The sequence below is a fragment of the Vulpes vulpes genome, chromosome 12 (genome assembly GCF_048418805.1).
Source record: "Vulpes vulpes isolate BD-2025 chromosome 12, VulVul3, whole genome shotgun sequence".
Classification (NCBI taxonomy): Eukaryota; Metazoa; Chordata; class Mammalia; order Carnivora; family Canidae; genus Vulpes; species Vulpes vulpes.
The window spans coordinates 24,606,157-24,678,245 of NC_132791.1; the positions used below are offsets into that span (position 1 = coordinate 24,606,157).

The 72,089-nt window shown below is 40.8% G+C and overlaps 1 protein-coding gene and 1 pseudogene across 2 annotated transcripts; one reads left to right on the plus strand and one right to left on the minus strand.

The window, feature by feature from the left end:
* Nucleotides 1-4,740: 4,740 nt before the first annotated feature.
* Nucleotides 4,741-8,750, minus strand: TMEM215 (transmembrane protein 215). Of its 2 annotated transcripts, none has more exons than XM_026008989.2 (2): nt 7,658-8,750; nt 4,741-7,411 (listed from the first exon to the last, which is right to left on the minus strand). In XM_026008989.2, exon 2 carries the CDS (start codon nt 7,351-7,353, stop codon nt 6,649-6,651), a length of 705 nt encoding a protein of 234 aa, XP_025864774.1. In that variant the 5' UTR covers nt 7,354-7,411; nt 7,658-8,750; the 3' UTR covers nt 4,741-6,648. The 2 variants fall into 2 exon arrangements, with proteins under 2 accessions (XP_025864774.1, XP_025864775.1); XM_026008990.2 differs by having other exon boundaries at nt 7,522-8,362.
* A 4,373-nt stretch (nt 8,751-13,123) lies between these two features.
* Nucleotides 13,124-38,879, plus strand: LOC112927559 (RNA-binding protein EWS pseudogene; annotated as a pseudogene).
* The last annotated feature ends 33,210 nt before the right edge of the window (nt 38,880-72,089 follow it).

Below are 72,089 nucleotides of genomic sequence, written 5' to 3' on the forward strand. Positions count from 1 at the left end.
CCCTTTGTTTTAAAACATTTTTCTGTTTGGTTTATCCTCTCAGTCCATTTTCTAGCATTTGGTGCTAAGTTTGGGACAAGAAGTGGTGATGTCAGGGGAGGATACCACAACAGTGACTTAATGAGGGATTGTTGGCTCTTCTCCCTGTACTGACAATTCCATATGGACACATTCTTCTCCCTTTGCTGTAGCCTTCCCCACCCATACTCAGATGAGGTCCTTCTTGCTATTGCTGAAGGAGAACACCTTCTAATTACCATGCTTAAGAAAAAGAGTTACTCAAACCAAGTGCCACTTTCACTCAGTCAGATAGTTTGGAAATTTACAGGACCAGTTACATGAGTCTGAAGTTTATTCAGACTGGCCTCAAATGCTACTCAGGAGAATTGCTGAGCAATGCCATCATCTTGTTCTAGAACAAGCCAGAGCCTTTTCTGAACCCCAAACCAGTCTCTGAGCATCTCACAGACTTTGTTGAGAAGAAAAGCTTCACTGAGGAGTGGGGGTTGGGGGTCTGCAACTCAACCCCCTGAGAGGGTCCTGAGGTAATACCCAGGTGGCCTGGAAAGTCCTGTTAAGGATTATTGGGTAGAAGCACAATATAAGGACAATAACCAGGCTAGCAGATTATATTCTGTTGACCGATTTACAGGATTAACCTGAGTACATTAATTTACCTTCTTTCCAGTTAGGAATTCAAAAGATTGATTGTCAAGTTCTTCCAGAACCATCAGTTCTTGTTGCATGTGTAGTACGGTCACTGACTCATGAAGGGAGGCAGGGAGTAGGAGTTAGGTCACTCATGGAGGGAGGAGAAAATACTCTGGAATGGTTTCTTTCTTTCTTATCCTTGTTATGTAATATGTGGTTTCCCCAAAGAAACAATATGCTAAATAAAAATTAGGGTCCCAACCCACAGAAGCCTATTTTAGACCACGCTTTTGCTGACGATATTCAATTTAATTTAGTTCAAATCAAGAAGATAGATATTTTTTTCCTGCGAGAAAGAGGAAGAAGGAAGGTTGTGAGAGTGACCCAAGTGGTACAATTTAGAGTTTTCAGTGAGCAGGGTAAAATGTGTGTGGAGACGGTGGTGTGGAAAGATGAATAAAATGTGGCCCCTGCTCTCAAAGAACTCACACTGTAGCTATAGAGACAGACAGATACTCAGCTAATATGTGCAATGATAATGGTGGAAGTGTTGTCAGACTAGAGGATAGTAGAAATATTAGTTCTAAGTGGGAAAATCTAAAAGACTGTGGAAGATGTGGTAGCTGCCTCTCATGATGTTAGGGTCTTGCACAGCAGAGGGATGAAGATAGGGTGGACATTTGAGGCAGAGAAAATGATTGCACGAAGACTCAGGTGGTCAGCTCCAGAGCACAATCAGGACACAGTCAAGAAGCTGCTGTAGAGGATGGGAGGTGGGGTGGAAGAGCACAGGGGCAGGCCGAGCTTTTTGAGTTGGTCTGATGGTCTAATCACTTACAGAGAAGGTATGTCCATACTTTTCTTGTTAAATTACAGGCAGTTGATATTCAAAAGCATATTTTTTCTAAACAAATGTGGTCTGATCTCGGACTGAGGAGTTGTCTCATATATAATAATTTATTACCATAAAGAGTAAGAAAGTGATTAATTGCCAAGATATTTGTTATATTTAACTTTCTTGGGATAGATTTATCAAAGAGCAGTACAAGAGATGTTTTCATAGCTTTATGTCCTGTTTTGTAACAGATCCATTCTGCAACACTGTACCTTGTTATGGATAAAGCAAGTAAAGCTTTGTGCTGTAATTGAGGATACTAGGTCTGCAAGCTGTAACAAGCAATCAGGGGGAGGAATAAAGAGAAACACAAAGAAAGGACCTCTAAGAAGGGTCAGACCCAGGAATAATTTGCAAAAGATTGTGGATATCTGATATCAATGTCTACCTATTTGTGAGTTTCTGGACAGCGTCATGTATAAACTTCTTTCTGTGGGTTGTTCATGGGATGAGGAGACTGTGGTAGGTGGTGAGAAATCAGAGACATGACTCAGTGGTGTTTACATGATTTCATGTTATGTGGACAAGAAGAGGCTGAATGAAATTCAGTCCTTTATTGAGATATCTGGTTGAGCCAAGCATTTGTCTATAACTCCATCTTCAATTCATTTTTTCCATTGAGGAAGAAACAGAAAACTCATGGGTAGAGTCTGTTGAGTTCCTGAAATTCCAGTTCTAGGTAACAGTATACATACATATTAAATATATTATAAAATAAATGGTGAGATACTTTAATAAAATGCTTTTGAAATGTTACAAAGTAATTATTGTCTACATCTGGTTTCCATTTTTCTTGTTCAACATTATGCTTTTGAAAATTGACACCTCTGTAAACTGATTTTGAGATATACACTAGTGGTATCTTAACTGAGGAAATGTTTCATCTTACTCTTAAAAATATGGGCTCCATCTCATTCTTAAAAATACTGGCTCTGGTCCCACAGGGGGGACCTTTTTGTAGAAGCATTATTTTGGCTCTTACTCTATGTCTTGCCCATGAGTCAAGAGAAAACCAACAACGTCAAGGGTTTGATTCATTTACACATTTCTGTCCCCTTACTCTCATCCATAAGGAGACAGCTTTTCAATTGTAAATGGTCATCTCTTTGGGCGAATGACAAATAATGTAGCTGTGTTACCAACAATAGAAAAAAACATACAAAACCATCCATAAAATATGTCATCTGGCTAGCAATAAGGAATAGCATGTTAAATTATGGTACCTTTTGAAAATGGCATATTACACAATTGTTAAATGGTAATCAGGAACACTGCATAGAAACATGAAAACATACTTGGCATATAAATAAAAGAGAAAAGAAAAACACACAATTTTAATATTTAAGAACATTTGGGGGGATCCTGGAGGATAATATGCTAAAGTTGAAATATAGTAGTTCCATTAGGATAGTGGGCCTGTGGATTTTCAAAAAAAAATTTCTTTAATGTTATAAAGTAATAGTAACAATGAATTCACTGAGTAAGTGATGCTATAGGTGCAGAGGGGAGAGAGTAATAAATAGAGGTTGGATATTACAAAAGGGAAAAGCATTCAAAAGAATGAATCTTCCTTAACTACATGTGCCAGCACAGTGGATATTAAGATCCATAGTATTGAAAACATTTCCAAAGGAGATTATTAGTAGGGTTTGGAAGAGAGTCTGCACTTAACTATATCTGGATTTTGTTTACCGTGATCGTAATAGAAACTAAATCTTGAAACAGTTGTCTAAAAATGCTCCAGCTTTGGTATCTTGGCTAAATCCACACTTTGAAATCAAGAAACAAAACAAAACAAAACAAAAACAAAAACAAAAACAAAAAACCCAAAAATAAAATCAAGGAACAGTTTGAAAAAAAGAACCCATGAGCATAATAAATAGGAATATTGAACAAGAAAAAAATCAATAGAAATAATTTCAAAAATAAAATGCCTATTTAAAACCAAGTTGAAATGACTCTGGATTAACAGCAAGTTAAAAAATAACTAGTACCCACTTTAATTTATGTCTGTCTGAAAACCCTTAAAGGATACAGGGAATAGTCTTCATGTCTATTATATATATATATTTTTAATAATTTATTTATTTATTTATGATAGTCATACAGAGAGAGAGAGAGAGAGAGAGGCAGAGACATAGGCAGAGGGAGAAGCAGGCTCCATGCACCAGGAGCCCGATGTGGGACTCGATCCCGAGTCTCTAGGATCACGCCCTGGGCCAAAGGCAGGCACCAAACCGCTGCGCCACCCAGGGATCCCCCATGTCTATTATATTAATATCAACAATTTGCTAAAACTGTTGACTAGAGTGAGCTGCTGTTTTCCTCTAACAAGCTCACTTTTGTCACCTTGTTTTCCTTCTCTTCCACTTCTGTTCAACAGAATGGCTGTTTCCTCTGAATAGTACTTAACAAGTGTTGATTTGGGGCACTAGGCTACCTTCCTTTATATTAGGAGGGGGTTACTTAATATATGATGTTTAAAAATTCACACACACAATCACACATTTTATTCTTTCTGATCAAAGTTAAGTCACCCAGTCCACATTTGCAAACCATTATTTTAGCACTGCAGAAAATTCCCTCTAGAACATATTTAGATAGTTTAAGTATTTTAAGTAGGTGGATGGAAGAAGAAGACTGAAGTTAAGTTTCTTCTGAAATAAGCTTGAAAGTGTGATCAAATATCTTAGATTTCTAAACTAGTAATTGACTTAGGACTTGGACATTGGAGTATGTGTGTGTGTGTGTATGTGTGTGTGTGATATCAAGGGGTTTGAGATGATCTAAAAGATATAAAAAAGTAACTTTTTTACACCTTATACCATACCTAACACTACAAACATCTCTTTTCAGACCTTGTATAGGATTTGCTGAGTTTCTGTGAATATCCCTCTCTGATATCTTGCTATCTCTTCATCCCTGAAGATGTCTACAAATGGCAAACAGATTAGAACAGATTAGAAAGGGTTTTTTCCCTTAAAATTAGAAGTTTTATTCTGGAGAGAGTTAGCCATTAATTTTCACCTTCATTGAAACATGATTTTCATCTTTCAAAATGCCCTAGAATTATTAAGAGGTATTGTGATTTTAGGAAACTATTTTCCCTCCATGCCAAATCCAAAGTAAATTACATTTACTGCAAAAGTATGTATTGAATTATTTGGGGGTTATAGTAACATAAAAAACTATTCTTAATTAACATCTTCATTTTATTTTCAGAAATGTATTTGTTGAATAAATAATATTTGGCAATAAAACCAATCTACTTTCATACATCTACAAAATTCTTTTGAGTAGTAGTAAGAATTCAATCCATGTCACATAATTTTTATCATGAATTGCATAACTCTGGCATGCATTTTGCTGTAACTCATTCCCTGGCATTATCTAAAGTGTCTTTGACATGATGCCATAGAATATTCAAACTAGGAATGAACGATAGACATACTCTAGTATAAGTCCATCCCACTCCTCCCTGATTTCTGAGGAGTGAGAACTAAGGTACAAGAAAATAAAATTTGCCCAGGATCACACATCTTATTTTCTGACATTTAAGCCCTACTAAAAAAAATCATACTCTTTTGATATTGATTTGGAAATTGTGATTTTTAAGGGCATGACTCTTAAGACTGAATGATTGCTGCCCTTAAAGACTTGCAGAATTGGACCCAAAATATACAAAAGGGGTATGACTAGAATTTTTGTCCTCAGTTTCCCCTTTGGGAGAAAGTGGCTGAAACTATATGATCATTAAAAATAAATCGTCATTCTGTGAAGAATGCAAAATATTCTGATCTTCAAGATGAAAAATATACCAAGATTTCTCTATATAATTCAACATTTCTTTTCAATATTTCTCAAATGGCATTCTGGCTAATTGCCCTCTTATCTATTACAGTTAAGGAAGTTAAACAGAAAATACATTTTAGGATCCCATTGTGCCTTTTTCCTTCAGCAGCAAAAAAATTAATTATGAAATAAAACAGACTTTTGTCATGCAACACTCACTGATTAGGTGAGCTTAATAAAAACTGAGTTTTAGTTAAATCTAGTAGATTAACTCGTTTCATTGGCATTTATAGTCTTTGGGAATGTTGAATAAATGTAAAAATAATGACACTTCCATTAGTTTAACCATTGCATTTTATGTAAATTCTGCATAAAGTTCAAGACTAATGTATTGACTTCATAGTTTTCAGACTTTAAAAGACATATAGGGATAGTTATGACCACAACTCCCAGAAATGTAAAAACACTTGAATACATATGTAAAACCCATTTTGACTTGATAAACACAAATTCTAATCTATGAAAATATTACATCAAGTCATTTTGCACCTGATGAGGAAATTATACATGAATGATAGTATATATTAAAAAACACTTAAGATAAAGACCCAGTAAATCAATTTAAATGAGTTTAAGAAGTTACATAGCCATCTAAAAATGTTAGTTTTTTACCTAGCTGGTCACACTTATTTTATTTTATTTGAAATCTCTGATTTTGTCAGAGAGTAATATCATAAAACTCAATTAGATAATTCAACTGCCTTTAACTAACCTTTCTCCAAAAACCATCCCACCTAGGATGGAGTAGCTTTTCTATCTTGACTTTTCTTCTTTCAGCAAATAAATATGAAAAACTTTCACTAGATAAAAATCTTTTCACATAATGAAGCACTAACTTGTTTTGTCTTTCAATTTATTGAGACTTAAAGCAGCTCAGTTTCCCTATGGCAAGTCTATGTATCATTTCATGGCCGATATCTGTAGCCCACTCTAGATTTATCTTGATTTTAGCACTTTCTGGGTCATTTTACAAAACATCCAGTATGGTTTAATTATTAAAAAGCAATTAGAACTGCTTCCTCTCCTACCCACTGCCTCTTACAGTGTCCTTAACCCTCATCACCCTTCCCTAAAATGTGTCCCCAACATGCCTATTTACATGGCTCTCAGGCACCCGAGGTTTGCAAACCCACCACATACCAAGTCAATTTCTAACAGTTTGAAGGCTGTTGGAGCAGGGCAATTTCCTTCCCCTGGAAGCTGAATGTAGTCACGTTTTCTATCAACACAGCGACTCTTGTATGCAAAGCTTAGACTATTGTCTCGTGGTCCCACCTGCCTTGGCTCTGATTGATGTAACAACAGTATCTGTCATAGGGACTGTTCTGCTTGTAGGAGCAAACGATGATACTGTCCTGGGGCACAAAGAAGATGCTGTCCTCAGGCTCAGGGCACTCAGATCGGTCCCAGGCTGAGCACTTGGCATCCAAGGCACTGTAGGCAAGGGAACTGCCTGAGGGACAGTAGCCATCCAGGTATCTAGATGTCTCCTCCTGATGCCCACTCTGGACCAGGCTCTGGCATTCTCCTTCCGGGCGTGTAGGGGTGGTGATGGAACTGGCCACAGGCACCTCTGTCTGCCCCTGGCAGGGAGGCTTCCCCCTGAGGCCCACCTTCTTAGCCAGCTCATCTGAGCTTCCCTTGCCTGACTCCAGGTCTGAAGGGGTCCTCAGCAGTTCCACCACCTCCTTGTCCTTGGACTTCCGGAAGCAGGGCAACTTGCGGACCCATAGCAGCTCATTTTCAGGCCACTTGGTGCATCCCTCAGTTTTCCTGGCCAGGGCAATGGCTGCGATGCCTGGTAGGCAGATAGCTGGCCCGATGGCCAGGAGGGGGATGTTTCCCAGAGTCTCTCCTTTCATCCCAGAGACGGTGAACATGAAGCCAAAGACCAGAAAGACACTGACCAGAGCCACCACCAGCCCAGTCCTCGGGTTTATGTCATCAGGCCGCATCTTTCACTCCATCCAGGTTGGGGGCTGCTTGCTGGTTAGAGAGCAGTGGTTCTCTCTTCTGTCAGAGGCAAAACCACAGTGGGTTAAAAAAAAATAAGAAAGAAAAAAAAAAAAAAAGAAAACCCAAGTCAATTTCCCACCCACCCACCCACCAACTCTCTCTCTTACTTGTCTCTCTCCACTCGTCTGACAATCATGGTCTCTGGGTCTCTATTTCTTCCTCTGTTTCTCTGTCTCTGTCTCTCTTACTGCCTCTGTCTCTTTCATATAAACATCCACCAACTGGGGGCACTAAGGTAGATACCTGAGGTTTCCTGCCGTCTCCCAGGAGCAGGGAAAGAAGCCAGTCCGAGTCTCCTTAGAAACCTCCGCAACAGCTGTCCCCTCGGCTCTCTGCCTTGTTTCTGGAAGGAAAGCCTGGCTTTGCCCACTGACTCTGCATCCAGGAGGTGGGACGTGGGAGCGCGTCCTTCTCGACAGTGCCCGTCGGTCTCCAGAGCTCTGGGAGCGGAGTAGCAGCACAGCCTGGCGCCGGAGGGAGGCAGGACTTAGTCTGGGAAAGAGGGAAGGAAAGCCCCGCGCGAGTCTGGCCTCGTTACATCACGTTCAGAGCCGGCTCAGGAACAAGGAAGGACGCGCGGGGGCGCGAGGGGTTCAGACCCCGGGGAGAGCCACCCGGTCAGAAGACGGTGCCCAGGGTCCCCTCGGGGTGCTTGGAGCAGCCGGGGGTTCGTTCCGCCGCTGCCCACGAGGGCACAGCACAGCACAGCAGGACGGCTGCAACCACTTGCGTGCCTGGGGAGGGTCTGGGGGAGCGAGGCTGCCGCTGGCCGCGGGGCAGAACTCGAGTCGGTTTGCCCACGAGGCGGCCTGGGCCAGAAGTGCTAGCTGGAGATGTGGCTCGGGGACCTGGACCTTTCTCCAGTTGCAAATCTAGGTGATCCGGCCCGACTGACAGCAGAGCTCCCGGGATTCCTCTGATCTCGAGGCTCTCAACCTCGAGGCTCTCGGGGCTCCAGGGGCTGCACCGCTCCAGGGTCCCGCTGCGGGCGGACGGCTCTTGGCGCGGGCGCGGGGCGGCAGCCGTGCGCAGAACCGCTCCAGCGGCAGAGGGCTGCGCCCCCAGAGCCCGCAGGACGGGCGCCCAGGCTGAGAAAGGGGTGAGGAGTGGGTGTCAGGTCTTGCTCGAGACTTTGGAGGAATCAACAGAGCCCTTCCCCCTGGTCTTCCAGCTCCAGACCCAGGAGGGGGTGGCCTTGGAGACAGGGTCCTACTCCATCCAGTTCCGCGGTGGAGCCAGCCAGCCCGGCTAGGTCAAAGGAGGGTTCTCTGACCCGGATCCCCATCCCTGCAACTTTGCACCTGACACCAGCTAGCGTGAAGGAAGGGCCTTGACTGGGAGGGTCATGCAGTGCTCAACACAAAAGTATTCCTTTTTTTTTTTTTTTTTTTTTGACGTGGTGACGGATTAGAGGACAGGTTGCAGGGGAAAAGTGGAAGCAGGGTGACCTAGGAGGACTGTTCAGTCAGCCGAGTGAGGCATGATATGGTCCTAACAATGCAGAGACTAGGAGTGGCTAAAAGAAAGTGAATTTGAAGGATATTTAAGGATACAGTCAAGTGTCTTGGATGAAAGGAAGTAAGATGGTAGTAGGAGTCATGGTTGCCTCCCACATTTCTCACTCATTCAATTGAGTAGGTCGGGAATCAGGCTGCTAATTTTCCATATCACCTACCGCGTACGTGTGTGTGTGTCCTTTGTACTCATGCACATTAGATAGCTGCTATATTTCTGGACATGAAATCATTATCTCGGGAGTAAGAAAGGGGGGAAAGACAATGGGGTAAAAGTGAGATGCCAGCTGTTTGACCATTTATATTAGGAAAAAAATTGTTTTCTTGACAGTCTCATCAAGTAGATAGACATCTGGTTATATCTAACTGGCCAGAGGGATGTCATATGAACCACTTCTAGATGCAAAGGAGCCTGGGAAATCACAGTTTAATTTTTGAACAGGTTAATTGCCACTCTGAAAAACAATCAGGATTTTGCTAGCAAGGAAAAAGAGGAGAATGAATATTGAGGAGGCAACTAGCAGTGTGTGCCATATTTATTGAAACTCACTCTTGCTCTGCCTTTACTAACACCATTCTATCCAATTTCCCTCTATTCTATGGTTACTCTTTTGTAAGCTACTTTGTAAACTCTTCTTTATTTTATTTATTTTTATTTTTAATAAAACCCTTGAATGTCAATATTCCGCTGGCTATGTCCCAATTGCTCCCTTTTCCTGATTTCTTTTCTCGCTTTATAATAGTTTTAAACACCAAGTGGGTAGGATGATGACTCCTAAATTTATCTCTTTAACTCTGTCCTTTTTCTTCAGTTTCAGATTTGGAATATGTAACTGTCTACTTGATATATGTCTGTATGCTACACAGGCACCTCAAACTCAACATGACCCCAACTGAGTTCATCAAATTTTCTTCAAACTTGCTCTTTCTCATTTAACCCCAACTAAGAAGTTAGCAATTGTCCTCCATTCCTTTCTCTAACAGCTTGCATACAGTAAGTCACCCGTCATCATAGTCTTACTTCCTAAATCCCTTGATCTCCTCCTCTTCTACCTGTGACCTTACCTCCCTGGGTTTTAATTTCCTGTGAAATAAGGGATTTGGATGAGGAGCTAGTTGAGATCCATTTCAGCTCTATCATTCCCTGGTTCTCTGACAGTCACTTCTGCAGGGTAGAACTGATGTCATTGTCATGTAGGTGCTGTGACAGAAAGGAAACCAAGTTGGGTTTTAAAGAAGCAACATTGCTTAACAGAGACCTCTGCTCACTTGTACGAGCATCTAATTCCATTCTGACTTTTAAGCCATGCGTTTATCTACTTAAGCATTAGATAAGACCCATACATAAAGCCACAGGAAACTTCAATTACTGTTTAATTATAAGCCTGATTCTCAAAGCAGTTGCTTCTTAGAGGTAATTTCAGATGGTCTTTGAAAAGCAGGTATACTTGCCTAAGTCCAGCAGCAAAAGTAGGTGGGGTGGGGGGGAGACATCACTCAGGGTTACAATATTCAGAGACAGAAAAGGCATTCTTCGTATTTAATTCCTTGCCTGAACAGGTTGATTGCAGTACAGTTTTAAAACCTTAAACAGTTCTTGTAACACTGTAAGCATAATATAGCTATGTACAAAAGGTTTTCATCAGAAGAGAAAAGAAATTCAGGTTGGAATGAGGCTTTGGTATGTGGGTGTTTGAGAAGGAAATGCAGAACCTTTTATTTCAGAAATTATAGAAATCATGGGATGCTAGAATTTGAAGATACTTTATAAAATATCTACTCTAACCTCCTTTATTGTATGGATGAAATCCAGAAAGATTGCATTTATGCAATGTAACTTGAGTATTTATTATATGGTTGACACTGTACTAGCTGCTGAGGATACAAGTTGAATGAGATATGATCTGCCTTTATAGAACTCACATTCACAGAGCAAGATATGTATATTAGTAGGATAGGATATGTCTCCATCCAGTCCATTGAATCCAGGCAACTGGAGGCCCTGCACCATGCCTTTACTTTAGTGGAGTCTCTCTTTGGCTCCTCTAACCATGACCTTCTTTAGAGGCCAAAGTAATGTGCCCCACCTGGACATCTTCTTACCCTTTGTATACCATGTGATGGGTACCCAGAAACCTAGAATTCCCTGCCCAAACAGTCCCATACCTGCCTCCAGGGCTTGTGCACAGCTCTTTGCTAAGTCCATCCTCCCAAGTGGATGATCATACTGTGGATGTACACATCCCTAGGCCTTTGGGGTGGCTAAGGGACCACTGTTTTTGTGTGGATAAAGCTCTGGCATGCAAGATGGGGTGTCTATACTCTGCCTGTCAGCCCCTTCATGGTTTAGAACAGAGCCAGGGATGGGAAGAGAAAGACAGCATTCGTTTTATTTTTGCCTGGAGCCTCATACATGTTGGAGACAGGCCTGGTTGAAGGTTTTGGAGAAAGGAGGGAGAAGTTCAAACTGTTTTAACAGGCTCTTAGCTGTGTATAGAAAATAGACTTTTTTTAAAAAAAGATTTTATTTATTCATGATAGACATAGAGAGAGAGAGAGAGAGAGGCAGAGACACAGGCAGAGGGAGATGCAGGCTCCATGCCGGGAGCCCAATGCAGGACTCGATTCTGGGTCTCCACATCGTGCCCTGGGCCAAAGGCAGGTGCTAAACTGCTGAGCCACCCAGGGATCCCTTAGAAAATAGACTTAAGGCAGGTCAAGGGCAGAAGCAGGAAGAGCAATTGTGATACTAGGTGAGAGATGATGTGACTTGAACCAGGGTGATAGCAGTGGATGTGGCAAGAAGTCAGATTCTGGATATATCTTAACCTAAACTGACAGTATTTGCTAATAGATTTGGGATGTGAGGAAAACTGAGTAGTCAAGGATGATTCCAGTACTTGAAATTTGAGGTGGGAAATCAAGAACTTAAATTTGAACATGTTCACTTGATATATTCAAGTTGATAATATTGATAGAGTTAGTGTGCAAGTCTGGATTTTGGGGAGAGAAGTCTGAGCTGGAGATGATAATTTTGGGAACTGCTGGGACATGGCTATCATCTAAAGCGCTGAGACTAATGAGGTAACTTAGGGTATCAAGCATCAATAGATTTGAAAATTCCAAGTACTAATTACTAAGGAATACCAACTTTTTGAAGCTGGGGAGATGAGGAGGAACTAGCAAAAGACTATGAAGGACTGATCACTGAGGAGAGAAAATGAAGAGACATACAAGAAACCAAAAGAAGAAAGCATTTCAGGATGAGGGCATCAATTCTGTTGATAGGTCATGTATGAAAAGGACTAAAAAGTAACCACTGGACTTAGCAACATGAAAGTTATTGGTGACCTTTAGAAGAACAATCTAATAGAGTGGATGAGGGTCAAAGTTTGAAAGAAATGAGTCCAAGAGAGAACAGGAAAAGAGAATTGGAGGCAGAGAACAGAGATAACTCAAAAGAGTTTTGCTGTTGGGGAGAACAGAGAAATGAGATGATAGCTAGAAGTGGCCTGCTGGAATCAAGAAAGGAAACTTTTTAAAAGATGGGAGCTCTCTTAGCATTTTGCCTGTAAAGATTTAAGAAACATAAATTTAAATGGCCATTTTTATCCATTAAATTTGTAAATATAAAAAAAATAATATGTATGCTGTGCTAAAATGAGCACTTGCATATACTGATGGTAGGAATGTATTGGTACTAACTCTTGAGTGGAAGAAATATGTCCAGAAATGGCAAGATCCTTTTAAAAGCTCCTACCCTTTGCATGATCATTATATTGAAAAATGCTAACAATTGGTATATACTGATGGAGAGAACAGCCCTAGGTACCATCTAATTAAATTAATTGACATTTACTTGTGTCGAGGTATAGAAGGAAGTCCCCACAACTTCACCAGTAGGCACAGAGATAGGGATGGCAATGTCTGAGTAAGGGAGGGTCACATCCGACCTTCTAGGAGCAAAAGAGTTTCTCTCTAGATTTACCATATATACATAAGGCTTATTTTCCTGAGTCAGATCCAGGCCTGCTCATAGCTTGGCTTCATGTCTTCTGAGACCACCTGATATAACAGCAGGGTACAATTCACATAAACAAAAGCATAAACAAAATCCTCAATTATCATCCTGCAACTCTATCGTCCCACGCAACTGGTATGAGTACGTTCTTGAACTCAGTGCTATGGAAACAGAATGGAGGCCACTTTGTGGAAATCTCTGAAAGTCAAGCAAATTAAGACTTTGGATGAGGTATTTTGCCGCACTGTTCAATATCATAGCCATTAGCCACAGAAGGTTATTTAATGTTAAATTAATTAAAATGAAAAAAATTAATTAAAATGAAATTAAACTTAAAAAATCCAGTTTCTCAGTTGTGCTATCCACATTTTAGGTGCTCAGTAGTCATACGTGGTGATTGGTTACCATGTCAGACAGTGCAGATATAAAGTGTTTCATCATCACAGAACATTATGTTGGATAGTGCTTGTAGGTCTTCTCATGATCTGCTTGGTCCAGGTATTATGATTCTAGCAATCTTTCCTGTGAGAATAATCAGGGGCACAAAAATATTTATGTATACTAGTAATAAAACATTGGAAAGCACTGAAATGTCCAATAACAGAGAGAAGGTTATATACAGTATGGTGCCTCCATTGGAGGAAGTATTGTGCATTCAGTTAGGGGAGTATTATTCATCCATAAAATCATATTTTGAAGATTTTTTAGTGAACCATGAAAATGGTCTTAATATAGACTAATGAAAAAAAAAAAGAAGAAAAAATTCTGTTAAAATATCTTGAAAAAGTTGTTTAATAGGATCCTAATTACTAAAAGAAATTAGAATACAAAAAAAAAACCCAAAAGAAAATACTCTCAAAATATCAACAGTAGCTATCTCTAGATGGTACAATATTACAAATTACTATTATGTTCTTTATATATTTATCAATCTTTCAAAATTTCTACTCTTATTTTATAATAAGAAAAAGTATTTTTTTAAAGAAAAAGTATTTTTAAAAACAAAGGAAAGGGCTCCTGCACATATTAAGCACTCAATAAATGGTAGTTGAATAAAAGATTCATGAAGACTTGAAAGACTAAGTGAACAAAGTCAAATTTTCTTTAGTTTACTTTTTCCCTAAATTCATCTTACCCCCTTCCTCATTCCAGCACTTCCTCATAGGAAGGAAAAGGATATGGAGTAAATTGGGAAAATTGAAAAAAACCCCACAAATTTTCATGTTAAATTGGAGTGGGACTTTGCCATTTCTTTAAAATTTATACTAATCATTTTCGAGATTTCTTATAAGCCTGTTTTCAACCTAGAAAATAATAAATATACTATTTCTACCCCTTTTGACTTCTTAAAATATGATCCTTTTGATGAACCTGGTTGGAGGCTTGACTGCCACCCCCTTCTTGGATAGAATTCTGACTCATTTATTTAACAAATATTTATTGAGAGCCTCTAACTTATCTGGTTGTGTTCACGTTTCCTCTATACCTCCTCCCATCTTTTATACCTCTTGGGAAGTAACTAAGATCTTTAGTAAAAGCTACATTTATACCTCTTTCTTTATTTCACTTGGGGTCCTCAGAGAGGTAAAGTAGCTTTGACTGTTTTTCCAGTGCTGAATTAACAGAGCTTTAAAAATTCTTGTGGCTTATTAGGGCTCATTAGATTGTGCAGAACACAGCACAAAGTACAAAGAAAGCCTAGAATTTTCACAAATCTGTTCTTAAGTTAAAAAATAAAGCTGGTGCAAACGACCGTGTTAGATTAATGGTTCCAAAGATAAAAACCTTTTAAGTATCTGAGTGGTTCCAGCCAAACATCCGTTTGCTCTCCAGGACTGAGCTTATTCAACAGCTTAGATCTTTCTCCATGTTGTCCTTCTTTTGATTCTGTACAGGGACTTTGGTAAGGGAATAAAGAAAGAATTAGAAGATGAATTTTTAGACATCATGAAGAGTTGAGAGTAGAGAATTCTAATGTAGTTTGATTCCCAAACTAAAGATTGATCTGGTTTTCTTACTCTCTTGTCCTTAGATAAGCATAGTGCACTGACATGTCCAACCCTTTGATAATACATGTTTATAAAAACCCAAACAGAGACCATCAACTCATTTTATTATTATATTCAACAAACACTAAAAGTATTTCTTTAGAAGCAACCAGAGTCATATGCCCAGATTTATGTGTAAGGATGTTGGTTATGACGTTAATTTAATATGGAAAAATATTAAATGGTTATATAAATTATGTTACATCAACACACTGGGATGCTTTACAATTATGATAAATTAAGTTGCAAATCGGATCAAGATGGCAGGCCAAACATATATACCTCTCCTTCCTCAGGCTTCTAAAATCTAGAAATGAGATTAGAGTTTTTTGTGAATTAATCTGAGATTAATTCTACCACAGTCTTTTGAAAACAGGAAGAAAGCCACGAAAGACAGAAAGCTGATGAGATCTAACTGATAAATAAATGCATATAATCTTCACAGACTTTCCAAAAATCCCTGTTAATGATGCACTTCAATATCCTATAATTGATATATGGATCTGAGAGTGATGGTTCCCCAAAACTTTGGAAATAAGATTATGAGTTGAGTGTTAAAAAATTCATGCCCAATGAAAGAGTATCAGACTATGGGATGGAACTAAGACCTTGTCTGAATATTTGTGACTGAAGAGTTTTGAAAACACTGAGATTCAAATTAGGGCAGTTTGGATATATTTTTAGAGAAAAATAATAGCAGCTCCCATCATATTTCATCATTAGAAAGAGATAGAGAGTATGTTACAGAGAGTATATTACAAAGAGTATATAACTAGAGAGCAATATTTACCACCAACCAAAGAAAAGAAAGAACAAATGGGTTAGACATTTGCTATGTTTATCCAGCACTATTCAGAGAGAAGATGGGGGCTACGGGAAGCAAGTGGTTTGTCAGGTTTCACAGGATCTCCTGCATTTAAAATTTTTCAAGACCTTCCACCTTTCTCTCACTTGGCAACATTCTGATGATTTTGGCTTCTCAGGCAGTCTGGTACTATGAAGGCTATGACCATCATGGCTGACAAAAATCTTCTCTTCCCTCTTTCCTCCCTTCCTTTTCTTTTAAAGAATAGCTTTATTGAAATATAATTCATATACCATATAATTCATCCATTTAAAGTATACGATTCAAAGAAATTTTAGTATATTGACAGAGTTGTACAGTCTTCACCACAATCTCATTTTAGAACATTTCCATCATCGTAAAAAGAAACCTGGTGCTCATTTACAGTCACTCCTTATTCCCACCCCCGGTTCTAGGCAACCACTAACCTACTTTCTGTCTCTATAGATTTGCCTCTTCTGAATATTTTGTACAGATGGAATCACACCATATGTGTTCTTTTGTGTCTGGCTTCTTCCACTGAGCATAATGTTTTTGAGGTTCATCCATGTTTTAGTATGTATTAGTATTTTGTTCCTTTTTATTGTCAAATAGCATTCCACTGTATGGTTATACCACATTTTGGTATATTTGTCAGTTCACAGACATTTGAGTTATTTCAACTTTTTGAATAATTTGCATAAGGAGGGGGAGCTGCAGGCCGAGAGAGAACCAGGCTCCCCACTGAGCAAGGAGCTCGATGTGGGGCTTGATCCTAGGACCCTAGGATCATGACCTGAGCCAAAGGTAGACACTTGACTGACTGTGCCACCCAGGTGCCCCATGGTTTGATAACTCTTATAAAGGAGTAGGGCAAACACAGGAACTGAGACCAGGTACATGGAAGTGATAAGGATAAGAGAGAAGAGTGAAATTAAGATCAACTCAGGAAAAGAGAAAAGAGAAAATTCTAAAAAAAAAAAAAAAAAAAAGAATAAGAAGAAAAAAAAGAAAGAAAGAAAAAGAAAATGAGATGAGCTATTCTTATCTTCTCCTGTAAGTTTGAATTGGGGACACTGAGAGGTTAAGTGTCACCTTTGGAGAGCTGAATAGTGAAGTGAACTTAGGAAGTGAGGCCACTATACCAGGCTGTGAGTAAGAAGACTAAGAAGAGGAAGCCAGGGGAGTGTGAAGGGACAGAACCAGATGTTGAGAAAATCTGAGGTAACACCAGACCTTGAGAGAAAGAAACAACCTCAGTCTCTGATGGGTCTCTGCTTCCCACTCATAGTGTTAGAGAAGAAGGGCTTTTTCCCTACTCCTGATTTCTGTAATGAGGCATTTTTCTTAATATGATCTTAGCCTCTCTCCATACCCAGGAGGTGAGTTATTTATCTACCTGGTAAGTTTGGGAAGCATAACTGAGCTTGCTTGGCTTCTTCTTCTGCCTAGAAGCAAGCTGCCCATAGGGAATAAGGATTCAGCTTTGGGGCACCTCGGTGGCTCAGCGGTTGAGTGTCTGCCTTTGGCTCAGGTCATGATCCCAGGGTCCTTGGATCAAGTCCTGCATCAGACTCCCTGCAGGGAGCCTGCTTCTCCCTCTGCCTATGTCTCTGCCTCTCTTTCTGTGTCTCTCATGAATAAATAAATAAAACCTTAAAAAAGAAAAAAAGGATTCAGTTCAGCTTTGACTCTTCTCATGGGAAAATTGTTCTGCTAATTCAGCAAGCTTGAAATGAGGTAGTGCCATAGACTGATGTTTGTGTCCCTGCTTCTCTCCCCACATTCAAATGCTGAAACCTAATCTCCAATGTGAAGGTATTAGAAGGGGGGGCATTTGGGAGGTGATTAAACAGTTTCACCAAAAGAAAAGTCCCTTGCCATTTTTGTGGTGGACTATGCTTTTCCTTTCTCATGGTCAACCAAACGCAGTCTTTCCATTTCACAGGGACACTGGGTACTTACCATGTACTGGGCATTGCAATAGGTGTGAGGTCTCATCTCCCAGAGGCCTTAAGGTGGAGTGGAAGAAATTCTGGCTTACGAGTCAGAAAATGTGAATTCTTGTCCTGGTTCAGCTGTTCATAGACCAGGTTACCTTGGCCCAGTCACTTGGTATTTTACCCTATTTTATCTCAGTGCCTTATTTGGGTGCTTGGCTCTAATGATGGAGAGGGACATTTGAATTCCAGGCAGAGGTCTTCTGTGCTTTTAATACTTTATTTCTAAAAACAATTTTTTTAATTGCAAACTCCTTATGTGTCAGGCACAAATACTTATAATTCTGGCATAGCGCTTACTATAGTGTATGATAACTTGTCTCTTTATTCATTTGTAAGCTCCAACACCTGGCATGCTGTCTGGCCCAGAGTAAGCAAGCAGTTAAGACATATTTGGTGAAAGAATAAATGGATCTCACTAGTAAATGGGATCATAGCAAACACTGCTAGTGCCCTGGCCAATGTTCCGGGCATTCACCTCCCCATTTAGGTTGCTTGCTGAAGACGCTTGTGATTCTGAGGTCTTTTTCTGGCCTTGGGAGAATACTGACCTCCGGATCAGGGAAAGCTAGAAGTGTGAGTTAATGTCCTCTGAATTGCTCTCCATCAAGGCTGCATGGGGGAGCTGGTTAAGCCTCAGCTTCTTCAGACTCTGGTTATCCAATTAAGTCTCTATACTTTCTCTTAGTCTACCAGGTGGTAGAGCTCCAGTTTTCCACAGTAGTAGTTACTTGTCTGTGGCTTGATACCACACCTTTTATTGGCTTCCTTCCCCTCCCTTTCTCCCTCTGCTTGCACTTCTAGGGTCACCTCTTAAATAAATGATATGCACTTAACTCCCTACCTCAGGGTTTGCTTCTGGGAGAACGTAAACTTTGCCCAACTTGAAAGATTGTTGTGATAATCAAATGAAAAACACATGTAAAACTTCTGTGGTCTCAAAATATAAGTGGTATTACTACTGGGATGAGTTGTGCTCAAGCAGAACTGTGATAGGTTGAATAACGGCCTCCAAAGATTTCCAGATCCTAGTTTCTGAACTTGTGAATGTTACCTTATATGGCAAAAGGCCTTTGAGGGTGTGATTAATTCTGGATTGTGAGATGGGAAGATTAACGTGGGTTAATCTGATGGGCTCTAAATGTAATCATAAAAGTTATTATAAGAAGGAGGCAGGGGTGTTGAGTGGATCAGTTGGTTAAGGGTCTGCTTTCAGCTCAGGTCAGGATCTCGGGGTTCTGGAATCGAGCTGTGCATTGGGCTCCCTGCTCAGCAGGGAGCTTGCTTCCTTCTTCTTTTCCCTCTGCCCCTTCCCCTGCTTGTGCTCTCTCTCTTTTTCTCAAATAAATAAATAAAATCTTAAAAAAAAAAAAAAAGAGGCAGAGGGAGCTGCGACAGAATAAGGCAATGTAACCCAGGGCAGATGCTATACTGCTGGCTTTGAAGATGGAGGAAGGGGCCAAGTACCAAGGAATGCAAATGCAAAGAACGAAGCTTTAGAGCTAGAAAAGGCAAGAAAATGATTCTTCCCTAAAAGCACTGCCTCACCAACACTTAAGTTTTGGACCAGTGATTTTTGACTTCTGACCTTCATAACTGTAAGGGCATAAATGTGTGCCATGTTAAACTAGAACAAACAATCCTAAAATTTTTATGGAACCACAAAAGACCTCAAATAGCCAAAGCAATCTCAAAAAAGAAAGACAAAATTGAAGGTATCATAATTCCATATTTTAAGTTATATTACAAAATGGCAATAATTAAAACAGTATGGTACTGGCATAAAAACAGATCAATGGAATAGAATGGAAAACCTAGAAATAAACCCACAATTATATGGTTAATTAATCTTTGACAAAGGAAGAATGATTACACAGTGGAAAAAAGATAGTCTTTTCAACTAATGCTGCTGGGAAAACTGGATAGCCACAAGGTAAAGAATGAAACGAGACCACTTTCTTACATCATATATAAAAATGAACTAAAAATGGATTAAAGACCTAAATGTGAGACCTGAAACCATAAAAAATCCTAGAAGAGAGTACAGGCAGTAATCTTTCTAACATCAGCTATAGCAACATTTTTCTAGATATGTCTCCTGAGGGAAGAGAAACAAAAGCAAAAATAAAGTATTGGGACAACATCAAAATAAAAAGTTTCTATACAGTGAAGGAAGCAATCAACAAAATTAAAAGGCAGTCTACAGAATGGGAGAAGATATTTGCAAATGACACATCTGATAAAGGTTTAGTATTCAAACTATATAATGAACTAGTGCAGTTCAATACCCCAAAAACAATTAATCCAATTAAAAAATGGGCAGAAGACATGAATAGACATTTCTCTGAAGAAGACATTCAGATGGCCAAAAGACTTAAGAAAAGATGCTCAACATTGCTTATCATCAGAGAAATGCAAATCTAAATTACAGTAAGATACCAGCTCACACAAGACTGGCTAAAATCAACACACAAAAAATAAGTGTTGGCGAGGATGTGAAGAAAGGGAAACCCGGGGATCCCTGGGTGGCGCAGTGGTTTGGCGCCTGCCTTTGGCCCGGGGCGCGATCCTGGAGACCCGGGATCGAGTCCCATGTCGGGCTCCCGGTGCATGGAGCCTGCTTCTCCCTCTGCCTGTGTCTCTGCCTCTCTCTCTCTCTCTGTGTGACTATCATAAATAAAGAAAAAAAAAATATTTAAAAAAAAAAAAAAGAAAGGGAAACCCTCATACACTGTTGGTAGGAATGCAAATTGGGGCAGCCACTGTGAAAAAAAGTCTGGAGATTCCTCAAAAAGTTAAAAATAGAACTATCTATGATCCAGTAATCACACTACTGGGCATTTACCCCCCAAATACAAAAACACTAATTCAAAAGTATATATGCACCCCTATGTTTGTTGAAGCATTATTTACAATGGCTAAGATATGGAAGGAGCTCGTGTCCATTGAACGATGAACGGATAAACAAGAGGTGATATGTTTATATACGTTATACATGTATGCAAATACATTATATATATATGTGTGTGTGTATATATGTATACATAATGGGATATTTTTCAGCCATAAAAAAGAATGACACCTTTCCATTTGCAACAACATGGATAGAGCTAGAGACTATAATGCTAAGCAAAATAAGTCAGTCAGAGAAAGACAAACTATATGACCTCATTCATATGTGGAATTTGAGAAACAAATAAGCAAAGGAAAAAAAAGAGACAAACCAAGAAACAGACTCCTACCTATAGAGAACAAACTGATGATTACCAGAGGGGAGGTGAGTGGGAGAGTAGGTGAAATGGAGGATGATGATTAAAAAGTATACTTACCATGATGAAAAAAAAATGAAATTTTAAAAAAGTATGCTGTTTTAAGTCACCAAGTGCATGACAATTTGTCACAGGAGCCATAAGAAACTAATACGAGGGTTCTGCTTTTTGCCCTTATTGCATTTCAGCAAGTGGCTGTGGGGTGAAGGTGTAGCCATGATTCCTACCAATCTCCAAAGAATTCTGCTTTCTTTGACCTCCTGCCCTCAAATAAAGTAAGACCAATTTGTACTGTCTTCAACATCTTGAAGACTAGTCCTTAGCCACAGACTCGTGAGGAATTTCTACTGTGTTTTAAGTACAACAGAAAGAAAGAGTCAGGGTTTTTAGGGGCTAATGGAAGTAAATCAACAAGCACTAAAATGAAATCATAAATACACATTGAGAAAGCTGAGTAGAGAAATTCTAAAGGCTAGCCCCAGTTTCCTGCTGTTATTAAAATTAACTTTAATAATCAACTGTGTTCCTTCTCATGTCAGGACTTGTATCCCAAAACCAGCAATAGGATCTTTATTGTGGTTGTGGGCTGCATGTTTTCCTCTCATTTTCACCTCAAACCATGTAGAGAGTGCCTATGAATTTCACTTGTATGACTACCCTTTTCTTTTAGTTTCTGTATACAATATACGGAGAAATACTGCTTTATGTTTCTTAGTGTCCAAAGTTGGACATTTTCAAAATTAAATGACATTTTTGAGAAAATGGGAAAATTTGAATATTGATTGATAAAGAATTTTTGTTGACTTTGTTAGGTATAATAGGCATTATGGCTATGTAGGAAAATATCCATATTTTTTAGAACTATATAAAAGATGATATAATAGGAAGAAAGGAAAAAGAGGAGAGGAGAAGAAATGGAAAGAGGGAGAAAAGAGTCAAGAAGAGAGAAGAGAGAAAGGAAGAGAGGAAAGAGGGAAAGAAGGAAGGGACAAATAAATTGAGTAAGTCAAATCTTGATTGTCATTAAATTTAGGTGATAAGTATATGAATGTTCATTGAATTATTGTATGTATTTAAAAATATTTTATAAGATTTTCTGTAGAGAATTAAATGGCTCAAAACAGTATTTTAAAAAAGATTTTATTTATTTATTCACGAGAGACACAGAAAGAGAGGCAGAGACATAGGCAGAGGGAGAAGCAGGCTCCCTGCAGGGACCCTGATGCGGGACTCAATCACCACCTGAGGCAAAGGCAGATGCTCAACCACTGAGCCACGCAGGTGCCCAAAAGAATCTTTTTTTTTTTTTTTTAGATTTATTTATTTATTCATGAGAGACAGAGACAGAGAGAGAGAGAAAGGGAGAGAGAGAGAGAGAGGTAGAGACATAGGCAGAGGGAGAAGCAGGCTCCTCTGCCTGGCAGAGGCAGCCACCCAACTGCTGAGCCACCCAGGCATCCCCCGAAAGATTCTTTAAAAGTATTTCAGTGGGTAGCAGCTTCAGAAAAATGATTACCCACACAGACTCTAGAGTCAACTGGATTTCAATCTGGACTTCTCAATTTTTCATGGCAATTAACTTGGGCATGTTATTCAACCTCTCTATTCTGAGTTTCCTTTTAGAGTAAAATGGATATAATAATACTATCCACCTCAAAGGATTGTTGAAAATAATCAACATTATAATACTCCTGAAGCACTGGGAATGGCATCTGGCACAGAGTACTATAAATGTTTATTATTATTTTTGGTCTTGTCTATTACACTAGCAACAGTTCTCAACTGGGGGAAATTTTGACCCCCAAGAGATATATGGAAATATTTAGAGGCATTTTTGGTTGTCACAACCAGACGGTGCTACTGACATCTAATGGGTAGAGGTCAGGGAAGCTACGAAATATCCTATTCCACGTAGGACAGCCCTCCACAATGTAGAATCATCTGGACCAAAATGTCAATAGTGCCAAAGTTGAAAAACCTGCACTAGTATTTGTAATACTAGGACATTGTAAAAATATTAGAAAATACTGATAAGCAAAATAAGGAATAATAATATTTCAAATTTCACCATGCAGAAATAATCAGTATCCCAAACTGGAAATTTACCAAAAGAAAATGATGTTTTTATCAAAACTAAGATGCATTATAAAGAAAAAGCACCTTTATCTCACTGCTTCCAGGGGTAACCTCTCCTCATTTCTTCAAAGCTATCACCATTTACAGAAAGTTGTTCATCCTCTTTAGATTTCTGGTAAACGTACCATTTGGCATTTGACTTGGCTGCTAGCTTCTATTGGAATAAGCTGGATGAAAAGCAAGAAAACTATTTGAAGTCATTAATGATTAACCTCAGAAATCTTGTAGGACCCCACTGTGACACCATTTTGGGGGGAGAAATTTGGCAGATTATGTCAAAAACATTTAAAAAGTCCAACTTCTTTGATTTGACAATTCCATTTATAAGGATTTATCCTAAAGAAATAATCATAAAAGTGGGCAAAGGTGTATGTATAATTGGTCACTGCTGTATGTTTTTAATTGTGAACAATGGGAAGGACCTAAATTGGAAACAACAAAGGAAGATTGGTGATTACATCCCAGTATACCTGTGCAGTAAAATACCATGCAGTCGCTAGAAAGAACAATGTTCATCTCTGTGTACTTACATGGAAAGACATCCATATGTATTTGGTGAAAGATAACCCAGAAGGGGTCTAGAAGAGCTGGTATGTTAATGGATATGATGTGAAGGATATGGGTGATTCCCAGTAGAAATTACTGGAAGGGGCTGGGACTCTCCAGGAGCAGGATCAGAAGACATGCTGGTCCCTGAGTCTCCTGGCACTCTACGGAGAAGTGTGCTTGGGCCAGGGTGCAGCTGGATGCACCTGTGGACTATTATATAGCAGAAAGACCTCACTCTGTTATTCTCCTTTTTAATGGACCAAAGGGAGTGCCTTTGTCACTGGGTGACGAGTACTTTGCATTCAGGTGCAGAATGGTCTATGCTTTTTGGCAGCTCTTTATAGAGCTCTATGAAACACCTGGAGTCTTTGGGGCCGCTGGTTCTGGGGGAAGTTGGTTTGGGCACAGCACCTCCTGCTGCAGGGAGTTTCAATGATTGGTCCTGGGTAGCTCAAGGCCAGCAGCAGGAAAGAATCCTGAGGATCAGCAGGTCTACCTTCTGCTCTCACTCATCTAAGTGGTTGGCTTTTTTAGTCTTAAAGTAAGAGATTATGCCAGATGATCTCTAAGGACACTTTGAGCTCTGAGTATTTTAAGATCCTAGCATTTTAATCACTGTCAGTGGTAATTTCTGTTGTTACAAATGACTTGTAATTTCCCCTGGGGTATCATTAGCTATGCTGGCGAGGTTCACTTGCAGTAATATTATCCGTCCACTGGGGAGGCTCATCTCAGACAACACTTTCCTTTTTTTTTTTTTTGTAAAGATTTTAAAAGTTTATTTATTCATGAGAGACACACAGAGAAAGGCAGAGACACAGGCAGAGGAAGAAGCAGGCTCCATGCAGGGAGCCCGATGTGGGACTCCATCCCAGGACTCCAGAATCATGCCCTGAGCCGGAGGCAGGCGCTAAACTGCTGAGCCACCCAGGCATCCCAGACAACACTTTCCTATTCTTCTCCCACCTCTTTTTCTTCCAGGTTTTCTCTCTGCCTCTCAGGAGGTTTATATGGCTTAATTAATTCAGATCAGCCAAGTGCTTTTGAGACTCTGAGAGTAAAGTCAATGTCTCACTATGAGTAATAATAGCCCAATGGGAGCTCTTATCATTCACAGCATTATTAACAGAAGATGTTAGTCTTGCTGCTCATATAACTTGAAGCCTATTAATTCCATTATGCAACATCTGTTCCTTGGAGTAAAAGGCAACCCAGGAGAACCCACCTGAGCCCCTGAGTCTTTTGTATAAATACTCCAGGGATTTGAAAATGTACTTGAGGCTGAATGGGGGCATTGGGGGAAATAACATTCCTTAGAGGTATGAAATGAAGTTTTTTTGGAGAATTCATACTCTAGTTGGAGGGATTTTTTTTTTCAGACTTTCTTTGAGCCTTGGGGAAAATGCCTTTCTCCAATATCTCTTTCCAATCTCTCACCGGATGGTGACAGTAAGTCACTGAGGCCCCTTAGGGTTAGGCAATTTAACCATCACCAGCTCCAACCATCCCAAGAGCGCACCCACCAAGATGGGTTTGAGGGAGGTTAAAATCATAGGTTTGGGGATAACCTGTTCTGCTATTCAGGAACTCTGTAGCCTTGGGCAGGTTGCAGATTTTAGACCTTCCTTTTTTTTTTTTTTTACATCAGTAAATGTAGATAATAGTATCTAATCCCCAGGTGTCATGAGGATTAGGTGTGATATTAAATAGTCAATACATGTGAAGCTCTTAGGAAAGTGCTGGACCATAGCAGGCTCTACGCAGGCATCTGCTGTGATCATGTGAATGCCTCATGCAGACTGGCAATAGAGATAACTATTGTTTATTGGGTGCTTTTGATGAACTAGGTTCTGTGCTTAAGCACTTTACATATATCTCATTTAATCCTCCCAACAACCCTGTGAAGTAGCACTATTATGGTCCCATTTTAGAGATGAGGAAACTGGGGCATGGGGAGATTAAGTAACTTGTACAAAGTTGTACAGTGGAAAAGTTGGGTACCAAGGCCCAAGTTCTAAACTTATTAGGTTATACAGTACTTGCCTTTCCCTCCTCCGCTATAACTTCCCATAGGTCTTAGAATTAACTTCCTCCAATTATAAATCAGAAGAAGGAGCATTTGTAGATGACCTAAAGAAAAAGTCCACACTGCCAAATTCTTGGTATCTTGTGATTCAAAACAGAGAGGCTACAAGACACCTCAATTCATCACTCTCTGTCCCCTCTGCCCCTTTCCCTCTCTGACTGACAGTTCCCATTTGAACACCAAAATCGAGGGCTTGGCAAATACTATTCATGTCTGAGAACTAATTCAAGTGGTTCTGATTTAATTTTTATCAGAGTCTATTCTGAAAAGCCTGGGATACCTTGTGCTCCAGAAATTAACTTCTGGTAGCTATGATGAAAAGAACAAGAATGATAAAGTGAAGCCACTCAAGGGAAGTGTAGGGATTACTGGAATCCCTCATTTTGTGGGAGGCGTCATTCTTATTTTTACCCCCATAAAGTTTTAAGGATTCCAAAAGCATAGAAAAATAGAATAAGAAAATGTGCATCGATCATGGTTTTGCTACTATGCTGAGAAGCCACTGTGGCATGGAGATTTATTTACCGCCAGCTTTTCAACAGCTCTGATACATAGTTGGGATCTTTCTTTTCTTTTCTTTTTTTTTTAAGATTTTATTTTACTTATTTGACAGAGAAAGAGAATAAGCAGGGAGAGTGGAAGGCAGAGAGGGAGAAGCAGACTTCCCGCTAAGCAGGGAACTCAACGCAGGACTCGATCCCAGTACCCTAGGATCACGACCTGAGCTGAAGGCAGATGCTTAACTGACTGAGCCACACAGGCGCCTCCATAATTGGGATCTTTATAATAAACATATATACTTCCCTGATTTTCATTTAATAATATAACACAAACATTGCATTGTAAATTATTTGCATATATACAAATGTAAATTTTAATGCCTGCATAATTTTATATCATGTGGAATTTCTATTTAAAGAAGAATAAAGTAAGCCCTATGTTAACTACCCGTCAGTTTAGAAATAGAACATCGCCAATATGCTAGATGCTCTCTTTGTGCTCCTCCCTAATTGGATTCCTCGTTCCTCCTGAAAAGTAACCACCATTTTTGAGAAAATCATTCTCTTACTTCACCAATGGCAGTGGGCCATTGCATTGGTGACCCCCCAATGAAAAACAGCTTCCTTTATTCTGTGCTTGTGTAGACTCTTCCCACAATGACTTCAGGGTCTGTCCATATCACTTGTTGGGACATCAGTGGGACAATAATAAGCATTATGTAAACATTGAGATAGGTTCTTTTGGGACACTGAAACCAACCAAGGTGCTATAGTTAGGTGCCCACTGCCCCACCCCAACCCAGGAGTCAAGCTGTCCTGGCCAGCCCCCAGATAAGAGTCACCCCAGGTGGGGATCCAGGCAATGTGGAGCAGATGTGAGCCATGTGGTAAGCTCTGTGTAAATCCCTGATCCACAGAATTATGAGTAAGTAGAATCATTGGTGTTTTAGGTCACCAAGTTTTTACATGGTTTATTATGGCAGCAATAAGTAACTGAAATACTACCTCTGTATGTATATCTAAATAATGTTTTATTTAGTTTTGTCTATTTTTGAACTCCATGTAAAATAGTAACATACTAGATAGTTTCTTCGGTGACTTGGTTTTTTGGTTAACATCCAGTTTAAGAGACATATTTATGTTGTTTAGTGTGGTTGAAGTTCATTTATTTTCTTTGATGAGGAGTGCTCCACAATTATTTATTCATTCTACTGCTCATTTGGGCTGTTTTGAGTGTGGGGTTATTAGAACCCAAGTTACTGTGGACATTCTTGTACACATCTCCTGGAGTCCATGTGCAAGTGTTTCCCTAGGTTGTATTCTTAGGGGTAGAATTGCTGGGTTGAAATATATGTGCCTAGTCAACTTTATTAGGCATTGTTTGACTGTTTCCAGAAGTGGTCTTTTATTTCCTACTGGCAGTAAGTGAGAGTTCCTACTCTTCCTCATCCTTGTCAATATTTGGTATCATAAGGCTTACAAATATTTTTTACCTGGTAAGTGTGTTTTGATATCACATCATGGTTTTAGTGAGTTTTCCTTATGATTAATGAGTCCTTTTTTATATTTATTGGACATTTAGATATCCTCTTTTCTAAAGTGCCAGATTAAGTATTTTGCTCATTTTTCTATTTAGTGGTTTTTCTTTTACTTATTAGCTGTTTTTTTTTTTATAGACTTTGGATATAGGTTGTTCAATGGTTATTTGTGTTGCAAACATTTTCTGCTATTTTCACTATCTTATATGATGTCTTTTGGGGCATTTAATTTTAATAATGTCAGCAAACTCGTCAGTATTTTATTTTATGGTTAGTGCTTTTTGTGTCTTGTTCAAGAAATTCTTTTCTATCCTCAAATCATGAGATATCTATGTTTTCTTTTCAAAGTATTCTTTTAAGTGACTTTGACACCTAGAGTCTTAATATGCCTGGAATTTATTTTATATGTGGTAAGAAATAGGGATTCAATTTCACGTTGTCTCCTCTCTGGATACTAAATTATCCCAGCACCACTTATTTTCCACCTTAATCCCACTTTTATCATATATCAATTATCCATATATATTGCTGCTTCTGGGCTCTTTGTTAATTCCACTGGTGATGTCTATTTTTGCTCGATATATTTTGATATCTGGCAGAGCAAATTTATTCACCTTAATCTTCTTTAAGAGTGTCTTGGCTATTTATTGCATTTCTACATGAATTGAGCATCACCTTATCAAGTCCTACAAAATACATATAGAATTTTTAAACAGAATTGCATTAAATCTATCAATCAACTTGAGAAATTTACATAATAACATACAGTCTTTCAATACATGAACATTCTATGTTTCTCCATTTATTTAGATACTTTTGATATATTTTAATTAAGTTTGTATAGTTTTCTCTATTAAAGTCTCACACATTTTTGCTAGGTACTTTAAAATCCTATTGTAAATGCTGCTTAGTTTTTTTCTGTTTCTTTGAATGTATCAAACACACTTGACATTGACATCTATGAACTGATTTTGTATCTTAAGTTTGTTAATATCTCTTGATAGAGATAAATTAAAAAATTTATAGAATTGTTTGAATTTCTATGATACAATTATGTGTCATATAATGTAAATAATGAAAATTTTGTATTTCTTTGCCCAATACTTTTTAAAAAATCTTTATAATAATAATAGCAGCATTTATCGAGGACTTTCTAGGTGCCAGAAATACTTTGCCCAATACTTGTAATTTTGATTTCTTTTCCTTGCTTTTCTGTACTGGCTAGAACCTTCAGTATAATGTCAAATAGCTGTTGTAATTGCTGACATTCTTGTCCTCTTATTCTAATCACAAAAGGTGTGCATTAAATAGTTCACATGTGAAAAAAATTTTTGCTATAGTTATTTTTACAAGTAAGTTTTTCACATCAATATAATATCCTTCTATTCTTATTTTGCAAAGAGTATTTTTTATAAATAAAATGATGTTGATTTTCTCAAATGCCTTTTTTGTGCATCTATTGAAATGCTTATATGATATTTCCCACTTTATTAATGTGATGTTATTTTAATTGATTATCTTTTTTCTTAAGATTTTATTTATTTATCTGAGAGAGAGCAAACAAGAGAGCACAAGCAGGGGGAGCTGCCAAGGGAGAGAGAGAAGCTCTCCCCACTGAGCAGGGAGCCCAATGCAGGACTTGATTCTAGGGCTCAGGGTCATGACCTGAGCAGAAAACAGATGCTTAACCAACTAAGCCATCCAGGTGCCCCTATTTTAATTGATTTTCTAATGACAAATCAATTTCATATTCCTGGATTAAATGTAACCTGCTGGATTTAGTTTGCTAATATTTATTTAAATCGCTTGCATATATGTCCATAAGTTATATTAGCCAGAAATTTTTTTTTGGATTGTTCTTCTCAGGTTTCAGAACCATGGTTATATTAGCCTTATATGTTCTGAAAAACTTTGGGTATGATGGCATTATTGGCTTTACCGAAAGGATAGCAAAACTTGCCAGTAAGGCTAATAGACCTTGGATTTGAGAATGAGAGATTTTTGACTTCTGATATAGTATCTTAAAGGTTACAGGACATGTAATCTTTTGAGTTAGTTTGCTAAGTTATATTTTTCAAGGAGTTGTCTATTTGATATGAAATTTCAAATCTACTGGCATAATATAGTTAAAAATATATTCCTATTACCTTTCCCAGATCTGCAACATCATTAGTTATGTGCCCCTTTTCATTACTGATATTGCTTGTTTGTGCCTTCTTGTTTTTTATCTTAATCATCTTATCAAAGCTTATCAGTGTTATTTATCTTTTCTAAGAACCAATGTTTTTCTTGGCTCATATTCTCCAATGCATTTTTCCCCTATCTCATTAATTTCTGTTGTTATCTTTCTGTTTTCCTTTTTTCTACTTTCTTAATTTTAGATGGACATCTGGGTTTGAACTACTTAGGTTCTGTAGTGCCTCAAACAAGGCAGTTGTGAACTTTTTTCTCAGATTCTTTCTTAGGTTTGTGCTTGATTCTTCCCTTTTGTTTAGAAGGGCATAGAGTTTGTGTCTCTCTGCACATAGTTGTAAAAAGAATTTGCATCTGGAGTCTCCTTTTGTATTTTCTGGCCACTGGCCAAAACACTGATGCTACGTGAATGATCTTTCCCTCCATCTTCTGTACATACAATTTCCTCAGTTGCAGCTTGTCCTTTGCACTTCAGCAACCCATCAGAGTATCACTAGTCTGACCACTACAAAAATGACTCCTCCAGTGCATGGTACACTAGAGAAGAAGGCTTTGTGTGTGCATATTAGGAATGATCTACAAAAGGAAAGATTGAGCAGCTCTCTTCATTTCTGGGCAACACTCATCCATAAGGATCATGTGAACTGTCCACACCAAACATTTTTCCTCTGCCTTCTCACAGAAACACAGAACGGCTATGGAGTCTTCTCACCTTTGTACTACACTTCCTGCATGTGACTAAAAATTAATCTTAGGAATTTAAAACATTTTGAAATATTACTCGAGAATATATGTATGGGGCTTATGCGCGCGCACACACACACACACACACACACACACACACACACATGCCTGTGCTTATGGCTGGGGCCTGGGTTACGTGATAGAATTGTCACATTTCTCTTAGCTTAAGTTCCCAGCCAGAAACCAGGGAAAAGTCGTCCTGGAAGTCTGCATCCCATTTGCAAATTTTCTCAACCTGATGCTACAGAAAAGTGTTTAGGAACAAAAGGCCCAATCATCAGTTGATGTGATGGTCAGAGCTCTGTCCACAGAATCCCATTGTCCCTCAATCTCTCAGAGGTTCCTCTGGAGCACTGAATCTGTGCGAACAGTTTTTGAAGCAGGGCCTTCTTGTTCCAGAATCTGATAGATCTTGGCACAAAGACTTTCCCACATGTGCTATCCCTAATCTCTCCAATGTTCTGTAATTCTGGAAACAGGAGAGGTTAATTTAATAGGAGACATTTCGAAATAAGAAAAAGAAAGTTTCCTTGCAGAAACTCTCAGAGGATTCAGATCAGTTCTATGAGGTTAGAGATTCAGTCACTTGTGTTAAAATTATACGCTTATACGCTTCAATTAAGAGGTTGACATATTCCTTTACTGGCCTCAACTTCACAAACACATGAATAGTGTGATTTTCTCCATTCATCTCATGTGGTTCTCGGGGAAAGGAGATGTGTTCCAGGATCCACGGGTCCCAGGAACATCCAGCAGCATCAGCAGATGCCACCTATACCAGCCATATGGCACTTGTTTTTCAAAACCATTGCCTCAAATTGAAACTCAACAAATATTTCTTAGGGACCTACATTGTGCTTGGTTTTGGCACTGCAGAAGCAAGCAGAACATAGTTCCTGCCCTTAGGGAAACCACAGTGTAGGGAGAGAGATGGAAATGTCAACAGATAACTGCCACTGGATATGGAAAGTGCTAGAAAGAGGTTAAGTACAGAATACTGTGAGAAAAGAGTGACTGAGTGGGAGTCTCTTCTGTGTGTTCCTATAGGCCCACTTTTAGCTCTTCTTTGCCCCCCTCTTTGCCCTGGGAGGCTGACCTGCATAATCTGTATCAATAAACTCCCTTGTCTTCCAGCCTCTGGTTGAATTGGTCCATTACAGGCAGCAGTGGATGACAAGGTTGGGCAAGGAGAATGAATGGGGTTATTTATTCCCCTGGCTTCCTCCCTACAGTGTGGTTTTGGGCCAACTGCATCCTTCCAACAAAAGTCACAGCTCCACTCAGGGCCACTCTCTGCTCAAGACTCTTTCTCACCAGTTCCAACAACCACTCCTCTCAGCCTGTCATGCCTCTGGAAGTAACAGTTCTACTCTTAGAACCCTGTGTACTGCCCTAGCCCTTGTATTTCCCCTATAAATTGCTCATCCCTGAGTAAATAGTCCTTTATTAAGTCTTTGTCAGATCATCTTTATTCGAGTGTGTCATTATTTCTTACTGGGTCCCTGGCTAATATTATATCTAATCTTGTTGGGATGGGATAGTATGGTGACCCAACCAGGAGACCTCACAAAGAAAGTGATGTTGAGGTTAGGGTTTAAAAGCTAAATAGAATTTTGTCTAATGTTAAGTTAGCTTTAATTTCTTCAATCAAAAGGCAGTAGTTAATACATCCCAGGCACAATCTCTCCATACTGTAAGTTTTACTCCTCATCAGTGATTCTCCACTTCGTAAGAAGGACTCTTATAAACAAACAAACAAACAAACAATATTCCCCAGGAACAATGGTAGTTATCCTTTTGGTGTTTGTTTGTTTGAAACAGTTTTTTAAAGATTTTATTTATTTATTCATGAGAGACACAAAGAGAGAGGCAGAGACATAGGCAGAGGAAGAAGCAGGCTCCATGCAGGGAGCCCGATGCCGGACTCAATCCTGGGACCACAGGATCACACCCTGAGCTGAAGGCAGATGCTCAACCACTGAGCCACCCAGGCATCCCAGAAACTGTTTTATAATGAGTAACACTTAACTTTAAAACGAATTAGGATTTAATTAATCCCAGTAGCACTATGTAAATGTAAAAATAGTACACATTTATGTGAAATACTTTTTATTCAGTCTGCAGATGATGCTTGGCTCATGTATGGATTTGAGAACCATTTGAAAAAATTCTGTGCCTTCTCTCTGAGGGGACCATGGCCAAGCTTGGGAACCACAGATCTAGGCAGAGTCTGTATACCCCTCTTCTCTGCTACTGCACACCTTCCTGTGCACAGGCACCCAAATCATCAAATGTTAAAGCTAGAAGGAGAATATACAATTTACTGAATTTTATATTTTATTTTATAGGCAAGGAAATCATCAAATGTTAAAGCTAGAAGGAGAACATACAATTTACTGAATTTTATATTTTATTTTATAGGCAAGGAAATGAGGGTGAAATTACAGTCTCAAGATTTCACATAGCTAGTTAGTGGCTGAGTCAACAGTAAAACTTGGGTTCTCTGCCTCCCAGTCTAGAGCTTTTTCTGTTACTAAAAATTAAAAACCGTCATTCTCTTATGGTAACATTTTGTGCCAAAATTTTGATCTCTCCGTGTCCTCCAGATTGAGCAGATGGGAAACATTTCCTTTCTCTCCTCACCCTCCCACTCCCTGCTCATTCTAAGGCAGCAAGTCCTGAAATGGCACGGCATCTGCTCCTAGCCAGGACCAAGTCCTACACCATGGGAACAGTGGGCATAACTCGGTTTAACCCACTTCAGATTAAGGGCAAAAGTGGCCATCTACTCTCTACTGCCAACCCCAAAGACCATAGGGATTTAAGTTAGCTGTGGGCATAACAGACAGGTGTGGGGACTGAAAATGGAGGGAGCTCCTGGGTATGAGGCCAACTGGCTAGCCTGAAAAGCTCTAGAAAAGACCACAAGTAGGGATCCCTGGGTGACTCAGTGGTTGAGTGTCTGCCTTCAGCTGAAGGCATGATCCTCAGGTCTGGGGATTGAATCCCACATTGGGCTCCCTTCAAAGAGCCTGCTTCTCCCTCTGCCTACGTCTCTGCCTCTCTCTGTGTGTCTCTCATAAATAAATAAAATCTTTAAAAATAAAAAAATAAAAGACCACAAGTAGACTTGTGTTAACAACCATCCTATGTCTGCATGGCATTTCACACCTCAAGTATACATGCTCATTTCCATGATCCTACCTGTGACCTGTGAAGTACACATATTGTGTTCCTGAGTCATAGGAAAAATAATGGCATCTGGCCAGAACTCAGATCTGCTATCTCCTTATCATTCATAGGCTACCACTGCTTCAGAGTCCATGGGACACCTTAGGGGTTTGAAGGTGGAAATTTGCCCATCAGAGATAAGAACATTTGCTTTTACATTTTCATTCCTAAGAGCAGAAAACTGAGATTTGACCAGTCAGTGGTTCGCATCCTAGGCCAGGAGGGTTCTAGACAGATAATAAGCAACTTAGAGAACAGAGGGGTCTTTACAGTGAAAAGATCCAGATTTTTCTCTGCAGAGGCATCTACATTTGAAAAATGTTATAACACATTGAAAAACAAATAGCTCTAGAATCCTAGGAAATCCTCCTATCTTCGAATGTTCTAAGTGTGAAAGGAACATGGTCATATGGAAGTAGTAGTGGATGTTTGTTGTTTTATCTGCCAAGAGTTACTTTAGACATACAATTTAAATGAGATCTGTTGTATTTTTATAGTTCTCAGTCCTCTGGTCACTGCTCAATGGTCAGAACTAGACATTTGATCCAAGTTGAGCCAATCATACTATCTATAACTGCCTACCCTACTGGTATTTCTGGGAATGGGCACTTGACCCAAGCTGGGTCAGTCAGAACTCTTTCCTGGAATTGTTTTTTGGGTCATGTATTGTGACAAAGCTGGGTCACGTAAGCTTGGATGCTGCTAACAGTCATGTTTTCAGGGACTTGGAGAAGACTAAGAGAAGAAAACTGACCTACAGAGAGAGGCTGACATGTCGTAGCAGCAGTCTATTCCTGGTTTTGGTTGACTTTCAGGCTAGGAATTTCAATAGTTCACTTCTATAAGTTAAAAAAAAAAAATCCATTTGTCATTTGCAACCAAATTCTATTGTGGTATAAAAGCCTTAATTTCTTGAAAATAAGCCTCACATCTTATTCATCTTAAACTCTCCATTGTCTAGTGCCACCCCATGATTTTTTCTGAGTAGTCTCAGAGGAATATATTTTTATTATTTTTTTCAGAGGGATATATTTTAAAGTATAGATTTAGTCTCTTATTCCAGGCCCCAAATATATGTTGAATGTCTATATCCAGATCTATAAAGTAAAAAACACATAGTTAAATCTCCTAGAGATTTTAGTATAATTCCAGGAAACATTTTGTGTTTAAGAAATGTTTTCAGCATTCTAGATCTGGAATGGCTATTGAGCAGGCAGGATAAACTCTGAATAGGATCCAAGTTAAGAGAAAAGTTGAGAGATAGTCCCAGAAAACTAGGATCCTAAAGTTCTTCCAGACCTAGGAGGCAAGGAGATCATGACATTTATAAAGGAACCAAATCTAAGGGTTAGAGCTCACCTAGTCCTTTAGCAGAGAAAAGTTTAGGGGAAACTGGAGAAGTAGAAACCACTATCCAAATAGCCAGCTCCTGAGTTTAAGTTCCTCTTTGGCCTCTTCTCACATACATTGGTTTCCTTCCTTCCTTCATACCTATAATGTGTCAGGTGCTATCCCAGTGCTGCCACCATTACTCCCTGGCTCCCCCTTTTTATCCCCAGATGAGATTCCTTGAGGTTCCAGTTAGATTGTCTCAATGTGGCATGGTGTCTAGGGAGGGCATGCAGTCATTTTGTAGTGGAGGAGGTGGGAACTGGGTGGGGAAGAGGTGAATCTGTCCAAAGGCAGTAGGAGCCCGGTTACCAGCTGAGTCCTAGACTAGGCCAGGAGCCTCAGAAGGTAGACTGGTCAGAGCAAGGCAAGAAATATGAGACTTTATAACATTTTGAAACTTTCAAGGACCTAAAAATACTGTTTCTACCCTTAGCCTTGTTCTCTAGAGTGCATCTTTATTCAGGAAACAGTCTGTGGAAATCTGCTTGTTTAGTTTGCCCTTTGTATGTGAATTTGCTAATTTTCAGTGGACTCACAATTCCACAGCTTAATCTTATTCAGTGATGTCCAAATATGTAAAAAAGAAGAGAGATTTATGTGCAGTATATTTTCTACAACAAATATCTAAAAGCCTGTCCAAAAGGAGATGTCCAAAGAGTTTCAAGTGGATACACAGTAATAAGCAAAATATTTATTATCTAAGTTGTGAAAATATAACATAGTTTATTTATAACCTTTACCTGTTTCCTTTACAAAGGAAACATGGGGACATAATGGACTCCCATCATGATAGTCCTGTGTTGGCTATCATGTCTGACAGCCCTAAAGAAAAACTTCAGTCTTATGGGTAGTTTTCCCTAAATTTAGACTGCAGTTCTAGAAATGAGCTTCATTCAAGTGCTAAAGAGGTCTATGGCATTATTATGGTTATGTTATTTAGTGGCAGAAAAAGAAATATTATAATAGAAAAATACTTATTGGCTTTAAATCAAGCATTTAGACCCTAGGTATAGAGAACCATTTTCTGGGACAAGACCTTAGCAGTATTATGTTAAATTAAGTATTTAATAAGTTAGAGAGGGAAAGCGAGAGGGAGACGGACATTGAGAGAACGAGAGGGAAGGAGAGAAAATGGCATCCACGGTACCTACAGCCAAGCTGCAGCCCAGCAGGGCTACAGTGCATACACCGCCCAGCCAACTCAAGGATATGCACAGACCACCCAGGCATATGGGCAGCAGAGCTATGGAACCTATGGACGGCCCACTGATGTCAGCTATACCCAGGCTCAGACCACTGCGACCTATGGGCAGACCGCCTATGCAACTTCTTATGGACAGCCTCCCGCTGGTTATACTACTCCAACTGCCCCTCCAGGCATACAGTCAGCCTGTCCAGGGGTACGGCACTGGTGCTTATGATACCACCACTGCTACGGTCACTACCACCCAGGCCGCCTATGCAGCTCAGTCTGCATATGGCACTCAACCTGCTTACCCAGCCTATGGGCAGCAGCCAGCAGCCACCGCACCTGCAAGACCACAGGATGGTAACAAACCCGCTGAGACTAGTCAACCTGAATCTAGCACAGGGGGTTACAACCAGCCCAGCCTAGGATATGGACAGAGTAACTACAGTTATCCCCAGGTACCTGGGAGCTACCCCATGTAGCCAGTCACAGCACCACCATCTTATCCTCCTACCAGCAACTCCTCTACACAGCCGACTAGTTATGATCAGAGCAGTTACTCTCAGCAGAACACCTATGGGCAGCCGAGCAGCTATGGACAGCAGAGTAGCTATGGTCAACAAAGCAGCTATGGGCAGCAGCCGCCCACTAGTTATCCCTCCCAAACTGGATCCTACAGCCAGGCTCCAGGTCAATATAGCCAACAGAGCAGCAGCTACGGGCAGCAGAATTCATTCCGACAGGACCACCCCAGTAGCATGGGTATTTATGGGCAGGAGTCTGGAGGATTTTCCAGACCAGCAGAGAACCGGAGCATGAGTGGCCTTGATAACCGGGGCAGGGGAAGAGGGGGATTTGATCGTGGAGGCATGAGCAGAGGTGGGCGGGGAGGAGGACGGGTGGAATGGGCGCTGGAGAGCGAGGTGGCTTCAATAAGCCTGGTGGACCCATGGATGAAGGACCAGATCTTGATCTAGGCCCACCTGTAGATCCAGATGAAGACGCTGACAACAGTGCAATTTATGTGCAAGGCTTAAATGACAATGTGACTCTAGATGATCTGGCTGACTTCTTTAAGCAGTGTGGAGTTGTTAAGATGAACAAGAGAACCGGACAACCCATGATCCATATCTACTTGGACAAGGAAACAGGAAAGCCCAAAGGTGATGCTACAGTATCCTATGAAGACCCACCAACTGCCAAGGCTGCTGTGGAGTGGTTTGATGGGAAAGATTTTCAAGGAAGCAAACTTAAGGTTTCTCTTGCTCGGAAGAAACCTCCAATGAACAGCATGCGGGGTGGTATGCCTCCCCGTGAGGGCAGAGGGATGCCACCACCACTCCGTGGACTCCCCAGGAGGTCCTGGGGGCCCCATGGGTCGCATGGGAGGCCGTGGAGGAGACCGAGGTGGCTTTCCCCCAAGAGGACCCCGGGGTTCCCGAGGGAACCCATCTGGAGGAGGAAACGTCCAGCACTGAGCTGGGGACTGGCAGTGCCCCAATCCAGGGTGTGGAAACCAGAACTTCGCCTGGAGAACAGAATGCAACCAGTGTAAGGCCCCAAGCCTGAAGGCTTCCTTCCACCACCCTTCCCGCCCCCGGGCGGTGACCGTGGCAGAGGCGGCCCTGGAGGCATGTGGGGAGGAAGAGGTGGCCTCATGGACCGCGGTGGTCCCGGTGGGATGTTCAGAGGTGGCCGCGGTGGAGACAGAGGGGGCTTCCGTGGTGGCCGGGGCATGGACCGAGGTGGCTTTGGCGGAGGAAGACGAGGCGGTCCTGGTGGGCCCCCTGGACCTTTGATGGAACAGATGGGAGGAAGAAGAGGCGGGCGTGGAGGACCTGGAAAAATGGACAAAGGCGAGCACCATCAGGAGCGCAGGGACCGGCCCTACTAGACGCAGAGACCCCGCAGAGCTGCATTGACTACCAGATTTATTTTTTAAACCAGAAAATGTTTTAAATTTATAATTCCATATTTATAATGTTGGCCACAACATTATGATTATTCCTTGTCTGTACTTTAGTATTTTTCACCATTTGTGAAGAAACATTAAAACAAGTTAAATGGTAGTGTGCCGAGTTTTTTTTCCTTCTTTTAAAGATGGTTGTTTAACTAAAGACTAAACAATGGGAACCCCTTGTGAGCATGCTCAGTATCATTGTGGAGAACCAAGAGGGCCTCTAACTGTAACAATGTTCATGGTTGTGATGTTTTGTTTTTTTTTAAATAAAATTCCAAATGTTTATAAACAAAAAAAAAGTATTTAATAAGTTAGATATTTAATATAGGTAATTGTTAAGTTTATTTTATTTAATACAAATAAAAATTTTTTAAAGATTTTATTGATTTATTTGACAGACCCACACAAGCAGGGGGCATGGCAGGCAGGGGGGGAGAGAGAAGCAGACTCCCTGCTGAGCAGGGAGCCTGATGTAGGGCTTGATCTCAGGATCCTTGGATCATGACCTGAGCTGACTGAGGTCACCCTGGTACCCCACAAATTTGTATTTAATACAAATTAAGTATCTGTAGATACTCTACAGCAGTGGTCCTTAACTCTTGGGGTCATATGTCCCTTTGAAGACATTTACACACATTCACCCAATTTTACATACATATTTGGCGCAATAACAGCTGTGATCGTGCTGACCTTTCTGGGCTGCTTGGAACCATTCTAGCACATGGCAGTGGGACAGGGTGTGGTGCCAAGATCGAGAGCCTGGTGAGGTTGGGGTGAGGAGGCTTCCTGTGGACTGGCTTGGATTGATTTGAGCTTTTAAAGGCCCTGGGTGGAAGCACTCGGACTGAAGTGGCAGCTGTTTCTCTGCATCATAGCCCTTGGGGAGTGGGGCCTAAGTGCTTCATCTGCAGAACCCGGGGTCTCCGGGAGGGTGGACCGTGGTTGATACCAGCCCCAAGATGCTAACACACCTCTGAGGTGATACTGTCCCTTGGGTCTGGGTACAATCATTGGAATTGCCTGGAGCAAGTTTAAATACTTGTCACGAAAGCTTCTGAGCTTCATCACTTTGTATCCAGCTGCATCCAGGCCTGAGGCGGTAGCCACTTGACACCAGGAGCCACTTAGTGCCCCTTTGGATCTTGAGCAAGGAAGCAAGGCTTGGGGGAGGAGGGGGTTGGGAGCTGATACTGAGTGCCTGCAGCATCTACTCTGTCTTCACTATTCAGAACTTGTAACTAAAATATTTAAAGAAACTGATTTTAAATGCAAATTAAAGGGCAAATGTTCTCAAAAAAAAAAAAAAAAAAAAAAAAAAAAAAAAAAAAAAAAAACCAGTCCTGAATTTCAGGACTTCATGGGTCTGTAGAACTCCTGCCATACTTTAAGTCAAGAATCTTTGCTCTACAGGATCCTACAGTTTGAAACACTTGTGAACTGTATTGTAAAAGACTTAATTTGGGATTCTGGTATTGGTAGACTAGTGTATTACCAACCAAATTTCCCATTAAAAAATTAGACACCTGAATAAAAAAAGAAGTATTTGAAGGCTTTGGAGAGATATATGAAAATAGGACTGGATACAAGGGAAATCACTGAGGCAAGCCTGCTATTCTAAACTGATTTTACCTTCAAGGCATTTCTTGTTGATTCTCAAGCAGCCAGGACACAGAGCTTGAGAAACCAAGCATCAAGTGACTTGTAAGAGGCAGAGAATTTGAGCAGAGCTTTCCTTAGTTTCTCATGGTGGTGGTGGGGTGGACATAGGAATTTAGAGCTACAGAGACTGCAATAACTCAAGAGGCCAAAATTCTGCAGAGAAGTGAGGCCATCTGAACAACTTCTCCCCTTTGAGGCATTCATTGATTAGAAAGTGGTAGGGTTGCTCAATAGAGGTTTCTCATAGCACTGGGGAGCTACAATCAGATTTCAGGGTCTTACAAGGAGAAGAGACCCTGATAAATAGTCCAAGATGCTAGCTGGGATCTTCAAGTATTATATCCATGGAGTAAGAAAAAAAAAAAAAAAACAGAAATAGATCAGGCCTTGCAAAACTGCAATGCAGACCTAAGTTAAAGTGACCTCTTCCCCTAGTCTGCTAGAAGTTTAAAGCCTATCTGGAGGCTCTACAGTTTTTTTTACAGACAATATTTGGAATTAAATTTAAAAGTATGAGACATACCCAGGACTAACTGAGGGGCTTGCTGCTTAGTCACTTTATGCTCAGAACTGTGAACCAAGAGGCTGAGAGTTCCTAACCTGCTTCCTGCTGATACCCTGGTTACCTCTTGGGTCCCTAACAAGCTTGCCTCTAGAGTGACTGGCCTTGTCACCAAAGGATAATGTAACAAATTCCATAATTCCGGACTGTTTGAAATTTAATTCCACCAAAATAGCATCACAAAACTGGGGCATTATGAAGGATTCCTGACAAAAGAAAAATAGTTTTGATGGAAGCCTCCCTGGTCTTCAACTCAAGTTTGAATCACATTCAAGCTTACATCCTCTCACTGCAGCATTATTTATGGATTTCAGAACTTGGGGCAAGTGCCAAAAAAATGTGGACATCGTGGTCCTAAGCTCCTTTCCCTAAACTCTGGGGCCACAGCATCCTCTACTTCTTGCTCTTTCTTTGCCTTCTATCTTGTCAAATGCACAAGTTACGTTAGGATGACGTGGGTAGGGACAAAGATATTATTAAACATGCCAATTCTTCTGTGAGAAAGCCAAGTAGGTGGCTTAAATCAATCTGTATAGCATCTTCTTCACAAAGATTTTATTTCTACTAGGATGTTTGAGGAATACAGAAACCTTTCTTTTGCTGACTTGCAAATAGCATACTCCCTGGCAAAACAGACTGTACACAGGTCCTTGACAAGGAGCCTTCATAGCCAGGAGGTTTGAACTATTCCACTGCAGTTGGCAGGGGGCCCAGATGATGAAATCTCTAACTAAATGCCAAGACTTTCACACTCTAGGAAGCTTCAGGGAAAATGTATATAAAATAGTATTTCTTTTGCAGCCCCTAAAGGGAGAAGGAAAACCACTAATATTAATGGGCTTGGGTAAATTCCTGGCACTAGGAGGACTTAGCCCATCATTTGACATCACAGACTTTTCTATACACAGGACATCACTCCAATAATCCAGGTAGACCACTCTGCCTGAACTTTGTATGCCTCATCTAATGGAAAGACAGTATTTTATGGGTACGTGTGTGGGTATTTAAAAGAAGAATTGTAGCATTTGAAGAACCTGAATGAAACACAGATCCTCATCCTCCACACACACACAAGCACACACAAAACTCTGGGAGTTTTGTTTCTCTGTTCTTTAGAAGAATAACTAGCTGTGTATGAATCTGTAGCCAGACAAACCAGTACTGTGACTCAGTTACTCCTTGAACTTGGCAAGTGACTTAACATCTCCAAGCCTCCATTTCCTCATTGGTAAAATGCGGATAATTAGACCTACCTCACAGGATTGTTCCAAAGTTAAGTGTACAAAAGTAGATGGAACAGCTCCTGGTATACAGTGGGAGTTGAGTCAATGTAGCTGTTATGACTGTTTTTAGGGGGGCTGGCATACTCTTTGTTTCCTCACACTTTTGCTGACAAAAATCCTGGAGAGGAGGCCCCAGCCTGTCTTTTCCCCCTCACTTTCCTCTTCTGGCAAGAATGACTTACCTGATTGAGGCGACTCACTCAGGAGAAGTTTCGGCTGATCTTGACCCCATCTCTGAGGCCTGCCTCAGAATGTGCACTCAAAACTGTGCACATTCTCTTTTTCTGCTTCAATTTTCCTTTTTGTAAACACACCTGGGTTAAGGCCTAGCCCCAGGGCAGTTTCTCAGCCCTACCTACACATTGGAATTACCTGGGAGCTTTCAAGTACATACTAGTACCTGGTTCAACCTCAAGATTCTGAGATGACCGATGTTGCTTGGGCATCAGGGGTTTTAAGACTTCTTAGTAATTTTAACCTGCAACCTGGTTGGATATCACTGTTTTAGAGGCAGCCTAGAGCCTTTTTTTCTCTTGATTCTTTCCTGCAATCAATGGGTATTGGATGCTCTGTGACACACCACACTATAGATTGGGGACCCAATCTATTGGTCTCTTCTGCAGACCCAGCTGTCTTGCATCAGACCCCCACAATAAGACCTGGAGGTATGTAGTAGGGTGCCTTCTTAGACCAGAAAGGTCAGCTTCAGTCTTAAATCCAGCTTGGCAAGTATTAAAGCTGACACTATTCTTGCCTTGCCTCCAATCTGAATACCAGCCTGAAGGAGGGTATGATAAAATCAGTCCCCCCATTTTTCACACCATTTAAAATAGTGGTGATACTAACCTATACCCCTGGCACATGAATGTCTGCTTCAGTCCATGGATTTGCTTTCTGCTACATAGTCTCAACAGTTTCTACTGTAGCTTCTAGCATCCTCAGCTGGTTCTTCACAATTCAAGATATCACTTGAAGGAAGGATTCCTTGGCTTATGGATAGACTGGTAATGGATACTCAGATAACAGAATTTTACTCACCTTTGTCTGCACGCCACTTGCCAGCAGTGCAAACTCAGAATTTCTGATGATATGATGAAAATACCTTTGACAAAACAAGCAGTTTATGATATGTCATTGTGCATGTAGATTCGATGTCCAAGTGAAATAAAAGCCTGGGACTTTTATCCAGTCCAGGAAACTTTAATCCCTGATTGGTCAGGAATCCCCTTAGTTGTTTCTATTTATCAGGGGGAGTGATAGCAGAGGAAGAGGACTAGTCCTAGGATTTCCAAAGGATTCAACACTTGGGCATTTAAATGCCATTATGTTAATACCAACCTTGACTCTTGAGTCTGACCCATATATTGATACTTGGTTGGCTGGTCTCTCTGAATGATTTTCTTTCCAGCAAGGGTTACTGGCCCTTTGCCTACAGACTATCCTCAGTAGTCATAACTTTGCCACTTGATCCACATCTCCCTTTATGGGCTGCTGGGTATTCACATCATCATCAATGAGCTAGAACAGCGCCCTGCTCCTAAGGAGAAGGTTGTTTAGGGGAAGATGTTCTGGGGAAGAGTGCTGGCAGAGAGTTGGGGGGTGGGCAATCATGATGGATGGGTCTAAAAGTGGGAAATGCTGTGACATGGCTGGACAAGAATGTCTTCATTTTTCTGGATCCCCAAAGGAAAGAATAGCCCCACTCTAAGGAGGAGGCCATTCCTGCAGAATGGATCCCATGCCCTATGTTCTCCTCATCCTGTTCTGTTGAATTCCTAAGTTCTGTCAGGCTATGGAGATGTAACTTGGACTCATAAAGTAACTTTGTCTGGTTATGAGCCTGAGCATGGAGAAAGGGCAGAGAAACTTTGCTTTAAGTAGCATGAAGTCGTCTTCCCTATCCATAAGTTAATAAGGTAATTATAAAATTATGGTCCTTGGATCAGCATCATCAGCATCACCTAGGAACTTGTTAGAAATGCAAATTATCAGGCCCTACCCCAGAGCTACCAAATCAGAAATTATGGGGGCGGAGCTCAGTAATTTGTGTTTTAAAAAGCCCTCCAGGTGATTCTGATGTATTTTATAATGTGAGAGCCATTGGTCTAATAAAAAAAAAGGGGTAGAATGTGACTTACCTGTTAGGTGATTCACTGTCCAGGTGAATGATGATAGATTAATAAAATTGAGAAACTCCTATCCTTTAGGACCCAGAAAAGGAAGCCGGAGAACAGGAGGTTCTTGCATCTTCCCTTAAGAATGTTACTGCCTAGATAACCTGGGTGGTGCAGTAGGTTAAGCGGCCGACTTTTGGTTTCGGTTCAGGTTGTGATCTCAGGGTTGTGAGACTGAGCCCCAAGTCAGGCTCCATACTCAGCAGAGAGTTGGCTTAAGATTCTCTCTCCCTTCCCCTCTACACTTCCAGCTTGTGTACCCTTCTCTCTCTCTTTCTCTCTAAAAAAGAGAGAATGTTACTGCCAGTCCTGTTGCCCCAGATCCCTCAAAATCAATACTAAGAAGACTCTTCTGATCCCCTTTCCCAAATGGAGATATTAGGCGATATTAGGACCTTACTGAGGCTTATGCAACTCGGAGATGTGTGATTTTTCAGATCCTGGGTTGCCTAGGGGAACGGGCTCTCTGATGCTTGGAGGAATCATGTATCTGGGTAAGTCTCAACTCTGACTATCATGATATCATGATCCCAGGAAGAGGACATTCATCCATTTTTTTTTTCCTGGCAGTTTCATGTCATAGAAAAAGCATGAGGTTTGGAATTAAGACCTCTGAATCCAAACCTAGGCTGCTACTCACTAGCTGTGGGAACTTGTATTTAATCTCTGAGTCTCAGTTTTCTTATCTGTGAAATGAGGATAATTACAATCTTTCTTAAGGTTTTTATGAGAATTAAATAAGATAATGGAGGCACCTAGCTGGCTCAAGCAGTAGAGCACACGACTCGATCTTGGGATTGTAAGTTTGAGCCCCACGTTGTGTGTAGAGATTACTTAAAAATAAAATCTTTTTAAAAATGATGAAAGCAAAATGCCTATATATAAAATGTCTGCCTGTGGGGTACCCAGTAAGTGCTGGGTCATTTTGTTGGTAACTATCCCTCCAAGCTTCTAGGACTTTACTATGGAGTAAACCTGGGCAGCCCTGTGATAAGGAACCAACCACCAGCAAGACCCCACAACCCCTCCATGTCTCCATACTCTTTCTTGTGTCATTCTTGACATGTGGTTTCTCAACAAAGTAGAGTCTAAAGATAGGAAGGCTTCACAAATTTTCCTGTCTTGTTCCTAGAGTCCAGTCTACTTTGTCCAAGACTATGATTGCAGACATAATTGACAATCAAATTAACCCCTTGCATAGGAATTTATCTCCCAATAAACTTTTTAGAATTAGAGTTGATAGGGACACCTGGGTGGCTCAGTGGTTGAGTGTCTGCCTTCAGCTCAGGGCATGATCCCGGGGTCTTGGGGTCAAGTCCCGCTTTGGGCTCCCTGCGAAGAGCCTGCTTCTTCCTCTGGCTGTGTCTTTGCCTTGCTTTTTTGTGTTCTCATGGATAAATAAATAAAATATGTAAAAAAAAAAGAATTAGAGTTGGTGACCATGTGAAGATACCTTCATTCAGTGTTAACTCTTTTTATCTGTTTCAGATGGTTCTTAAGTTTTGATGGTTCAGATAACTCAACTCTGTCATTATACAAAGCAGTGGTTCTCAACTGGGGAGAGGGAGGGCAATGCCTAGAGACATTTCATGTTGTCACAACTGAGTAGGCTGCCTCTACTAATATCAGATGAGTTGAGGCCAGAGATGCTGCTCCAACAGTGCACAGGTACATACCTGTCTAAATGCCTGGGTACACTATCTCCCCAATGGGATGGGAATGGAATCCCTAAGGATATAATACTTTGACCTAAGGAATAATCCACAGACTTCCAAAAATGACCCTACTGCTGCATCTAAGTCTATCTTATTGTTATGGGTTGAATTGTGTCCCTCAAAAAGGTATGTTAAGTCCTAACCCCCAGTACCTCAGAATATGACCTTATTTGCAAGTAAGATCTTTATATAGATGTAATCAAGTTAAAATAAGGTCATTAGGGTGGGCCTTAACCCAATATGACTGATGTCTTTATAGAAAGGGGAAATTTGGACACAGAAAGAGATACACACACAGGGGGAATGCCATGTGATGATGAAGGCAGAGATCATGCTAATGCAAGTACATTACCAAGAAACACCAAAGAAACACCAAAGACTGACAGCAAACCACCAGAAGCTAGGAGAGGAGTGTGAAGAGATTTTCCCTTCTGGTTCTCAAAAGGAAAAACCATGCTGATACCTTAATCTTAGACTTTTAGTTTATAGAGCCGTGAGAAAATAGATTTTTGTTGTTTAAGCCACCCTGTTTGTGGTTCTTTGTTACAGCAGCCCTAAAAAATGAATACACTCATGAAACAAACTATGAGGCTGCTGACCATCACCACAACACCCGTGTCCCAAGCTGTCCTCCCTGTGGTCTACACAGACAGAACTCATATCGGTGGTACCCACCAGAGTTCCTGAAGTAGTTCAGGATCTCACCACTATAGCTGTTGCCATCTGCAAAAGGGTCCAGGCCAAGGCCATACTGAGCTGCTCCAGAAGCACAGCCTTAGTTGTCAAATAGGCCATTCCACAACTGCTTCAGAAATTGCTACTGGTGCCTTAGCAATGGCCAACCTACCCTCCCACACTTCATAGCAGCCAGTGCCACCCCCCAGCTGTTATTCTTCCTTGACTCTGTTGCCAAAGGCTCAGCAACCCATCCTCACTGTGCCAGGCTCTCTCAGGAACTTCACTACCAACCAAAGACCTACATATCCAAAGCTTATGTGCCCTATTCTCCCACACTCTGCTGCCACCAGGAACCCCCTTCTTTATGGGGATGCTTAGCAAGCAGAGGCTGACCCTTCCAGGGTTGCAGCTCTGTATGTGAGATTACATATCACTAGTGGAGTTAGTACAGCTGAGTAGATGCAAGGAGAACCCCTTGTGTAACCAGTTACAGCTACACAGAAATATTAATAGGCTCAATTTTGGGGGCACTGGCTATGTGCTAAGCACTTAATGTATATGGTTTAATTTAATTTATATGCTATGATAATGTATATGCTTTCATTTAATTTAATTCACAAAAATCCCACAGGAAAATAATTATTATTCCTACTTGTTGTTGAGAAAACGGGATCAGAAAACTTAAGTAACTCATCCAGAGTTACAGAATGAATAGGTAAAAGAATTAAAATTGAAGCAGAAGTCTGGCTGACTCTAATGCCTACCTTCTTCCCAGTTTAGGTCATTGATACACAGGCCTCCTGCTGGAAGCACTAAGCTATAATACAATACCATAATTTTTCTCTTTCCAATGACTCTGGGGCAGTTAATGTACCTATATACCCTTGCTAGGTGGACAGGTGAACACCATGATCCATATAAGGCAGAGGGATCACACGACTGCTCGAACCCTATGGTGAGTGTTGAAAAATTTCAGAATCCTGACCTCTTTTCCATTTTGCATTCTAACAATTCTAGAAATAAATGCTAAAAGACAAATAAGATTCAAAGTATAATATTAGATGTATTGTCCAAGATAAAGGACTTCTAATCTATCACACTGGAGAACACAGCTTGGACTTGGGGCAGGGTGAGATTTCCTACTACTTCCCTTCCACCTCAGCCTAGACCTGGGGACTCATTTGAAGGAAAGGATGAGTCTACGCAATGAACCCCAGGCCCCTCATGTACCCTGCCACCTGCCAAAGGGAGCCTACTTCATATCTTGTCAAATGCAAGAGAAAGAGAGAGCACCCCCGAAAAAGAAAAGAGCAGAGTGAGAGGGGCAAGCTGGAAAGCTGAGGCCAGAGAACAGAGACACACTTTGTTACTTCCTGAATGCAGATCAGAAGCACAGGTACCCACTATGTATGGGTGCAGAGCAAGTCTGAATCAGAGAATATAAGAATATAAAGGCCAGAACTGTTCTAACTCAGGACCCCACTCTCTGGGGAATGTGAACCAGTGGAAGTCAGAATCTCCCCATCTCATTAATCAGATAAGTGACTCTCCCATATGGAGGAACTAGACTAAGGTAGGAGAGAACTGGCAGTATTTGCTCCAAAATGGCTTCCTTTGGAGAAGATCCTTTACCTGAGAACAAGAAAACAAGAGAGTAGGATTCTCATCAGTACTAACAGTGGTTCATTGTTTTGAGAATATTTCAAATACTTGAGGGGAGACTCAACAGGGGAGTAGTGGTGAGAGTAGGGGATCTGAAGTCAACAACTATCTAGAATCCTCAGCAGGTTGTATTCTTCCATTCTGTGGGCTTGGAGCTCTCTGAAGTCCCACATGACCCGCCCTGTGGGTGGGGCCATCCTGTCATCTTTCTTCCTGTTAAAGTGCTTGGACTCCAAACTAGTTTTATTTGCATTCTTTTCTCAGACAATTGTGATATACAAATGAGGTGTGAACCTTGGATAAAAGAAGAAATTCCATAGTTGATATGGGCTCATTTGATATGTTTTAAAATGTCAGGAAAGTCTGGATCCATCTGAGGACACTTCCAATGTCAAAGGCAGGTATTGAATAGCACAGGATGTGAGATACCCATAAGAAGAATGATTGGATGTATTTCCTTCACATTGGGAGCAAAGCTGGTGCTTGCAGCTTTAATTCTCCTTTCCGTCTTGGTTCCTTGCTGCTTAAAAGATTGGGATTATTTATGATTATGCAAGGGGGTTGGACTGGGAGGTGAGAATGGTCGTTAAAGAATGTGTTTTGCTTTTTAAAATGGGAGGTTGAACTACAACATGATTGCATAATGTGGGGAGGCGTAATCTATATAAATCTTTGTAACTTTTGTTTATTTGAACCAAGTTTGAATTGCTTGCTCCCATGATGCTGGTAGGCTTTCATTTTATTACCTAAACCAGTTTGGTCTCTGCTATTCTGAGTCTCCCCTTAGTTCTCCTTATCGCCCTCCCAGGCAAGCTTAATATATGTTAATAGAAGCTATCATGACCCCACATGTCTTTTCAGAGTCTGAAATGAACTATTGTATTGAATCCTATGAGAAATGGGAAATGGGTTCAAATACAGAAGGAGAGAAGTCTCCTGATATTCCCTTGATACCTAGCAAGTAGATTATTTATGCCAAACAACACCATTAAAAGATGTTTCTGGTTTCTTGTAGCTCTAACATCCTACAACTCTTCAGCAACTGCTGTGAGGAAAATAATCAGATTTTATCAGGTAAAAGTTAAGAGATAAAAAGCAAAACATGTATATCTATGCATTTGAGTTGAGATGAATATCACTTATGTTGTAAAATCTAATCAGAATAATAATGTAAGAATAAAATTTACAGTTCTGAAATTTAATATGTGCCATCTAGAAAATCAGTCCCTTTCCATATTTTCATACTTCCATCCCTTTACCACCTTTTATTCTAGGAATCCAACTGCTCTATTTAGACTAAAATGCTCAAATATTCTGCTAAGTGAAGCCACAGCTGCTCTGTCAGAAACATCACATTGAAATGTGTTCTGAAATCATGTGGCAATGTTATGAGGACAACTTTCATTTCATGAGCTGTGAAACCAGCCCTGGGTGTCATGAAGACTTTGAGCAGCTCTTGCAGTTCTTAAAGGACCCTTGGAAACAAGAGGAGGGCAGTGGCAAAGTCTAGCCATAGCTGAGCCAACTGGCATAGTAGAAAGGGAATAAAAGTAGATTTTCTTAGATCTATTTCTTTATTTTTCCATATGTTTCAAAGTCATTAATGATTCAAAATTCTAAAGCCACAAAAGAAAAGACAGTGAGGTCTCCCTTCTCTCTTGTGTCTCAACTACCAAGTTTCCCTACAAGCAAGAGTGTTAAGATTTTCTCAGACAAATCTGCAGATGTATTTCATGTATATAACAGAACTTAGCATATTACCCCCTCTAGCATTTTTCTCTACACAGAGTTTACTATACATACTATGAAAAATGATAGCTCATTATAGTTTATATTGAATCTCTCTTATTATGAATGAAGTTGATTGTATTTTCTGATGTTTTAAGAGATGTGTATTTCCTTCCCTATGGAGTGATCATATCCTTGTTTACTTTTTCTATGGCAGTTTTAGTCAGTCTTTTTTCTTATTGATCCTAGGAGCTTGTCTCTAATAGGGAATTGACCCTTCCTCTGTGACGTGAGTTGCAAACTTTTTTTCAAAGTTTGTTGGCTTTGTTGATGTTGGGTTTGGCCATGTAGAACCTTTGACTTTTTTTTTTTTGTAGTCAAATTTTTCATTTATTTCTTTTATGGCTTTTGTGTTTTTATTACGGTTTGATCTTTCCCACTTTAAGATCATAAAACAATTCCTCTATAATTTTTTCAGTACTTTGTGATTTCATTTATTACACTTAAATCTTTTGTTTATTAAGAACATTTGGAACTTATTCTGGCATAAGATGTTAAATATAGATCTGATTTTATTTTTGTCTTAATGGCTAGTCAGCATTCCAATTCTAAAAATTGCAGTGCTCACTTTTTTCCCACTGACTTCAGGTGCCTGTACATATTTGGGGCATTTCTGGGCTTTCTATTCTTTCACTGTTGTCTGTCGATGTAGTTATGTGCCAGTATTAACACAGTTTTAATTATTATATCTTTATAATATGTTTTGACATCTGATGGTGATAACCCCTATTCCTTCTTTATCTCACTGTTTTTGTTTGTTCTTTCATCTGGACATTAGAATCATCTTTACTAATTAAAAAACTTGGTATTTTTATTCATATTTCATTAAATAATTTAGGGAGAACCAAGATACTTTAATATGGTCTTAGAACTACATTATTAGGAAGGAAAGAGCTTGAAAAAGAAGGGGATGAGAATGATTTTTTCCTTGTGCTGAATATATCCATAGGAAAAATAAAAAGAAATTCAATTGGAACTTGAAACTTTGTTCTAGGGCAGCCTTTCCAAAAGCATGTATCAAAGACCCTTGTAAGGGGGATCCCTGGGTGGCTCAGCGGTTTAGCGCCTGCCTTTGGCCGAGGGCGTGATCCTGGAGTCCCGGGATCTAGTCCCATGTTGGGCCCCTGGCATAGAGCCTGCTTCTCCTTCTTCCAGTGTCTCTGCCTCTCTCTCTCTCTCTCTCTCTCTCTGTCTATCATGAATAAATAAATAAATAAATCTTAAAAAAAGAATGAAACAACAACAACAACAACAACAAAAAAACAAAAACAAAGACCCTTGTAATAGTAATAGGAAAAACTAAAAAAAAGGGGGGGGATTTGGTGTTTAAAAGTTTGATAAACATTGTCCGCTATATTGCCTCTTAAAGATTTATGATAAACAATAGCCAATAAAGACTATGAGAGAGACAAGATGTGCTGGAGGGGAGGGAAGATGCAGACTTCCACTGTATTAATGATAAACAAATACTGTTTATCACCTGTCCCCCCCCAAATGACTATGAAAACCCAGCAGTAAAGATGCTTATTTACTTCTGTTTACCATGTTGCTTCAAAACTTGTATTTCTTTCTCCAAATAACACCTCTTAATATTCCAAAATATGTTCAGAAAAACTCAGTTTGGAGAACCTCAGGGCCAATTGTAGATATATTTTTTAAAGATTTTATTTACTTATTCATGAGAGACAGAGAGAGAGAGAGAGAGAGAAAGAGAGAGAGAGAGAAAGAGAGAGAGAGAGAGAGAGAGAGAGAGAGAGAAAGAGAGGCAGAGACACAGGCAGAGGGAGAAGCAGGCTCCATGCAGGGAGCCTGGCGTGGGACTCCATCCCGGGTCTCCAGGATCACACCCCAGGCTGAAGGTGGCGCTAAACCATGGGGCCCCTTGGGCTGCCCCAATTGTAGATATTTAAAAGAGAATTTTTGCATATAAGGTCCTTTCCGATTTTTGATGTTCCTTGATGCTAAGCATCAGTAAGCTAAGAATCTAGGAAAATAATCTTTAGGAAATTATTTTTGTATCAAGTTTATTCCCACAGGGATGATAGGTGATCAGATATCGTTTCTACCTCTTCCACGATTGGACTCCTATGTGAATTCACTGAAATGGGTGAAATTGCATGTTCTATGCCACCCTTCTAGTCACTGATTCATTCATTCACTTGGCACTTATTAAGTACCTAGTGTGTGCTGGGCCCTGCCTAGTCCCTTTTCATGAGCCTCAAGAGGGGCCTCAATAGCAGGCCCCTGAGGCTGAGCCTCCAGACCCCTCTCTTGCCTCATCACTACCTCCTCATGTTCACTTTGAGGTATATATTTCTAAGGGCAATTGTTCTAAAAACGATATTGTTCTATATGGGAAAGTTATAATCCTGAGCCTCTGGCAGCACTGTTTGCCTTCCTGAAAACAACTATGACATAACTGAATCTCACTCCAGGCAAGATGAGACACCAGAGAAAAAGGAGAGAGGAATTTCTGCAAGTGATAGGGACTCAGCTTAAAACACAGATGTTTCCGCAATACCATTTGCAAATAGAAAAGGTACAAAGGTGACTTAAGAAAAGCACAGAAAGAGTAGGGTTTCCTATTTAAAAACCATTTAGAAATCTTCGATGTGGTAATCCTCCTGTGTTATGAAATATCTTTGAAATAAGTACCAGAAAATGAATAGAGACAGTATCGTGCAGAGGCAAAGTATCCAACTTGACTCAACACCAAGACTCTTTTGAGTCCTGAGATAGGCTGGAATAACATCCTTTGCCAAAAGACGTCAGATCCTGCAGTGGTCAATACTGATTAAATTGTGAGATTCATCTGTGGTTTTGATGTGGTTCCATGTTCTTGATGTAGACCTATAAATGGCCCCCTATAAAGTGCAAAAAATTCAGAGATATTCCCGGAGTCTTAATAGAAGATCTAAAAAGCACCAGGTTTTGCAACAAATTACTAGTCTCTTAGTTCATCTTCCCTCTGTTTTAGAGCTTCATTGTCAGTCAGATTCTCTCCCTTAAAGCAGCAAAGATGGCCAACAGCAGTATTAGGCTTTTATTCTACTGGTTGAGCAGCCCCAGAACAAAGAACATCTTCCTTCCTGATATTTTCAGTAACAAATCTTAGAATTCATCTCAGTGACCCTGAATGGGTCATGTGCTCATTTTCAAACCAATCTTGGTGACTCTGCTTGGCAGGTCTGGGTCACATTCCCATCTTTAGAGCTGGAGACTAGATTCAGTTCTGTGTGAACCAAGTGGACTGGGAGAGTGATGGTGGAGAGGAAGTTGAGATTCTTCAGAAAAGAAGTAGATTCTGTTATCAGAAGAGATTCTAGAAGATTAAGAATAGAAGATGACCACTAGCCCTGTGGTACCATCTCAGGGTTAGCCATGGCAGCCAGGGGGAGGGGAGAGAAGTGGGCAGTTCTCCAGTCCTCTTACACGTGCTTTAAAAAGAGCATTTCTGGTCCTCCCTCAACCAGCTTTATTGAAATATAATTGGCATATAACATTGTGTAAATCAAAGGTGTACCATGTGTTGATTTCCTTACATGTTGCAAATGATTACCACCATAGTTTTAACCAAGACCTCCATCATATCACATCATTACCATTTTTTCATGGTGGTGAAAACATTTAAGATCTATTATCTTAGCGATTTCCAAGTATATAATATAGTATTATTAACTATAATCACCATGTTGTGTATTAGATCCATAGAATTTATCTTATAACTGGAAGTTTGTGCTCTCTGACCAATATCTACCCAGTTCCCCCACTATCCTTTCCCTCTTCCTTAGCCCCTGGTAACCACTGCTGCAGTCTCAGTTTCTATTAGGTAGGCTTTTATAGATTCCATATATAAATGATGCCATACAGTATTTATTTTTCTCTGACTTACTTTATGAGCATGATGCTTTTAAGTGTCATCCATATTGTCACAAAAGGCAGAATTTCCTTCTTTCTCTTGGTTCAATAATAATTCACTGCATACACATACAACATCTTCTTTATCCACTCGTCTGTTAACATGCCCTTAGGTTATTTCCATATCTTGGGTATTTTGATCAGAGCTACAGTGGACATGGGAATGCAGATATCTCTTCAAGATCTTGCCATCACTTCCATTGGATATATATACCCAAAGTGGGATTGCTGGATCATATGGTAGTTCTACTTTTAATTTTTTGAAGAATCTACATATTGTTTCTTTTAGTGGTTGTATTGATTTGTATTACCACCCATAGGGCACCAGGTTGAAGAAAATGACTAGTAATTTGTTGCTAAACTAGAATTTTAGAAGCCACAACTTTAGTTAACCTTTCTCAGTTTGTAAACCAAGTCTTAGAGATGCAGCATAAATTTCTCACAGTCACACAGTTGGTAGAAAAATGATGATTCCATTAGATTAGAGATATTTAGCCAATCAACATATTTTGAAGACCTAGTGTATATAAGGTCTTGTTCAAGGCACTGGATAGAAATGCAAAGATGAGTATCTCACAGAGCTCACAATAATTTAGCGAAGGTATGACAAGTATAAAGAGAATTCACAGGGAAAAATGTGTGACAATCTGTATTTTCCAAAAATGTCTACAGCAATATTTCTGATCCCGCAATCTTTTCCAGAATTTTGCTATTCTTTATCAGGGATGGACCTCTATCTCACTCCCTTGAATATGGGCAAGCTTGTGAGGCTCCAACAAATTAAATGCGGCAGGTTGAAGCTAAGTTAGAAAAGGCAGTATAGTTCCCACCTGGCTTTCTGTCACGGGATGTTCAACTTTAGAACTCAGCCACCTTGCTGTGAGAAAACCCAAACCATCTCACACAGAGGGACCACATGGAGAGGCCATGTGGAAAGGAACTGAGTCCCAAGCTGAATGCCAACTTCAACTGCCACTCATGTGAATGAATATATGAACCTTTAGATGAATACAACCTCTGGCTTCAAGTCTTTCAACGCCTGAGACATGGTGGAATGGACAAGCCATCCGTGCTGTGTCTTATCCAAATTCCTGGTCCATAGAGTCTGTGAGCATGATAAAATGGTTGTTTTATGCCAGAGAAAGTGGAACAGAGTAATTCTGTCTAGATCTTCATAGATGGTATAATGAATTGTATGAGCAATTGCTATGAACTGGCCAGAGTGGTTTTTTCCCACCCCCTTCCTCATGTAACAGTCTGATTGGTGTCCATGGCCTCACTAATCACAATAATCCATTCCCTTGGACTCTGAGATTTCAAGGAGATTGCTCTAGGAACCAGGGCTTAATAGGAACTTAATGTAGCTAGAGTCTTCTTTCTACCTCTATTGTTCACTTATACCCCCCCACTCCCAGCCCAGTAACTTCAGCAATATGAGATACTTCTTTCTCTCTCATTATCCATTTATCAACCCAGGAGGGCCCTGGTTCCTATGGCAATCTCTTTGAACATGTAGACCACACCAGTATTTTTCCCAAATTCTCAAGCCAGTAATTTTTCTTTCTTATATATTGGATTTCTATCCCTTCCCTCCAAGAATTCTGCCTAACTTAAAAGGTTTTGTGAAGGATATAGCCTTGGAATTGGCACTTGGAAGATGGTAGGACATCAAAATCCTGAAGTCGGGAAAGGGCTTTATTATTATTTTTTTAATACTTTTTTATTGGAGTTCGATTTGCCAACATATAGTATAACACCCAGTGCTCATCCTGTCAAGTGCCCCCCTCAGTGCCTGTCACCCAGTTACCCCATCCCCCCCCACCAAGGGGAGACAATGTCCATGGAGAACGGAGCATGGCAGCTAAAAGCATTGGCTTTTCAGTTGCCAGGTCCTAAATCCAAATGCAGCCCCATCCCTTACCCATTTAGAGAACTTGGACTTTACCTCATCAAGCTGCCATTGTCTCACTTGTGAAATAAATTAACACTAAGGCGTGGAGTTATTGTTATGATGAATGACACCCATAACCCCTCTTGGCTCAGTGTCTGGTGCATGTGAAGGTTTAGTTGTGGCTACTGTGCAAGGACAGTGTTGAGTATGGATGAGGAGCAGCTCATGGCAGGAGTTTGGCTGAGATAAAACTGGAGCCTGAGGCTGGAGTTGGACTGTGTTAGGTGGGCAAACAGGAGCCATGGACATTTTACTAGCAGAAATGATTAGAGATGTGAATATACATACTTCCCATATATAGATCGCATTTTGATAATAGGAATTCCATCTCAATCTAGCATCAGCAGCATAGCTTCATGAGGATACATAATATATTTGGATGCAACTATGAGGCTGCTTCCAAAAGCCTACGGACCTAGATGTCAGATGTTCCTCATTCTCTGCACCTACAAGGAGAGTCTCTGCTTTTACTCCTTAAAGATTTTTTGACCTGAATGTGTTGTTGTTTTTTTTAATTATTGTGAAGAACAGACTCATACACAATCAGTGGTGAGCAAATGTAGACTTTACTATAGATTTATGTAGTGGACATTTTCAGTGCTCTATCAGATCTCATATCCCCTTTTACTATTTTGTGCTCTGCCTTCCCTACTCCTCTGCCTTCTTGCATGCAACACCTTGTACAACCCTTCCTCAGTGAACACTGTCCTCCATAACAGAGCCAGAAGTGTTTGCGAATTGATCCTCTTCCTCCACCTGGCCCTTGACCAAGACTGACAGGTGCAGTAATGTAAGAGCCCAGCTCCCTTACCACCAGTGGGGACAATGCTGAGCTTTACTTATACTCCAGAGTTCCCCTGTGGGATCAGGCTGACGAGTTTTGCCTGGATTGTATTTTAGCTTGGCTTTTCCCTCTTCTCTATCTTGTTTTTCCTGCTTCCTTCTTGGTCTCCATTAGGAGCACCTCCTTAATAAGCCCCTTGCACAGAAATCCTAGCCTGAGGGTCTGCTTCTGGGAAACTGTTTTCTAGGGCAAATGGAGGGAGGAGTTTATCATGTATATGCCACAGCAAATAACTTCAAAATCTCTTTGAGACGTTTACCTCTCCTGCTCTGCTAAGAGGTACATTTTTCCTTTTCTCCTTTCTTGTTTACGAAGACTGGCTTTCTTGGTTTTCTCCCTGAACCCTCCACCCCCAGTTTCAAATTCTCACCTCTTTATTTTACAGAACAGTTCTACCCCAGCAATCACCCAGACTTCTTTACCAAGCCACCTGAGATCAGCAAGACCCTCTCTCCTTAGAAAGCAATTTAGGGAACATCCTTTATTATAAGAACATGCTTCTTGGGGTCTCAATCTTTCCTCCAAGTGACTTACTAACATATCTAATCTTATGCTGCCCTTGAAAGGAACTGTTCTTACCAGCTGGGCTAATAACATTTTGCCTACTGATGTTATCTATCTGTGTGATTGTGTATTGGTAAGTATGAATGCATCTCAACTGAACAGTATATGCATTGCCTTACTAGCCTGGGATGAGTAATTTCTAAGCATTTGATTTCTATACACACACACACACACACACACACACACAAATATTGGGAAGATCTGAAAAGCAAGCAAGCCTTTTTGCAGGGGTGGAAGAAGAAGGAAAGTGTGGATTGGGCAGAAGGGGCTGGAATGCAATTTCTAGAAATTCTTTTGTCCCCAGACACCAAACCTCAGATCCGCATGGCTTCCCTCACCAAGCAGGCCTGTTTGTTTTCACTGCCCCAGAAGTTCTGCTCAAGCAACTTGCTCTACACCTATTGCAATGTGTTTCTCAGACCTTTCACAGGAAGCTGCTGGCTGCTGGTGCAAACTAATGAGTATTTTTCAACACAAAGCCTCTGGTTGAGATTATGAAGTAATTTATTAGGCTCCTACTGCAGTGAGCACACACAGTTCCTGCTCAGAACAGACTAATTAAAAACTTCCCTACCATGTACGATTTCAATTGTGTTGGGGAAAAAAATGAACAATTCCTCTGGTAATTTTTCATGGGTAGGAAATGATAACATTTCTTTAAAAGACTGTGGAAGCCTAGCATTGCTTAAGTCGACAAAATCAGCATCTGTAGGTTTTTTGGTGTGTTACTCAAAACATGATTGTCTTTGTGCAGAACAGATCCAGTTTCCCACCTTTAACTCTGATGTGGGAGAGTTAACTGATACAAAGGTAAGAGCCAATATTGCTAACTGTTGAGAGGGACTGAATTTAAAGGTGATTTTATTTTGGGAGTGATAGAAACCCTGGTAGCCCTAGTTGCTCCAAGTTCAGAAGTTTTTCTCCTTTAATAGCCAAATATCCATCATCTGAGCCCCTCATGTCCTACCTAGTAAGCCTCTCCAGGGTGCCTTAGGAATTTCTCAGGAACACCAAAACATTTCAAAATTCACCCTGGTTGTTGCTTGTTACCTTGGACAGACATCTGACCTTGAACTATGGCCACTTTCTGTGTGAAAACAAGACTCTTATAAACTATCTATGTACTGTTTTACTCCAACAAAAACATTGAATAAAGGTTTTACCAAGTCTCAAGCACACCTATTCAAACTTGCCTACTAAGTGATGCTGAGACCCCTAAGAGCCTAATTGCAGCCCATTATTTTTTTAAAGATTTTATTTATTTATTTATTCATAGAGACCCAGAGAGAGAGAGAGAGAGAGAGAGAGGCAGAGACACAGGCAGAGGGAGAAGCAGGCACCATACAGAGAGCCTGACGTGGGACTTGATCCGGGGTCTCCAGGATAACGCCCTGGGCTGCAGGCGGCGCCAAACCCCTGCACAACCGGGGCTTGCAGCCCATTCTCAACCTGTTTTTAGAACCATACCTGTGCCTCAATAACTCTAAACCAGAACAGTAACTAATCTCAAGAGAGACTTTCCAACCCACTTCTGAAATAATCAGAAATTTGAAAAACAAAAACAAAAAAACTTCCCTTTCTCAGTATTATGTCTGTCCCTTTCACTTTTAGCTTGCAGGAGACTCCCTGACTTTTCTTAAGGAATATGATTCTTAAAAAAAAAAAAAAAAAAAAAAGGAATATGATTCTTCTTTGCCGGATGGGTAATATACTCTGCCTCCATTTTAGATTATTTTGGGGGTCTTTGTGTTTATTCTGTGACAGTGGACATCGGCTGCTGTATTCCCCAGAGTTCAGCTAAGATGGGGCGGTGATATTTTATAAAACTTTACTGGAGAATAGGGTGATGGAGGGAATGATGGAGGGAGTTAGGGATGCCTTAAAACTGCACACCACAGTTGTCTTTCTCAAATCCTTTGGCCATGCTTTCCCACAGAGACCCCTTTTTGGTTATCCTTCCTCTTACCACCAGCCTGTGACCTTACTAAACCAGTTTGCATCCCCACAGAATGAGTGTTCTTGCCAAGTTCCTGCCTATCTGATTCAGATCCCTACTCCACTGACGCTCAGGGAAACACCTCATTTCATTCTCACTCTCAGTCCATTATCAGTATCTTAGCATGGTAATCTTAGGGATGCCTCTCTATCATCACTAAAGACTACTACTTACAGTTTCATGTGGAGCAATTTAGATTCTCACTATCTCCAGAAGCTCTTCATTGCAGTTGAGGATATAGCTTTACTTTTTCATAAAGGATCATTAAAGTTTTCCAGAAATGAAGGAATAGTGTGCCCTGGGGGGTGAATCTAAACATCCATCTTTAAAGGACAAGAAACATTGTTGATGGTTAAAAAAAAAAAATCTCTCCTCTTATCTCCCCTTTAGAGTCTAATGAGGACACCTCCTTTACATTCACAAAGAGTCATTTGCTTCTAGTGTTTGCCAGGCTCGGTACCCAGAACCAAACAGGCAGGGAAAGCTAAAGCACAATCCATGCTCTCAAGAAGGTCATGGCTTACTAGGGGATTTCAAGTGACAATAGAGGGATCAGAATAGAGATTGCAGGTGTAAGATGAAGAAACAGAAAGGAAAAGGAGAGTCAGGAAAGACTTCCAGGAAGAGGTGGCACACCAGTGGGTTTTAAAGCACAAACAAGAATTTACCAGATGGATGAAGTAGGAAAAGAATCAGGCAGAGGAAATAAAAGCAAAGATACAGTGGCAAGAACTAGTATGCAATATGGAGATGATTATAGATGGGTAAATCTAAAACATGGATTAAATGCAGAGGTAATGGGAGAAAATACAAGGGTTAGATCCCTCCTGGATATTTCTCCAGAGGGGATGAGGAAAGCTGGAAGCATTTTGTGGGGATGGGGGTGAGGGTGGGGGGGGATGGAGGGAGGTGAAGGTGGGGATGGGTGGAGGCTGACATGATCAGATTAGTGTTTTAGAAAGATCACACAGAGGTTTTTTAACTAGAGGCCAAGATTCCAATCAGAGAAATACTGTGGGTGAGGGTTGCTGAGACCTCAGTGATGAAGAAAAAGAAGTCCAGTGGGACGATGTTTCTGACAGGCCAATGGTGATACCACCAGCTAAGACTAGAAGTACATGGAGGAAAACTGGTGTGTTGGTAAGGGAAGTGGGGGTTAGGGGAAGCAAGAAGGGGGGGGGTGGTCAGGAGATGTCAAATGACGAATTCTGGCTTGAGAACATCCAGACTTCTGAAGATGACTGGTTAGTAGTTGGATATACAGATCTGAAATTCAGCACCAAAATGTGGATTGATGGTGTAGATTTTAGTGATAATTATCATCATGAATGGACATCTGATACTCCAAGGAGAAGTGTAGAGAGAGAAAAGAAGGGAGAAAGGGTTGACTGTAGAATCCTGAGGTGTGGGGCAGTGGTGGCAGTAAGGTATTCATTTGTTTCTTTTTTAAAAAATTTTATTTATTCATGAGAGACACAGAGAGAGGCAGAGACACAGGCAGAGGGAGAAGCAGGCTCCATGCAGGGAGCCCGATGTGAGACTTGATCCTGGGCCCCCAGGATTACACCTGGGCTGAAGGCAGGTGCTAAACCACTGAGCCACCCAGGCTGCCCTATTCATTTGTTTGTTAATGAGAACCAGAAAGAATAAGGTACAGCCTCTTGATAAAAAAAATAAGTCCCACTTTTCCACATTTCTGTATTGATTCCAATAATCTCTAAAGCTCCTGATATCCCCCAGAAACATCAATTTTTGTAATTTCACTAAAGCGGTGACCTAGAATTATGCCAAGTCTTATTGTACAAAATCGAATAGTGTTTTCATTCATAAGGACTTGATGTCATGAAAATATATAATGGCCAGCTAACTCGGCTCCAGTAGCTTCAAAGATCAAAGATTGGGAAAGGTTCTTACAATGGCATTTTCAGGTGAGATGGGAGTTTTCCAGCCTCTGCAATATCTGATCTGGCATCCCACAATCTCATAACATTTCTGATTTAAAATGGCTTCATTGCTAGAGGCTGGTAATGCCAAATGTCTTTTATATCTCAGAGCTCAGCTAATGCACAGAGATGACCCTTTACAAAGAAAGCTGTCTCAACTGGTACTTCTTAAGACAAAGGAGTGACATAGAGAGGTCACAATTGCTTTCTAAAACTTGCCACCACTTCTCTAGGCAGTTCTAGGGTGATGTGTAAAGTCACTTTAACCTTTGTAGTTTATGGGCCTTTTCTTGCCCATGAGATAGTCAGAAGCATGGTAGTACATGCCATACCTGCCAGAAGTCCTGTGAGTAAATTACTGAACACCCTGTAGGCACTCTAACCCTAAGTTTAGACTCAACTTTTGTTGGACAAACCTTAGAGATCATCTGGTGCAACCCCTGAGGCCCATAGTTACCAAGTGATTACTTGTTTGGATAAAAGTATTGTGTTATCAATAAAGTATGAAAGTTTGTTAAAGATGTCCTTTTTTCCTTTGTGAATTAGAACAGATTAAAATTTATCCTACAATGTTTCTCACACTCATGTTCTGATAGGATTTTTGGATAGGGGAGAAGGGGGATTACCCTACAGTTATTCTAGGAGAAACTGAGCATACGTTAAAACCGACATGCTCTAATGTAGTCTCTTAGCAGTGTGTGAGGCACTAAAACTTCATCTATTTTGTGTTGTTTGAGAACATTTAAAAGGCTAGGCTTCAAATCCACTTCACCATCTCTGGATGCTGGATACTCCAGCAGTGGGGAACTTACTACCTAACCAGATGACTCACTCTGCTCAAGTGTTTTCTGTTTCTCGATCACACCTGGTTCTGCCTATTTGGACTATATAGAGTAATCCCAGTCTATGGGATTACTGGATGATAAGACAATCCTGGATGATTGTCTTCAGTATCTCAGAAGGCCAATTTTCTTGCCAGATTTTGAGTGTTTTCCCAGGTGTAATTTTACCTGTTCCTTGAGGTGTTCTTCATGTCAAGAGCTGGTTTCAAATTCCCACCTATTCTATTTGCTCTATCGGACTGCACACCAATTTGGCAGTATCTTTCATAGTGAGTAGTGTCCAGAATTGAACACTCTGCCTCTCATACTTTCTTATCTTACTCAAGTAAGGGAGGATAATACCATCTTCCCTAAGAAACAGCTTGAATCCTGACCATAAAATGTGTTGATTCTGTGGTTTTAGTATCTGAAGCAGATGAGCAATAATGAGAAACTGAGACCTACCACCTCCAATCCTTCCTTTATACTCACCTTCCAGGAGTACATTCTCTGCTCATCTTCTTCCCTGCCATGCTCACTCATACCTTCTTCTCTACACTAGAACTGACAGCCTGCAGTGTTGGACTAGAGGGTCTTTAAGGGATATCCAATCAAAAGTTCAATCTATCTCTGAAACCAAATGTTAAAGCTCACATTTAGGAACTTTGAGAAGGATGAAACTCCTGATAATAAGGTTCAGTTGGGTAGCATTCAGTTTTTCTCAAGTGAGGCAAGTGCTGCCCCTCAAGGGGATCTTTGAAAATGTGTGTGAGCAATTTTAGTTGTCACAATCATGGGAAGCAGGTGTCACTGGTATTAGAGCCATGGATGTGAAATGTTTTGCAATGCTTGTGAATGTTTTATAATGTCTCAACCAAAGAAATACTGTCACATCCCAAATTGCAACAAACACAAATGGAGGCAGCACAGAACTAAGTCAAAAGACCAGATCCTACTCTTATTCTTGGTCTTACTAGCTTCATTTTTTCTTGCTTGTAAAATGGGAGAAAACACAAATCTGTTGTGAGAATTAAGCCTCAAGCATTTAATCAGACTGTGGTTAATGACTCTTGGCTACTCAAGACTCATTCTCCTTTCAGCCCATGTGGTTTGAGTGGGTGTGGCTCCACACCTGCTTGGAAGAGCAGCATATTGCCTTGGGTTATCAGTCAGCTAATTCCAATCCATGGCTCAGTGATTGGCTCATGAGAGAGTGTATGATCATTACTCAGGCCCAGGATAATCAGCTCCCCAATTTTCATTAAAACCTGTGGGAGAAGAGAAGCTCTACTATCAAGTCAAATTGGACCTTTAAAGATTTGAACCAATAACTGTGAATGGCTACCGTGATGGAGCATGAGAGGGATGCTAGCCTAGCATAAGGCAAAGACAAGAGATTGAGAGAGGGGCCTGGTATATATTATTCAATCCAGTGGATAAAGCTTAACCTGGAGAAATACATCCCTGGGAATTTTCGTTATGTAAGACATATGTTTCCTTTGTTAGCTAAATCAGATTAAGTCACTTACAACAGAAATAATCCTGGCTTGCCCAGCTCTTGTCTCTATCTGCCTTGAATTACAGTTATCAGTTACCTCCTCCGTGTGAATCCAAGCTCCTTAGAGGGAGTTATCTTTGAACCTTCCCAACTAGCCCAATAATAGATGTTAGTGCATCATGCACCAAAATATTTGATGCATGAGTAAAATGAAATAAAATGATATATATGAAAGAGTTTTATTGACTCTCAATTATTTTACAGATGAACAGCATATTATAGTATCAAAGTTCTCATGAATATTTCCTTCTAAAATTTTTCTCTAGTGAGACACTCTAGGGAAGTAAGATTAGTATGTAAGCAAAGGCATTGCTCACTTAATTTGGTTTTCACTTTTGTCTTCATTTCAGCTTTGTACCAAAGCAATCTGTCCTCATTATTGTGTCCCTAATAGTTTCCCCCATCAGATTGAGTGTCTCCAGTGCAAAGACCTTTTCTGTTTCAGATGTCCTCAGTGCACATGTGAGGTTGGGCTCCTCTCCTTTTTCAGTCCTTTCCAAAGCAGCCTCTTACTGCTGTGGGCTCTCAAAGTGGCTGGTTGCCAGAAAAGTGTATTCCTGTGGCCCAGTGGGCATCCTTGGGGACTTGTAACGTATCTTTAACATTCATTCATTCATTCATTCATTCATTCATTGAGAAGGCATTCATAGAGTACTTAATGATGCGTTGGTCATTGTCTTTGAGCATTCATACTCTTGTGCCATTCACAGACAAGTACATAGACAATTACAATGTAGTCTGATAAGCACTAGGGTGGGGGAAATATGGGGTTTTATGGGAGTAAACAAGAAACTGCTAGGCTGAAGTGAATCATGGAAATCTTCCTGGAAGAAGTGGCATTGAAGCTGAGGCCTAATGAGTAAGTAGGAATTAGGCAATGAGTGGAGAGGAGAGCCTCCCCGTCAAAGGGAATTGCAAAGACCAGCGGGTCAGTGGGGTGGAGGAGCATATGTGTTTGGGGAGCTGAGCATGGCACAGACTGACTGCAGTGTGTCTGGAGATGCGATGCCAATACTCTTTCCTTTGAGTCAGCTCTCCTTTTCAATCCAACCAGGCGATGCTCTTTTTTGCCTTATTCAGTGATTTTTCTTGGTTAAGCCTATTAACTTCAACTAAATCAGGATGCCAGGCAGTTGTGCCCAGCTCTACTGGGCCAATGGTCTGGCTGAAGCCCTTCCTTTCATTCTTTTTAGAATCCATTGATAAACTTCTCTAGGGGAATTCAAGCCTCAACAGAGTATAGCCTGGCCTACCCTTAAAATCAGGCCCTTAATGATTGCAGCCACTTCAAATATGATTCTGTGTGTTTCTTTGAAAAAGATACCTGGGACTTAGGTTCATTAAGATCTGGAGGTGGGAGGGATAAAGACAAGAAGTGATGTGTGTATGTGTGTGTGCATTGGGGAGTTTGGGGAAGGTAGGGCTTGCCACTGCTTATTCATTCTGTGTAGATTCTTATCTGTACACTGGGTAGCTTTGGAAACCTCCTGAGAGCATCTCAGGTGAATAGGGTCTTGGGAACTCATGGCCTTATAGGATTTATATTCCTTTAGTGGTGGACATTGAAATTGAGCCTCCTCACAAAATGGAGTCACTACTCTTTGCTCTTTAATGACAAGCCATCCCCCCATCTTCCACTTGAGGGAGCCATTCCTAAATTCTGTTTGGGTTTATGGCTCTGCTTTAAAATCTTTGGGTATCTTCCTCCTGGCTGGGAAATATGGTAAGAGCCCTGGGAGTCTGAGAGACAAAACCAGAAGTAGTTGCCACAAATAAGAATTTCCTAAAGTTTAATGTTTTATCTTTATATTTTGTGCAAATTTGTATTCCTCATCCATCATAAATGCATGTTTGCTTTAATGAAAACAGTATTTTAAATTATTTACCATTGAATAAAATTGGCATTTCAGAGGATGTGCTGTGTTTATGTGGCTTCTTATGTCTCTAGGCATGATATCTTTGTATACAGTCTCCACTTTGAGAAATGGGGGCTTTCAACAAGCACATGAGAAAATGCTCCGCATCACTTGCCATCAGGGAAATACAAATCAAAACCACAATGAGATATCATCTCACACCAGTGAGAATGGGGAAAATTAACAAGGCAGGAAACCACGAATATTGGAGAGGATATGGAAAAAGGGGAACCCTCTTGCACTGTTGGTGGGAATGTGAACTGGTGCAGCCACTCTGGAAAACTGTGTGGAGGTTCCTCAAAGAGTTAAAAATAGATCTGTCCTACGACCCAGAAATTGCACTGCTGGGGACTTACCCCAAAGATACAGATGCAATGAAACGCGGGGACACCTGCACCCCGATGTTTATAGCAGCAATGTCCATAATAGCTAAACTGTGGAAGGAGCCTCGGTGTCCATCGAAAGATGAATGGATAAAGAAGATGTGGTTTATGTATACAATGGAATATTACTCAGCCATTCGAAACGACAAATACCCACCATTTGCTTCAATGTGGATGGAACTGGAGGGTATTATGCTGAGTGAAATAAGTCAATTGGAAAAGGACAAACATTATATGGTCTCATTCATTTGGGGAATATAAAAAATAGTGAAAGGGACTAAAGGGGAAAGGAGAAAAAATGATTGGGAAATATCAGAAAGGGAGACAGAACATGAGAGACTCCTAACTCTGGGAAATGAACTAGGGGTGGTGGAAGGGGAGGTGGGTGGGGGTAGGGGTGACTGGGTGATGGGCACCGAGGGGGGCACTTGATGGGATGAGCACTGGGTGTTATTCTACATGTTGGCAAATTGAACACCAATTAAAAATAAATTTATTAAAAAAAAAGAAATGGGGGCTTTTAGGTTACATGGATCTGAGTCATGAGATATGTAACCTTGCACAGATCACTTCACCTTCCCAAGCCGTGTTTTCATCTAAAATATGAGAACAATGAAACTTACATGTCAGGATTCACATCAGGATTAAATGAAATAAAATATGTGAAGTGGCTGGCCCATGTAGATACCCAAGAAATATTAACAGTTCCCCTGTTATTGGGATGATCTCTATCAGGTTTCCATTTCCAGAATTCTGTGATTCTGACTCAGCTGACTGAAGGTGACCCTGTGGGACATTTGCTACTAGAGGGGTTTTGAGGAGAAATAGTATATGTCACTGCTGGGTGACACAGCTGATGACATTGCCAATTGAAAATAAACTATATAGAAAGAGCAGATGTGATGTGGTTTGAGGGCTTATCATAGTCTGTTTTCCTATTTCTAGGTCTTTCTGAAATGTGAAAATTGGTAATTGGGTGACACTCACAGTGTCCCATCTACTCTCTGGGTCCCCTTGTCATGTAGCAGCTGCAAATGAGTCACTGGCCAAGAGAGAAAGTCAGAGCCTGACAGCTCTCCCCTTCCCCGGGCTCACCTCTCAGTCCTGCTGCTGAAAAAGATTTAGGCCATGGTCACTGCTTAGACTAATGACTCTGTCTCAGAGTATATAACAACAGTCTTAAGGAAATTTCCTTCTAAATTCTGGAGTGATAAATGAGATGCCTAGATCCCAATTAAAAAGGAAATATCACATTTGATTTCAATCATTAATGTAAAGACTCAATTATTAACTTTAATTTTGAATATCAAACCATTTTCTAGGGGGTGGGAAGCCTTCTAACCATGATAGGCATTTCTGTGACTTACCAGGCTCAGAGTCCAGTGGGACCTGGAATGCTAGTGAACGAATGGGTAAGGAGGGGTGTGATAAAAACCTACCAGGGGGGACGCCTGGGTTGCTCAGTGGTTGAGCACCTGCCCCTGGCTCAGGGCGTGATCTGCAGTCTCAGGATGGAGTCCCACATCGGGCTCCCTGCCTGAAGCCTGCTTCTCCCTCTGCCTATGTCTCTGCCTTTCTCTCTGTGTCTTTCATGAATAAATAAATAAAATCTTAAAAAAAAAAACTACCAGGGAAGTATGTACAGGTACACAGGCAAGGGAGTTATGTTATATGGAGGGCTTTCAGCAAGTCTTAGCAGTAGAGGTGGTAACCAAGCTTAAGATTTAGATTCAGAAGACTGAGTGCCTCTCAGGCATGACTGGTTTTTTTCACAGGGTCTCCAGCAATTCTGATGCACAGACAGGGTCAAATGTCCTGGCAGACATCCATACTTCTGTTTTGAGCATTTGCCTTTCCAGGGCCCCTTGGTGGTAGGGTCTTGCTCTCTTTTTGCTCAGTATCATTATTGCAGTCAGCTAGAGCCTAATCCCAAGCCCAGATCTGTGTCTCTCCCCAAAGAAATGCTATAATGAGGAAACCAAAGCTCCGAGATTTGGAAGAACTCTATGTCATGTGTTCTAAAAGTTAGAAACTCAATGATTCCAAGTATCTGTAGTATTTTATGTAGTATTTTAACTGCCTTAGTGCCATATCCCTATCCTTCTTCTGAAGGAATGCAATGACTCCTATTCTTTCCAAATGTGTATCTGAATTTCTTCAGATGTGTATTATATCTATGTTTGCTGTCATTTCCTTGGCTTTAAATATATACCCTTGAGTCACTTTTCAAGCACAACCTGTAAGTTTATTTACTTATGAACACAAGGGCCTCTCTCCCTTGTGAATCCCAATATAATTCCTGGAAAGTAGAAAAGGGGTAGATTTTGGCTAAGGCTCAATATAAAAAGAGGGCCCAGGAAACACTGGTGTGTGCAGAACTGAGCTGAAGGGAGATAGGCACCCAGCTTTAGGCTGATACATGGTGCTCTCATTTATTCTGGCACCTAATTTAAGTGCAAAAGCCAAGTTCCAAAAATTTCTGAATCTGTAGTCTTACCACCCCTGTTCTGCTTCTAAGTAGGAATCCTCCAACATTTAATGAATGAATTAATGCAGAAACAAATGAAGTGTAATATAACTCTGATTGACTACATTCAGACTCCTTTTGTCTGTGCCAGGAAAAGTGTTAAACCCACCTTGGAATGGAAGAACCTGGTGTACGAAGCTGCTGTCAACATCAGATAGCAGCAGAGGAGGTTTTTCCTAGGCCTCCAGAGGAAAGGAACTGTGGGTGGAAAAAAAAGACACTGTGCATTCTGGGTGGGTACACTCAGCAGGTTTGCCTCCTCTGAGATGAAGGTATGCTCTGTGACAGGTAACCTCAGGGAAACAAGCAAACGATGCTCCCAAAGGTAGAGGGGGCAAGCATTGTTCTTGACAAGGTGATACACTGGAGCAGTTTGCAGAGTTCCTGGCAAGCTGGAGAGCTGGCTGCCTGAGTTCTTCCTTGCTGGTGAAGCTCAGAATGGTGCTCTCCCTCTTTGGGGGACATGAGTGTAGCTGAAATAGCCTAGCAGGCCCTTGATTTCTGTATGCTATCTGCAGCATGTGCATGTCCACCTGTGCTGTGTAGTCTAAACCTCTTTTTTTGGTTGTTGTTTTTAAGCCTGTGCTGTGATTTGGGGCAAAGAGAAAAACAGAGGAGTTGGGCTTCACTCCAAAAGCCTGGCTGTAGGCACATGCTTACCTAGGAGCATCCACACCAGTCCAGGAGCTAATCTTCAGCCAAGGGTGGATGCCTCTTCAGGGAGAGACTCGCTATCTCAGCTCACAGAGGCTATAAACAAGCCCTGAATCCTCATTGATTAATCACAATAAAAACTATAATTGAGCAAGTTGCTCCTGCAGAGACTAAAGTTGCAAGTCACCATGCCTTGCCCAGAATTGTGAGATAGTCACTCTGGAATCACAGCATCACTGGATGAATGCCTTTACTCCTGAGACTTACAAAGTACTGGCTAGAACTCATGGTGCCTGCTCTGTGGAGGCAGAGATGGTCTGGTGCTATCATGAGAGGAAATGGCCACATGGTGCCATATGATCCTTGCTGGGCATTGAAGTTCCAGAGAGATGAGGGGCTGCTACACAGCTTCTCTGCATATAGGACTGAGTTACTCCTAGCACTAAGTGTTTTCCATCAGAGGAAATGTGAGTAGCAACTGAATGAATTTCATCTATGAAAGTGAATTCATGTTTACATAAGGGCTGCCATGATAGTGTACTTCCCCACCACCATAACTGAGAGTAATTCCTTATTTCCAAAGCAAAGAGTGGATGCCTATTAGTGTCTTTACCTAAGTTTTCATGACAATCTCTTTTTCATTTCCAAGAAGACCCCAAAGCCATTGTCAAGGATGAAACTGTGACACAGTGTCCCCTGGATGGAAGCAAGAGTCCCAGATGGTGGCTCAGGTCCCCCCGATAGAATCTTCTGATTCCTTGGAGCTGTTTCTTCTAGCAGAAGGCCTCAGGCAGCCAAGGTTGAAGCAGCCGGCCCTGCCCTGACTGGAGCTTGGGTTAAGGTGGTAGGGACTGGGGGAAGAAGAGGACCAGGTATTTCCAGAAGCCTCTTGCGAAGTGTGCAGAAACAGACCAGACTCCCCACTGTGTCTCTCCTGTTCCAGTGACTGAAGGGTCTCATTAGTCTGCACACTAATGGCTTTCTTTAGGGACAATGAGGTCCTTGGGGATATGGAGGCTGGAGAGTAACTGGAAAAGCTGATGAAGTTTTCCAGGTCTCATGGAGTGCAGCTCGAATTTCGCCTTCCCTCCCGTTGCAATTCCAGCTGCCCTCACTGCTTCTTCGTAGTCATTTGATTGTTTGTTTCCTTTTTTTCTTCCCTGAAAGCCCTGACAACAGGACATTTTGAATTCATTGTTAAGAATGTAGACCCAGACATAAGTGTATTAGAGGGAATAAAGTGAATACAGATGGGGAGCTAGGAAAGAATAACTCAACGCCTACAAGGAAGCCAACAAAATGTGCTAACTTAAACAGAAAGGGTATGGTCAGCAATTCTGGCACTGAAATACATCAAGCTGTCAGGGAAGCACTGAGGCTTCCCACTGGTAAACCCTCTAGGGCCCCTCTCCATCTCTGGTTCTTTCCCTGTGCATCCCCTTTTTCCCTTCTACCAGCCTCAGGGTCTTTTTGCAAAGAGCCTCCGTTTTAAAGGCACTACTTCCTTTCCAAGGTTCTTCTGTTATGGTGAGTGGAGTTCATTGTCTCTGCTTCTTCCACAGAGTCCCCTTCAAGCACCAGGTCCTAGAACAACACTTAAATTAGGCAATGGGATGTTGCTGTGCAATTTTGCTCTGGCTTAAGTATAAAGCCGAACCTGTCTGTTCATCTTAGGTAGTCTCTCCCCTTTTGGTTATAAGATGTCTCTGGGGTGAGACATCTGCAGTGGCTGCAGCCACATAGGATGAATTTCACCTCTGGCAACCTGGTACCTCACTGGCATGGTTGGTGAGGAAGGTGTGAAGAATGAGTGTGTGTGGTGTAGGGGGCGGTTGGCAGTGTTGGGGGCTCAGGGTTAAGGAGCAGGGCTACTAGAATCTAAAGAGCAAATAAAAATCAAGTTCATGTGAAGCAGCATCATGGTTCTTGGGTCATCTATCTATTCAGGGCAAGACCCCAGCCAGAGATGGAAGCACATGTGGTAAACAGGTATAAACCTGGAGGAAGAATCCACAAAGGTTTAGAAATAAAGGAGTTGGAGGAAGGGCTTTTTTTCTTTAGCAGATACTCAGTGAGCACCTACATGAGTCTGGCTATATGAAAGTACTTTTTTAAAAAAAAGATTTATTATATTATTTATTCATGAGAGACATAGGCAGAGAGAGAAGCAGGGTCCCTGCAGATAGCCCGATGTGGAACTTGATCCTGGAACTCCAGGATCATACCCTGAGTGGAAGGCAGACACTCACTGCTGAGCCACCCAGGTGTCCCTAAAAGTACTTTCCATATCTGCTTCTATTTCATGGTGATCTGGAGAGAAACTTTTAGATGAGGAGCCTGAGGTTCTGAGGGGCTAAACTGCTTGCCCAGAATTACACAGCTAAGTAAAAGGGGAAGTTTGGGATTTGAAGTTAGGACCTCTGACCCAAATTCAGGGCTCTAGCTACCAGGCTGTCTGCCTTTTTCCCTAGTTGCAGCATATCCAATATAGCCTCTCCTTAATTTCATATAAATAGCATACACTTACTTCCTCTGTTACTATGATGTCTCACTTTGTTATTTTTCTGCCATTTCTGGCAGCCCATCAACACCGGGGGCTTCTTTCAGAAAGAAAGTGGCAAAACCCAAGACTGCCTAAGCAGAATTTCCAGTGTCATCTTGGAATCTGGGGCATTGGTTACTCAATTTACGGAGTATCTAGAACATGAGTCCTAGCCATTTCCATTCTCTGATAAGTTAGCAAGTATCAATTTTCAGTCCTTATGCTTTTTGTTTTTCTGCAACACAAATTATCCTCCTACTTCAAGCCCCATTTTACTATCTGGCAGGCAATTTGATTACTTTCAGGTAAAACTGTTCATTTCAGGTTTTTACTTGAGTTAACCC

Coding starts and splice junctions, on each gene's coding strand:
- TMEM215 (XM_026008989.2), bottom strand. CDS start 7,353: ATGCGGCCTGATGACATAAACCCGAGGACTGGGCTGGTGGTGGCTCTG.